Source organism: Lathyrus oleraceus, chromosome 1 (genome assembly GCF_024323335.1).
Source record: "Lathyrus oleraceus cultivar Zhongwan6 chromosome 1, CAAS_Psat_ZW6_1.0, whole genome shotgun sequence".
Classification (NCBI taxonomy): Eukaryota; Viridiplantae; Streptophyta; class Magnoliopsida; order Fabales; family Fabaceae; genus Lathyrus; species Lathyrus oleraceus.
The window spans coordinates 327,723,829-327,795,917 of record NC_066579.1 but is presented as its reverse complement, the minus strand read 5'-3'; positions in this window follow the sequence as shown (position 1 = coordinate 327,795,917).

Below are 72,089 nucleotides of genomic sequence, written 5' to 3'. Positions count from 1 at the left end.
CTATTTTGAAATGTACTGAGACCTAAATTTTTATGTGTTGGTAAAATGGAGATGATACCAAACTAAAAAATGTTCTTAAGGACAATATGAACAACTTTCATGTTCATCAAAAATTTATTTGAAGCTTGGAAGGTCATCATCCATTCCAAGACATTATAGGTCATTTTGACTGAAACCCTAATTTTGGGTCAATTTCCCAAGAACATAACTCATTCATTTTTTATGATTTTGAGGTGGGGTCAAATTAATTGGAAAGATTAAGATGTCTACTTCAAATGTTATGTTGAACAAAATTTCAAAATCTCAAAGGAAATACATGTGATAATGCAAAACATTATAGGTCACTTTGGACCAAATGCATTGAAAGTCAAAAAAGTCCAACTTCAAGTGCCCATAACTCTTTAATAAAAAATCAAAATGATGCAAAATTTAAGTCCATTTTGATTTTCTTGAAAATATCTACAACTTTTATGTTGGAGGTTCTTTCATTTGGGGCTTGCATCACCAAAACAGAGGGACTTGAACATTGGCCAAATTTGGAAACCTTGCCTTTGCATGTTTTGCACCTTACACTTTAAACTCAAAATTCTCTAATTTCCACACTTCAAATGGATTATTTTCCCAACATAACATTTGTTCCTTACATCAAGACCTTCCAACCATTACTCACATGCTCATGTTTGGGTTTGGCAAATGGCATTTTCGAAGAGGAGAAGTTTTAGGCATAATTGTGCATAACATGTTGGAACTCATTACACAAGCCTATGCATTGCCAACTACACGTCCATTTCAGCTCAATTATACTTCAGATTGCATTTGGCATTGGATTTGGGCCTTCTACATGATCATGGAAGCCCATGCAATGCATATCCTCTTGCCATGCACATGGATTTTCCACCTCATTGCATCAGTTTCCACTATAAATACACTTGCTTGCTTCACTTGAAATCATCCATGAATCAACCTGAAATGCTGCTGAACTGAAAACCAAACCTCTCACCAAAGGAACTATTTCATTTTCACTCAAATTTCTCAGATCTGAGTTACAACTAAATCTGGTTGCATTTTTAGATCTAAAGTTCCTAGACCTCTCTCTCATAATCCATTGAAGCTCTGTTTGGCCAAAGGAAGCAAGCTCAGATCACCTCAATTCAAAGGTTCTCTTCATCTGGTTTTTTCTTTGAAACTCACTATTTCTTGACCTATTTGCTTGGATATTGGGTTGGCTGAAGTCCTCTTCATAGAGGCAATTGTTTTGAGTGCTCAATTGTTGAAATCCATGAAGTTCAGTATGAACACCATGATTTTCTCTCTCTGATTTATCTCTCTATGAGGATCTAGAGAAGAAACCAATGGTACAGGGGTGATGTATATCACCCCAGCTTTCCAATGATATGAGGATCGCTTCATTTGTTTAGGTTTTCATTACCTGCAATTTTGGCCGGAATCTTCATGCTCACCGGAGAAGACGGTGGCTCCGGTCACCGTCCCTTTGCCAGATGCATCGTGAGCCCTTGGATCTGATCTCCAGATTTAATCTCCACTGTCCAATGTTATGACTTTGTTTTAATGTTTGTGTGACGCATTGACTTGGACGTACCATGGAAGCGCGCATGTGGAGCGTCTGACCAGCCACGTCAATTAATGAGGCTTGATCAGACGCTCCTATTTTTTTGATTTTATTAATTTCTGTTTTAATTTCTTTTATTTCCATTATTTTCAAAAATTCATATCTTCTTCATTTTTAATCCAAAAAATATGGGACCAATTGCATTTTTCTCCAAATAAATTCTAGTTTCTAATTTTGATTTTTAATATTTTTTATTTTGTCATTTGATAGTTTTTGTGAATTTTCTCTTTTCTGGTTATTTTTAATTTATTTTAAATAGTTTTTGATATTCAAAAAATACAAAAATATTTTCCTAACCTATTTGAATGATGATGGATCTATGAAAAATATCCTCATCAATTTTTTTAATTGATTTTAGATTTATTTGAGATTTTAGTTCAATTAGGTTATTTTTATTCATTTTTAATTGATTAAAAATAGTTTCTGACTTTTAAAAATGCTGAAATTTTTTGTCAAACTTTGTTTGACCTTATTGAACTTGGGATAAATCACTTGGACCTTTCAAGGTTGATTTGAAGTGATTTTGAAGTTTGACCTTTCTTTTATTTTTAATTCAAGTTTATTTTAATATTAAAAATGCCAAAAATATTTTGCTTATTGTTTGATCTCCAATCTTCATCCCATTTCTGGTTTCTCATTGTTTGACTTTGACTTTCAATGTCATTTGGTCAACACACATGGATTGGTACATTTTATTTCATCTTATGCACTTTATTCTTTCCATTTTCCTTTTCCATTATTCATCTCTTTCTTCTTCTTCTTCTTTTTCTTTTTGATCAATGAGTTGAAGGTTGATAAGTTGGCATTGATTAGGGAGACTTAATCTTCCTTGATTCAAATCTAATTCATCTTGATCAATTGATCAAGTGAATGGCTTTGCATTAAGGATAGGTTGTTTCCTAAACATGCAAAAGGCTTAAACCAATACAAGATCAATTCTCTTCTTCTTTTTGGCATGGCAAGTTGTTGGAACTTGGTTCACTAATCAAGACTTCTAACTTGTGTTGTTGCCTACATTATTATTGACCGGGCTCAGATAGTTGTGACCTCTATATAAGTCCAATTACGATTGCTTAACATAGCGCTAAATTTGCCTTATGGCACACTAACTACTAACACTAACTATTAACCATTAACATTTACTTTTGCTCTTTACTTTTATGCAATTTACTATTCTTGCACATATTATCCATTTGCTTTTTCCTTTGCTCACTTAAGCACATGTTTATGTTAATGAAATTTGCCTTTTGCTCACTTGAGCACATACTTGTGTATATACTATTGTGTTTGTGTTTTGTTTGATTGTTGTGAACCAAATGCAAAAATGGACAAAAGAACTTAGACTTTAGGACCTTCCCTATGCAAAATGGAGTTAAAGAGCAACTAGGCCTCATGCCTTTAGAGTGCTATAAATGTCAAAGAGCAACTAGGCCTCATGCCTTTAGAATGCTTAAAGCTTGAAGATGAACATTGAAAGGACCATATTCTAAACTCCCTCTTGTCCATTATTTGATTTGTAAATAGAACCTTTTGATGTGTGTGTTTCTTTGTGCTAGGGATTCCATCTTGATCCAAATTGGGGAACCATTGCCATGTGCTTCTAAGAGAGAGAGATTCAAGATACATTGAGGAACCTTCCAAGAGTTCATTTGATTGTTGATTGCTTGAGTTTATGCTTATGTGATTGCTTATTCCAAAGGATGGGAGCTACTTGGATCATCCATATGATCTCAAGAGAGGAACTCCTTTGTGGTTTTGTTTCTTATCCCTCACCTTTTGCATTGCTTAGGATCTTAGCTATTCTTCTTCTTCCCTCTACTCTAACCCAAGCCAAAGTTTTGGTGCAAACATTTAATACTTGTTTTCAACATTAGAAACCTAAGCCTTATGCTTTTGATTTTCAAACTCTCTTTTCTTAATACTCATTTTGAATTGAATCTCTAAGTCAACTCTGACCATATTTTGTACATACTTTCCATTGGTAAATATAACCCATTCAAATGTCTTTTGTGGTTTCAATGGCCACTCTCTTAATCAAAACTTTTTCATAACCTTTAGCTATTAGGTTTGAGTTATCCTTGTGGTAGATGTAATACTCACCTATATCCTTAGGGATGGACAATGAGTCTTCCATGCTTATTATAGGGTTAACCCCTCACTAGCATGTTGAAGCTATCCTCACATGGTGGATTTGTGGTTTTAGGTTGAGTTTTCTCCCTTGGATAACAAAAGACCTTAAAGCTTTTGGACCAATCAATTCACCAACTCATTTTGAGATTTTTACCCCGAACTACGAGGTTTTGATCCTAATCTTTTTAAGATGGTACGTAGGCAATGGGTTTATCCATCCAAACACAAATGTAAATAAACTTGTATATTCTCTTCTCATCTCTTCAATCATGTTTGCACAAACAAATTTTTTCACCAAAAAACAACAACCTTACAACAAATGTGAAAAGGGCTCCCTAGGAGTACCTAGGATGCTTTGGGTGCCTAACACCTTCCCATTGCATAACCAACCCCCTTACCCAGATCTCTGACTCTCTTTTACTAGTTTTTGATTTGATAAAACTTTTAGGTTTTTGTTCGCTTTCTAACCATTCCTTTGGATAAATAGAAGTGCGGTGGCGACTCGATTTGTATGAGTTACCTTGGATTTAGTCAATATCTCTAATGGTAACGAATACCCCGCTACAGAAAAGTGGCGACTCTGCTGGGGAAACACATTTGCCTAGTGGATTTTGCCTGCTTTTCATTTTTGTTGTATTGTTGTGTATATTGTTTTGTGATATATTTTTGTGCAATTTGGGATTACTGTATTGTATGTAATGATTGAATTTCTTGAATATTAATTCCTTGCATGCTTGGTGATCTTTGTGAGATGAGTTCTATACCCAAACCCGAGTGCACTTAGGATAGGAGAATAGCGTAGTCTTGTTGACTTGTGTGGAGTTATTTCTTAGCAAGTTGACTTGCAAGCCCATTCACTTGGTGGAGGTCATATTGGGATCAATAATGTCACACAAGTAGTTGTGGTTAGACATTACTCTTTCCAATATAGACCTTAGAAGCCAAGGACCTTAGTTTACCAAGCCCATCTTGTCCTATTCTTAGGATGTAGTGCGAAAGTTATTCAAGTGTAAGATTTGATATGATTGTTACGCGATACTACACTCATAAGAGTCTCTCTTGAGAATATTTTAGGAATACGAGTAGTCGTTTCTCCGATGATATCCGAAAGATGGGATGATGACTATGGGAACCTCTTGTAGAACATGTTTGGCAGGTTTAAACCCTAGTACACTCCCTTTGGGTGGTTCTTAACCAAGACTCCATGCTCGTGACTCGCAACAAACCCTTGATTCGTGGTTGATCTGTTCATGTATCCTTAATATCAATGGAACTTGGGTGTTGATAAGGTGGAAACCATAATCCACCAAAATGGATGATTGATATTAAGAATAACATGATCCATCCCATGACCTTTGTTTGGTATGCTTTGCTTGATCCTTGAGTGTGATTGTTGCATTCATGCATTCATGCACCCATTTGCATCCATATCGTCAATAATGAAGAAACTTTTCAAGGAATTTAAGAGGTCTATTTTCAAATTTTCAGACATGGAAAGACAAAGAAGGAATACAAAGAAGTACAGCTTCAGACAACCAGACTTGAAAGAGTTAAGGAATCTGACATCCTATGTACTAGATCCCTTGGGTTTCAAGGCTCGTTTTGGGAAGCTTCTTCCTCTTCTGACTACTCAGGTGGATGAAGGGTTGATGAGTGTATTGGTGCAGTTTTATGATCCTTTGTACCATTGCTTCACATTTCCGGATTTTCAGCTTTTGCCCACGCTTGGGGAGTATGCCTATCTTATGGGTATACCTATTCTAGACCAGTTGAAATTCAGTGGCTTGGAGAGTATTCCTACTTCTCAAGAGATAGCAGACATGTTGCATATAGATGAATCTTTGGTTGGTGCTCATATAACTACTAAAGATGGAATTCAAGGTCTCCCTTCTGAGTTCCTCATTGCTCAAGCTATTATGTATGGGAAGGCCATGAGTGAGGACGCCTTTGAGGCCATATTTGTACTTCTCATCTATGGGTTATTATTGTTCCCCAACATCGACAAGTTTATGGATGTGAACGCTATTAGGATTTTCTCTACTCTTAATCCCGTTCTGACTCTGTTGGGTGACACTTATTTCTCTTTGCATATGAGGAATGCAAAGGGTGGTGGTGCCATTGTGTGTTGTTTGCCTTTGTTGTATAAGTGGTTTATTTCTCACGTACTACAGACGGTCACCATCAAAGAGAATAAGGGATGTCTGCGGTGGTCCACGAGGCTTATGTCTCTCACTAATAATGATATCTCTTGGTACAACCGTGTGTATGATGGTGTGCAGATTATCGACTCTTGTGGTGAATTCTCCAATGTACCTCTTCTTGGTACATGTGGTGGGATTAACTACAACCCTATTTTGGCACGGCGTCAGCTTGGGTTCCCCCTAAAGGATAAACCCAATAACATTCTGTTAGAGGGTGTGTTCTTTTAGGAGGGTAAAGATCCCCAAGGCTTGAAAGCTAGGATGGTTCGCGGTTGGTGCAAGATTCACAGAAAAAGAAGGATTGAGTTGGGTCCTAAGAATTGTGTTGCTTTGGAGCCTTACACTGCTTGGGTTAGGAAGAGAGCGTCTGAGTATCTCATGCCGTACGAGTATCCGAGACCTACACCTTTGGTTATGGTTGGGCCTTCAACCCTCCCTGACCAAGGAGTAGAGGAGTTGAGAGACGAAGACCGTTCACGTGCCTGGATCCGCGAACGAGAAGAGTTGCTTCAGCAGATCAAGGAAAAGGATGTTTTGATTGAGTTCCTCGAGCATCAGGTTATTGATGATCCTAATGATGCATGGACTTCTCTACTTCCTCAGTCTTCCAAGTTCTGGAAGAGGAAGTACGATCGACTCGCCAAGGAGAAGGCAAATATGGAGGCAGCCTATGAGGAAGAGGTGAAGAGACTCCGTGCATCTTATCTTCCTGTGTCCCGAGCTTTAGATGATTGTTTCTAGGGATCCATAGAATGATTATTTTTCTTTTCTCTTGTATATGGTTACCAATGCTGTACTTCTTTGATGTAAAACTATTTTCCAGATATTAGTGACAAGATACTTTCATATATGATAAATATTTAATACTTCCAAATATTTGCAAATAGAACTCTAAAATTCCTCTGAAATAAAAACAAATCATATGCACGAGCATTGCATGCATCACGTGCATAAGCAGGTTTTGTTCCCGGCTTCTTGTCCTATGGTCTAACTCTGTGTTCTTCATTTATTTTGAAGACAAGCTGACTCACCGGTACTACACAAGAGCCAATTCTTCAAGACTGATGGATCATCTAGAACAAGAAAACCGCGAACTGAAGAAAGAAGTAGCCAGGTTGACTGCCTTGATGGAGTCATTCTTGGCCGCTCAGAGCCAATCTTCTCCAACTCCTCCCCAGAGGACGGTCATTTCTGAGATCGTGACTTCTACTGTGCCTGCTGCGACAACTCATTTTGCGCCATCTATGCCAACCGGATTCCCTTGGGGAATGCCCCCCAACTTTGTACCAGAGGGTTTCGCTCCTACTCTTGCTTCTCTGCCGACATCTAGCCCGATCCTTTCAGTGCCACCGCCCGTTGTGCACACGTTACCAAGGGTCGAAGATACCATCTACCACTCTGAGCCATCTGAGGGCCCAGATGTTTATGAAAAGATGGATGATATGAAGGACCAATTCCTTGAGCTTCGCAAGGAACTGAAGACTTTGAGGGGGAAAGACCTCTTTGGTAAGAGTGCTGTTGAGTTGTGCCTGGTGCCCAACGTGAAGATCCCTATTAAATTCAAAGTGCCTGACTTTGAGAAGTATAAGGTAAACACATGCCCACTCAGCCATCTTGTGATGTATGCTCGCAAGATGTCAACGCAAACTGACAATGACCAACTGCTTATCCATTATTTCCAGGACAGTCTGTCCGGTGCCGCTCTCCGGTGGTACATGGGTTTGGATAGTTCGAACATCCGATCTTTCAACGACCTTGGCGAGGCCTTCGTCAAGCAATATAAATACAATGTGGATATGGCTCCTGATAGGGACCAATTGAGAGCAATGTCGCAGAAGGATAAGGAGACCTTCAAAGAATACGCCCAGAGGTGGCGCGAGTTGGCAGCCCAGATAGTGCCTCCCCTAGATGAAAAAGAGATGACCAAGATCTTCCAGAAAACCTTGAGCTCGTTTTATTACAAGAGGATGATAGCCAGTGCTCCCTTAGACTTCACCGAGATGGTGAATATGGGGATGAGATTGGAAGAAGGAGTCCGTGAAGGACGCTTAACTCGAGACGAAGGCTCTTCGGCAAAGAGATATGGGAGATTTGCGAAGAAGAAAGAGGGAGAGGCACATGTCGTGTCTTCCCATGTCGAAAGAAGACCCTATGTGAAGAAGAAGATTGCTCGCCCAGTCAACAATCAACATCAGGTGGCTCATATAGCACCTGTTTTCAGGGAAGCTCAACACTATCAACAACCGCAAACTCAGCAATATCAACAACAACAACGTCCACAACAGCAGGCCTATCAGCCTCGAAATAACAACAATAATGCCAACACCAGCTACGAGAGGAAGAACGTCACCTTTGATCCAATCCCGATGACTTATGCTGAACTCTACCCGTCGTTGATCGATAGAAAGTTGATCACTCCGCGAGACCCTCCCGCTGTACCTGCTAACACCCAGTGGTGGTACAAGCCTGAGCTTCATTGTGTGTATCATTCCGGTGCTCCCGGACACGACGTAGAGAACTGTTATCCCTTAAAGACCAAGGTGCAAGACCTTGTGAGAAGTGGGATTTTGTTTTTCGAGGACGTAGGTGTAGCGGGGTATTCGTTACCATTAGAGATATTGACTAAATCCAAGGTAAATCATACAAGTCGAGTCGCCACCGCACTTCTATTTATCCAAAGGAATGGTTAGAAAGCGAACAAAAACCTAAAAGTTTTATCGAATAAAAAACTAGTAAAAATGTCAGAGATCTGGGTAAGGGGGTTGGTTATGCAATGGGAAGGTGTTAGGCACCCAAAGCATCCTAGGTACTCCTAGGGAGCCCTTTTCACATTTGTTGTAAGGTTGTTGTTTTTTTTTTGTGAAAATTTATTTGTGCAAACATGATTGAAGGGATGAGAAAAGAATATACAAATTTATTTACATTTTGTGTTTGAATGGATGAACCCATTGCCTACGTACCATCTTAAAAAAAAGATTAGGATCAAAATCTCGTAGTTCGGGGTAAAAAAATTCAAAAAAAAGTTGGTGAATTGATTGGTCCAAAAACCTTAAGGTCTTTTGTTATCAAAGGGAGAAAACTCAACCTAAAACCACAAATCCACCATGTGAGGATAGCTTCAACATGCTAGTGAGGGGTTAACCCTATAATAAGCATGGAAGACTCATTGTCCATCACTAAGGATAAAGGTGAGTATTATATCTACCTCAAGGATAACTCAAACCTAATAGCTAATGATTATAAAAAAAGGGTTTGATTAAGAAGGTGGCCACTGAAACCACAAAAAGTATTTGAATGGGTTATATTTACCAATTAAAAGTATTTACAAAAATATGGTTAAAGTGGATTAAAAGGTTCAATTCAGAATCAGTGTTATGAAAAATAAGTTTTGAAAATCAAAAGCATAAGGCTTAGGTTTCTAATGTTGAAAACAAAAGTTATTGTTTGCACAAAAAGTTTTGGCTTGGGTTAGAATGGGGGAAAAAAAAAGAAGGTTTAAATTCTTAAACATACAAGAGATAAGGGAAAAGAAAATAAAACCACATTAGGAGTTCCCCTCTTGAGATCATATTGATGATCCAAGTAGCTCCCATCCTTTGGAATAAGCAGTCACAAACAAATATCTCAAGCCATTAAGCACAGGTAATCGGAATAAACCTCCAGGGGGTATCCCACAAATAAAGTGGAACACCAGGCCATCTCTGCAAGAGTCATGTGAGCCCTCACAAAAAAACTCAACAAACAGGTTAGAGAAAGAAGATAGGGTAATCAAAACTTGCCCCCAAATCAAAATGTAACCACATGAATCAAGCCATTAAAATTCACAAAAAAGCTCACAAAAAGCAACAAAGGGCAGGAGGCCTAAACCTTTTGTCAAACACATACATTAAAAGGGTATCAAAAAATTTCAGGTTGAAAGTATAAAGTAGTGGAAATAGGGCATACCTGATTGGGGAGGATCGATTGAAATTGAGTTGCACCCGTGAGGTTTGCAGAGCAATCTGAGGGTTTATATGAGAGGGAATTGGTTCTTTGCTGATGAGTTCCCTTCAGCCTCTGGAGGTTACTCTGAACTCTGTTAGCTCTTCTCTCACTTTCTTTTTCCTGCCAGGGTAATAGGAATGACATGTCCTTTTGTTTCACTGAAACTCTGAATTTATAACCTGGTTTTTGTGGACCTGTGGGCTCAAATGAGAGAGGCCCAAGTCCAATTTTTTTTTGTTATATTTTATTTATTTATTTATTTTTATAATTTTTTTTTTGGTTATTTTTTTCATTTTTTTTTCATTTTTTTTTAGTAAACAAAAGTAAGAGAAACAATGATGTATAATTCAAGCATGCTTGGTGATCTCAAACCAATCACAAGGAGTCCCACCCAAAGGCAAAGGGAACCAAGATGCTCATGATCCTTGAGGTTATGCAAATGCAATGTTATGATGCCATGAGGGATCTTAGGGTCAAAATTGGGGTCTTATAGATGCCCCTATTTAAGGTCATTCTAGCCGGAGAAGTGAAGGTTAAAATCTTTGTCTCGACGAGGTAGAATGGGCTTAAATAATAACAAAGAGACAAATTTTGGTCCCTAAGAGACCTCATGATGCAGATGTATGTATGCAAATAGTACGAACTCTATGGGGGATATGTGTCCACAAAGAAGAAAAGACATCCGGAGAAACTGACAATCCATATGAGAAATACACTCAATGGGACAAAGACTCTGGGGACTCTTATGGGGATAGGAGAGGGAATAAAATGCGTGAGCAGGTCACGACTCAACGCTTGGGGAACAGAATTCCAAAGGTAAAATATCCAATGGAAAGACCCGAGCTGACTCAAAGGTGCATGTATTAGGGAATATGCCAATACAGCAAAAACTATCCACAACGGATACTTCGGATAAAAATCTGGATGAAAACAATCCACTAAGGGACTTCGCTGGGGATGCCTAAAAGGACACTCTTGGGGAAGCAGCGGGACGAGGTATTACCGGTTACTGGGTAATAAGCTCAAGGAGACATGTGATCTGATCGCCGGTATGAAGGTGAGATACAACATGCTCGGGAAGAATGAATATCTAAGACCGGTATAAGGGTGAGAGATATCAATCAACCAAATCATCTGAGGAAGACCTAAAAAGGTATATCTCAACTCAGGAAAATCTGACTCCACAGAGGATAAAAAGTCATAATAGGGAGCAGAGAGGAGGGAACACCAAGGATACCGGTTACTGGGTATATAATAGGTGACCAACCAAGGCGTGAATTGGGGAATATTCCCAAAACACTCATCATCCAAAAGAGGGCTAAAAGCAAACTCGATGATAGGATGGATATTCGACTCCGTAATGGGGGTACGAATCTTACACAACTGGGGAAGAACAAAAGGCTTCGACCAAAGAGTGCATGAGATATACTATCTATTACCGTCAAAACGTAGATAATATACTCGCATGGACGATTATCCACAACCGGTTACTGGGTTAATAAAGGATAAATCGACCGAAAAGAAAAGGCATCGGGATACCGAAACTAGGTATATAATGATGACCAATTCAGGGGAGGAACAATCGTTACTAACAACAACAAGATAGACGAGAGAGGACCCGCTGGGGATAAATTGCGTAATTAGAGCAATTATCCAAGAGATATATCACTGGTTACTGGGTGGTATACTAAAAAATTAAGGAATGTCAATATCGAATTTTGTATAAAGATAACCAACAAGGAGGGAATTACATCTACCGGTATGAGGGTAGAGAACCACAAAAGAGAGTACCCGTCATCGGTTAGGATGAAGAACAATCAAGGTTTAACTCTGCACGGGGACAAAATGGGGTTTACAACTACCGGTTACTGGGTAGTAGACCACAGAAATATGACTTACAACTACCGGTATGAGGGTAGAGAACCACAGACTCCACCGGGATAATAATTACTAATTATTGAGCGATTATTCATTTACCACGGGGAAACAGGAAAAGGGTCTCAAGAGACCGATCTAGGATCAAACTAGATAGGTACACCAAATCAAGACTTGTCCCGGTGAGGATATAACTTAATGGGGAAAACCATCCCAGTATATGTGTTGGGAAGGAACAAAAACAATCAACACCCACGAGGATATAACCCGTGGGGAATATGGAAGAAAGGATAAACGCTTTCTGCTTATGGAGCTGACTCTATATGGAGAGATCAGACACACACGTCTGCTTGGGGAAGTATATCACCAAATAGCAGGAGACAACAAACAACGATATATGGCAAAGAATGCAACATGAATACCTGAATGTTATAATTATGCATGAATATGCGTGGTTTATGTATGATGTATGCTGACAGACAGACATATCTAACACAACCAGGTCCAGGAATTAACCACCCGGTACTACATCTCAAGAGAGAAAGCCAAGTTCACCGGAGAGTATCCAATCTGCTGGGGATCAGAGATACCAGGAAGCAAAGAACTCTGCAAGGGATGAATCATCAACCATTCCAGTTAGGGACGAGAGTTATCACAGACAAGGTCCACCACACCAACAACTCTATTGGGGAATCTATCCGAGGAGATAAAGGATTTATCGGGATCAACCACCAAATACCGCTCTTACCCAAAGAGATCCAAGCTGCTGAGGAAGAAAGATTGCTACTCTACTGAAGGGAAGAGAGGTGACTCTCAAAAAGCAATCCACTTGGTAGGATAAACCACAAGAGGTTCAGGAGGGAGGAGATACAATCATGCCAGGAATATGGACAAAAATCTTACCCTGTTGGGGATCGTACCACCCTTGGGAGAGCACTGAGGATCTCCTAAGTATCCTTTCGTCATTGTGAATGTTCACTTTGTTTAAAAACAAATTACAAAAAAATTTGATCGTTTAAAACAATGATATTTTCTTAATCAAAACATGCAAAACATTTATTGAATAGAAACAGATAAGAGTGCCAATAATTGGATAAAAGGCTCAAATTTATTTGATAGAATGGTAGTCTGCGAATGGCAAGACTCCATAGATCTTTACAAATTTGAAATTGGTGATATATATTGGAAAAGGGCTACATTGAACATAATGACCATTTCTCCACCAATTCTGAATCCGATGTATTTGAAGCTTTGGCTGATAATGAGCAAGGATCTCTGACGGATGACAGTTGTAGAACAAAGTCTTGTCAGAATGCAGTTACTTGCCAAATCCCTAATTTTTGCCTAGATTGCCCCAGGATGAGGTACTCAATCTAGCGGGATACATATATCATTATTATATATTTTTTGTGTCTCTAACTTTTGCCTGGACCGCCCTTTCGGGTTTTCAATCCACCGAGACGCTCATTTTTGTCTAAGCCGCCCTTTCGAGTTTTCAACTTAGCGAGCTATTCAGATTTTTATTTTTTTATTTTTTGTAGGCGAAGTATTTCTTGACTGCATCTGAATTCACAAGACGAGTGAAATCCTCCCCATCCATAGTTGTAAGTATCAAAGCACCGCCTGAAAAGGCTCTCTTAACAACATACAGACCCTCATAGTTCGGAGTCCACTTGCCCCTGGAATCGGGCGCGAAAGACAAAACTTTCTTGAGCACAAGGTCACCTTCTCGGAACACACGAGGCTTGACCTTCTTATCAAAAGCTTTCTTCATCCTCTGCTGATATAACTGACTATGGCACATGGTAGTCAATCTGTTTTCTTCTATCAAGTTTAGCTGGTCATAACGACTCTGAACCCATTCAGCATCAGTCAACTTGGCCTCCATCAAGACTCTCATTGATGGGATCTCCACCTCTACTGGGAGTACCGCCTCCATGCCATAAACAAGAGAGAAAGGGGTTACCCCTATTGAAGTGTGGACAGATGTACGATATCCATGTAAAGCGAATGACAATATCTCATGCCAATCTTTGTACGTAACAACCATCTTCTGGATAATTTTCTTGATGTTCTTATTAGCAGCTTCAACAACCCCATTCATCTTAGGTCTGTACGGAGAAGAATTATGATGTGCAATCTTGAATTCACTATACAGCTCTTTCATCATCTTGTTATTCAAGTTAGATCCATTATCAGTAATGATCTTATCTGGCACACCATATCGGCATATGAGTTGATTCTTGATAAACTTCACGACCACCTGCCTGGTCACATTTGCATACGACGCCGCTTCAACCCACTTGGTGAAGTTATCAATTGCTACGAGAATAAATCTGTGTCCATTGGACGCTTTCGGCTCTATCATGCCAATTGTGTCAATTCCCCACATGGAGAAAGGCCATGGTGATGAGATCACATTCAAAAGTGTCGGGGGAATATGAATCTTATTAGCATAAATCTGACACTTGTGGCATTTCTTCACAAATTTGCAGCAGTCAGACTCCATTGTCAGCCATTAGTAGCCTGCTCTCAACATCTTTCTAGCCATGGCATGTCCATTGGAATGAGTACCAAATGAACCCTCATGGACCTCAGTCATCAACAGGTCTGCTTCGTGTCTATCCACGCATCTGAGCAGAACCATGTCAAAATTTCTTTTGTAAAGCACTTAGCCATTGAGGTAGAAACTGCCTGACAATCTCCTCAAAGTCTTCCTATCTTTCACAGACGCCCCAGGCGGGTAAATCTGGCTCTGAAGGAAACATTTGATATCATAATACCACGACTTATCATCTTTTACTTCTTCTACTGCAAATACATGAGCTGGCCTGTCCAAGCGCATCACGGTGATATTGGGAACTTCATTCCAATATTTAACCACAATCATTGAAGCTAGCGTAGCAAGGGTATCTACCATCCGATTCTCATCTCGAGGAATATGATGGAAGTCAACCTCAGTGAAGAACGTTGAAATCCTCCTCGCATAATCTCTGTACGGAATGAGGCCAGGCTGATTTGTTTCCCATTCACCCTTAATCTGATTAACAACGAGGGCCGAATCACCATATACATAAAGATGCTTGATCCTTAGATCAATGCATTCTTCCAATCCCATAATACAAGCCTCATACTCAGCCATATTATTCGTGCATTTGAAAGTTAGCCTTGCTGTAAAAGGAATATGTGCGCCCTGAGGAGTAATAATCACGGCCCCAATACCATTTCTATACTGATTTACAGCGCCATCAAATACCATACTCCATCTGGAACCAGGCTCTGGCCCTTCGTCGAGTGTAGGCTCATCACAATCTTTCATCTTCAAATACAGAATCTCCTCATCTGGGAAGTTATACTGAACTGACTGATAATCTTCAATAGGCTGATGTGCCAAATGGTCAGCCAAGATACTACCTTTAATAGCCTTTTGAGCTCGATACTCAATATCATACTCAGATAACAACATCTGCCAACGGGCAATTCTCCCTGTTAAAGCAGGCTTCTCGAAGATGTACTTGATTGGATCCATTCTGGATATCAACCAAGTCGTATGATTTATCATATACTGGCGTAAGCGCTTAGCAGCCCAAGCCAAAGCACAACATGTCTTTTCAAGCATTGAGTATCGAGACTCACAATCAGTGAACTTCTTACTCAGGTAGTAAATAACATACTCCTTTTTCCCTGATTCGTCTTGCTGACCAAGGACACAACCCATCGAGTCTTCAAGAACAATCAGATACATGATCAAAGGTCTTCCCCCTACAGGTGGAGACAGAATCGGAGGCTCATACAGATATTCTTTAATACTGTCGAAAGCTTTCTGGCAATCCTCGGTCCAATCATGGGACTGATCTTTCCGGAGGAGCTTGAATATAGGCGCACATGTGGCAGTCATGTGGGATATGAATATGGAGATATAATTCAAGTGGCCAAGAAAACCTCGGACTTGCTTCTCAGTTTAGGGCGCAGGCATCTGTTGTATTGCTTTGACCTTTGCAGGATCAACCTCAATACCTCTTTCACTAACGATAAAGCCCAATAACTTGCCAGAACGGACTCCAAATGTACACTTGTTGGGATTCAGACGAAGCTTATATTTCCTCAAACGCTGAAAAAGCTTCAACAGGTGCTCTACATGTTCAACTTCCGTTCTTGACTTAGCAATCATATCGTCAACATATACCTCAATCTCCTTGTGCATCATATCATGTAACAAGGTGGTCATAGCTCGTTGATACGTGGCTCCGGCGTTCTTCAAACCGAAGGGCATCACTCGATAACAGAATGTTCCCCAAGGTGTGATGAATGTTGTCTTCTCCATATCCTCGGGTGCCATCTTAATCTGATTATATCCGGAAAATCCGTCCATAAACGAGAAGACATTGAATTTAGCTGTATTGTCTACCAACATATCAATGTGTGGTAGAGGGAAATCATCTTTCGAACTAGCTTTGTTCAAGTCTCTATAGTCCACACACATCCGAACTTTTCCATCTTTCTTAGGCACGGGAACAATATTGGCCACCCATTGAGGATATATAGAAGTCACCAGGAACCCCGCATCAATTTGCTTATGAACTTCCTCTTTGATCTTCACTGCCATATCAGGATGAGTTCTTCTGAGTTTCTGCTTCACAGGCACGCACTCAGGCTTCAAAGGTAAGAAATGTTGCACAATATCAGTATCTAGACCAGGCATGTCTTCATATGACCAAGCGAAGACGTCAACATATTCTCTTAGCAACTTAATCAACCCCTTCTTAACAGATTCTTCCAGAAGTGCCCCAATCTTTACCTCTCACACACAATCTTCAGACCCCAAGTTGACTGTTTTTAGATTCTCAAGATCCGGATGAATGATCTTCTCTTCATGCTCAAGTAGCCGGGTGATCTCATCAGGAATCTCTTCAACATCATCTTCCTCTGCCTCAAATACAGGGAATTCAAAATTGGGAGATGGTGTTGGGTCATTATGTTCAATGGGTTTAGAAATCAACCTGCATAATGATTTTGGATATGAAAAGCTTTTAGAAATCAAACAAGGCAATTCATTATGCAGATGAAAAGATTTATTTTATTCTTATTTAGGGTTTTATGTGATCACCAATTTCATGCAAAAAGCGAAAAGGGAAAATGGAAAAACAAACATTTAACATGAATTTATTGAATGAAAATATCATTGTGTTTATGCGCCATCAATGTCATCACTCCTCCTTTTGGCATGGGAGAAGGGTTTTCAAACAAAGTGATTATTACGTTGACTTATGGACAACTGTTGGAATATCCACAGTGACCCAATTGTTGCAGACCCCTCCAGGGATGATGAAATTGCCAGAATCCTTTGTATCTTCTTCTAAAATGGCAGCAACCTCCTCATCTAGACCAGTGTGGATGAAACCTCCACTCTTGAATAAACCTTGCTTGTTGAAAGTACCAGAAGAAAAACCTATGTCAGCCCGGGATTCGTTGTCTTCTAACTCAATCATTTTTCCTAAACCAGTGGTTACACCACGCTCAATGGCCAACTTTGCATCTTTGTAGAAAGCAAATGAAGGAGTTCTCTTCTCAATAGGCTCAGCTATAAATAGAGCTTGGAAAGGAGTTCCAATTTCAACCTCAACATCTATATAAGAGAAGGAAGACAAATGGCTAACCAGGAGAGCCCTTTCTCCCCCTACCACCACCAGCTTCTTGTTCTTCACAAATTTCAGTTTCTGGTGTAGGGTGGACGTCACGACGCCTGCCTCGTGAATCCATGGTCTGCCTAAGAGACAACTATACGATGGGTGAATGTCCATAACCTGGAAGGTAATCTGAAAATCACTTGGTCCGATCTTGATTGGGAGATCAACTTCCCCAATCACAGTTTTACGAGACCCATCGAAAGCCTTCACAACTACTCCACTCTGCCTCATGGGAGATCCTTGATATGATAGCTTTGAGAGAGTGGACTTTGGCAATATGACCAGAGTCCACCAGTACATTGGACATGGCGTCGTCTCTATAATTCATAGATATGTGTAAAGCCAAGTTGTGGTCTCTTCCCTCCTCAGGGAGATCAGAGTCACAAAAGCTCAGGTTGTTACAAGCAGTAATATTTGCAACAATGCTATCGAATTGCTCCAAAGTGACATCGTGATCCACATATGCCACATCCAACACCTTCTACAGAGCCTCTCGGTGTGGTTCTGAATTTAAGAGTAAGGATAACACAGATATTTTGGATGGCGTTTGTAGAAGTTGGTCTACGACATTGTACTCACTTTTCTTGATGAGCCTTAGCATCTCGTCACAGTCTTCTTTCACATTGCCACTCGGGCCAACAGAAGTAGGCGTTTTCAGTACGGAGGAGGGCTTAATAGCAAGTGCCGGATTCGGAGAATTCACAGCGTTTCCAATCGGGCATTCAACAAAATCAGCATTAATTTGAGGCTTCGGCGGTGCTGAAAACACACAGCCACTACGGGTCAAACCGTTAACATCGGCAATATTCACAACAGAAGAAGAGGGCAAGGACACCTCTTTCCCATTCTCTACTGCTACGACGTTGTAGCGATAGGGAACTGCTTTTTCAGAAGAGTAAGGCATAGGACCAGCAGGCTTAATGATCAGAGCGGGAGAAGCCTTCTGCTTGCTACCATTGTACTTGATGATAACACGCTCGGGTATCCGGAACACTGGGGAGATCACATTGACCTCAGGCTCATTTTCATCAACACTCCTGTTTTGAAGGATCTCAATGACTCCTTCGTCCAACATTTCCTGAACATCCTTGCGCACCTGGCAACAACCCAATCGGTTAACAGAGCAGACCCGGCATCTATCATGGTCATGCTCATAATGACTGTAGTCACATAGAAAACGATGCATCTGGACTAGAGATTGTCGGATATGACTGACATACTTGACTTCGTATTTGCCAGGGCACCCCTGGACCATGTTAACAGATTTCCCATGCTCGGGCAATGGGTTCTTCTTCACATTAGGACCTACGTCCTCAAAACACAGAATTCCACACCTTATAAGGTCCTGAACCTTGGTCTTCAAAGGGTAACAATTCTTCACGTCATGGCCGGGAGCACCAGAATGGTAAACACAATGTAACTCGGGCTTATACCACCATTGGGGTTAGTAGGTATAGCCGATGGGTCTCTCAGAGTAATCAGCTTCCTCTCTATCAAAGAGGGATATAACTCTGCGTACATCATAGGAATAGGATCGAAGGTGACCCTTTTCCTCTCGTAACTTGTATTGGTCTGATTACAGTTTTGAGGCTGGTAGGCCTGCTGTTGCGGACGGAGTTGTTGTTGCTGATATTGTTGATTGTCTCTGAAAACAGGTACTATATGAGCCAACTGGTGCTGGTTACCGGCGGGACGCTCGGTCTTCCTCATCACAGAGGGTCTTCTTGGTCTCTCATGGGAGGTCACAGCATGTGCCTCTCCATCTTTCTTCTTTGCAAACGCCCCATAACGTTTGGCAGAAGAGCCTTCTTCTCTAGTTAACCATCCTTCACGGACCCCTTCTTCTAGACGCGTCCCCATATTTATCATCTCGGTGAAGTCAGAAGGAGGGCTAGCAATCATCAGCTCACAATAAAAAGAACTTAAAGTCTTCAAAAAGATCTTAGTCATCTCTTTCTCTTCTAGCGGAGGCACGATCTGTGCTACCACCTCTCGCCACCTCTGGGCATTCTCCTTAAATGTTTCTTTATCCTTTTGGGACATGGCTCTCAATTGATCTCTATCGGGGGCCATATCCACGTTGTACTTGTACTGCTTGACGAAGGCCTCGCCAAGATCATTGAAGGATCGGATGTTCGCGCTGTTTAAACCTATGTACCAACGCAAAGCGGCACCAGACAGACTGCCCTGAAAGTAGTGGATGAGTAGTTGGTCATTATCGGTTTGAGTTGACATCTTCCTGGCATACATGACCAGGTGGCTGAGAGGACAAGTATTTCCTTTATACTTTTCAAAGTCAGGGACCTTGAATTTCACAGGGATCTTCACATTTGGAACCAAGCAGAGTTCGGCAGCAGACTTGCCGAAAATATCTTTCCCTCTGAGAGTTTTCAATTCCTTGTGAAGCTCAAGAAACTGATCGTTCATAGCATCCATATTCTCATAAACATCTGGACCCTCAGACGGCTCAGAATGATAGATGGTGTCGTCTACCCTGGGCAAAGTATGCACGACAGGAGGAGGAACAGCAAGGACCGGGCTAGATGCCGGCATAGAAGCAAAGGCTGGAACAAGACCCTTAGGCATGAAATTGGGAGGCATCCCCCACGGAAACCCGGTTGGCATGGCTGTTGGAACAAAGTGCGTACTGGCAGCGGGCACAATTGAGGAGATAATCTCGGAGATAACTATCCTCTGGGGAGGAGTTGAGGGTGTCGGAGAAGACTGGCTCTGGGCAGCCATGAGTGACTCCATTAGGGCAGTCAATCTGGCCACTTCCTCTTTCAGCTCGCGGTTCTCTTACTCTAAGTGATCCATCAGTCTTGAAATGTTGGCTCTAGTGTAGTACCGATGAGTCAGCTTGTCTTCAAAATAAATGAAGGACACAGAGTTAGACCACAGGGCAAGGGACCGAAAACAAAACCTGCTTATGCATATGATGCATGCAATGCTTGTGCATATGATTTGTTTTTTATTTCAAAGGAACTTTTAGAGTTTTATTTGCAAATTCTAGAAATATTAAGCATTTTATCACATATGGAAATATCTCATCAAATAATATCAGGGAAAAGAAGTGCAGCGTTGTTAATCATATACAAGAGAAAAGGAAAATAATCATCCTATGGATCCCTAGAAACAATCATCTAAAGCTCGGGACACAGGAAGATAAGATGCGCGAAGCCTCTTCACCTCCCTCTCGTAGGCTGCCTCCATATCGGCCTTCTCTTTGGCGAGTCGATCATACTTCCTCTTCCAGAACTTAGAAGACTGAGGAAGTAGAGAAGTCCATACATCATCAGGGTCATCAATAACCTGATGCTCAAGAAACCCAATCAACGCATCCTACTCCTTAATCTGCTGAAGCAACTCTTCACGTTCACGGATCCAGGCACGTGAACGGTCTTCGTCTCTCAACTCCTCTACTCCTTGATTAGGTAGGGTTGAAGGCCCAGCCATAATCATAGGTGTAGTCTCGGATACTCGTAAGGTATGAGATACTCAAACGCCCTCTTCCTAACCCAAACAGTGTAAGGCTCCAAAGCGATGCAATTCTTAGGACCTAACTCTTTCCTTCCTTTCCTATGAATCTTGCGCCAAGCGCGGACCTTCCTAGCTTTCAAGCCTTGTGGATCTTTACCATCCTGAAAGAATACACCCTCTAACAGAATGTTATTGGGTTTATCCTTTAGGGGGAACCTAAGCTGCCGACGTGCCAAAACAGGATTGTAGTTAATCCCACCACATGTACCAAGAAGAGGTACATTGGAGAATTCGCCACAAGAGTCAATAATCTGCACACCATCATACACACGGTTATACCAAGAGATATCATCATTAGTGAGAGACATGAGTCTCGTGGACCACCGTAGACATCCCTTATTCTCCTTGAAGGCGACCGTCTGCGGTAAGTGAGAAATAAACCAGTTATACAACAGAGGCAAACAACACACAATGGCTCCACCACCCTTTGCATTCCTCTTATGCAAAGAGAAATAGGTATCGCCCAACAGAGTCAGAACGAGATTAAGAGTAGAGAAAATCCTAATAGCGTTCACATCCACAAACTTGTCGATGTTGGGGAATAACACTAGCCCATAGATGAGAAGTACAAATATGGCCTCAAAGGCGTCCTCACTCATGGCCTTCCCATACATAGTAGCTTGAGCAATGAGGAACTCAGAAGGGAGACCTTGAATTCCACCTTTGGTAGTCATATGAGCACCAACTAGAGATTCATCTATGTGCAACATGTCTGCTATCTCTTGTGAAGTAGGAATACTCTCCAAGCCACTGAACGACACCTGATCCAGAATAGGTATACCCACAAGATAAGCATACTCCTCAAGGGTAGGCAAAAGTTGGAAATCCGAAAACGTGAAGCAACGGTACAAGGGATCATAAAACTGCACCAATACACTCATCAATCCTTCATCCACCTGAGTGGTCAGAAGAGGAAGAAGCTTCCCGAAACGAGCCTTGAAACCCAAGGGATCTAATACATAAGATGTCAAATTCCTTAACTCTTTCAAGTCTGGTTGTCTGAAACTGTACTTCTTTGTGTTTCTTCTCTGTGTTTCCATGTCTGAAAATTTTGCAAATAAACCCCCTTAAGTTCCTTGAAAATTTTCTTATTATTTTGATGATATGAATGCAAATGGGTGCATGAATGCATGAATGCAACAATCACACTCAAGGATCAAGCAAAGCACACCAAACAAAGGTCATGGGATGGATCATGTTATCCTTAATATCAATCATTCATTTTGGTGGATTATGGTTTACACCTTATCAACACCCAAGTTCCATTGATATTAAGGATACCTGAACGGATCAACCATGAATCAAGGGTTTGTTGCAAGTCACGAGCATGGAGTTTAGGTTAAGAACCACCCAAAAGGGAGTGTACTAAGGTTTAAACCTGCCAAACATGTTCTACAAGAGGTTCCCATAGTCATCATCCCATCTTTTGGATATTATCGGAGAAACGACTACTCGTATTCCAAAAATATTCTCAAGAGAGACTCTTATGAGTGTAGTATCGCGTAACAATCGTATCAAATCTTACACTTGAACGACCTTCGCACTACATCCTAAGCATAGGTCAAGATGGGTTTGGCAAACTAAGGTCCTTGGCTTCTAAGGTCTATATTGGAAAAGTAATGTCTAACCACAACTTACTTGTGTGACATTATTGATCCCAATATAACCTCCACCAAGTGAATGGAGTTGCAAGTCAACTTGCTAAGGAATAACTCCACACAAGTCGACAAGACTTTGCCCTTCTCCTATCCTAAGTGCACTCGAGTTCGGGTATAGAACTCATCTCACGAAGATCACCAAGCATACAAGGAATTAATATTCAAATAATTCAATCATTACATACAATACAGTAATCCCAAATTGCACAAAAATATATCACAAAAAAATATACACAACAATACAACAAATATACAATACAATACAACAAATATGAAAAGTAGGCAAAACCCACTAGGCAATTTATTTGTCCCCAGCAGAGTCGCCATTTTTCTGTAGCGGGGTATTCGTTACCATTAGAGATATTGACTAAATCCAAGGTAAATCATACAAGTCGAGTCGCCACCGCACTTCTATTTATCCAAAGGAATGGTTAGAAAGCGAACAAAAACCTAAAAGTTTTATCGAATCAAAAACTAGTAAAAATGTCAAAGATCTGGGTAAGGGGGTTGGTTATGCAATGGGAAGGTGTTAGGCACCCAAAGCATCCTAGATACTCCTAGGGAGCCCTTTTCACATTTGTTGTAAGGTTGTTGTTTTTTTTTTTGTGAAAATTTATTTGTGCAAACATGATTGAAGGGATGAGAAAAGAATATACAAATTTATTTACATTTTGTGTTTGAATGGATGAACCCATTGCCTACGTACCATCTTAAAAAAAAGATTAGGATCAAAACCTCGTAGTTCGGGGAAAAAAAATTCAAAAAAAAGTTGGTGAATTGATTGGTCCAAAAATCTTAAGGTCTTTTGTTATCAAAGGGAGAAAACTCAACCTAAAACCACAAATCCACCATGTGAGGATAGCTTCAACATGCTAGTGAGGGGTTAACCCTATAATAAGCATGGAAGACTCATTGTCCATCACTAAGGATAAAGGTGAGTATTATATCTACCTCAAGGATAACTTAAACCTAATAGCTAATGGTTATAAAAAAAAGGGTTTGATTAAGAAGGTGGCCATTTAAACCACAAAAAGTATTTGAATGGGTTATATTTACCAATTAAAAGTATTTACAAAAATATGGTTAAAGTGGATTAAAAGGTTCAATTCTGAATAAGTGTTATGCAAAATAAGTTTTGAAAATCAAAAGCATAAGGCTTAGGTTTCTAATGTTGAAAACAAAAGTTATTGTTTGCACAAAAAGTTTTGGCTTGGGTTAGAATGGGGAAAAAAAGAAGGGTTAAATTCCTAAACATACAAGTGATAAGGGAAAAGAAAATAAAACCATATTAGGAGTTCCCCTCTTGAGATCATATTGATGATCCAAGTAGCTCCCATCCTTTGGAATAAGCAGTCACAAACAAATATCTCAAGCCATTAAGCACAGGTAATCGGAATAAACCTCCAGGGGGTATCCCACAAATAAAGTGGAACACCAGGCCATCTCTGCAAGAGTCATGTGAGCCCTCACAAAAAAACTCAACAAACAGGTTAGAGAAATAAGATAGGGTAATCAAGAGTTGCCCCCAAATCAAAATGTAACCACATGAACCATGCCATTAAAATTCACAAAAAAGCTCACAAAAAGCAACCAAGGGCAGGAGGCCTAAACCTCTTGTCAAACACATACATTAAAAGGGTATCAAAAAATTTCAGGTTGAAAGTATAAAGTAGTGGAAATAGGGCATACCTGATTGGGGAGGATCGATTGAAATTGAGTTGCACCCGTGAGGTTTGCAGAGAAATCTAAGGGTTTATATGAGAGGGAATTGGTTCTTTGCTGATGAGTTCCCTTCAGCCTCTGGAGGTTGCTCTGAACTCTGTTAGCTCTTCTCTCACTTTCTTTTTTCTGCCAGGGTAATAGGAATGGCATGTCCTTTTGTTTCACTGAAACTCTGAATTTATAACCTGGTTTTTGTGGACCCGTGGGCTCAAATGAGAGAGGCCCAAGTCCAAATTTTTTTTTGTTATATTTTATTTATTTATATTTTATTATTTTTTTCGTTTTTTTATTTATTTATTTATTTATTTTTTTTTAGTAAACAAAAGTAAGAGAAACAATGATGTATAATTCAAGCATGCTTGGTGATCTCAAACCAATCACAAGGAGTCCCACCCAAAGGCAAAGGGAACCAAGATGTCCATGATCCTTGAGGCTATGCAAATGCAATGTTATGATGCCATGAGGGATCTTAGGGTCAAAATTGGGGTCTTACAGTAGGTCCGAATGTGAAGAAGAACCCATTGCCCGAGCATGGGAAGTCTATCAACATGGTCCAGGGCTGCCCTGGCAAGTACAAGGTTAAATATGTCAGTCATATCCGGCAATCGTTGGTTGAGATGTATAGATTGTTGTGTGACTATAGCCATTATGAGCATGATCACGACAGATGTTGAGTCTATTCCGTCAATCAGAGAGGATATCGCTAGGTGCGCAAAGATGTGCAAGAGATGTTGGACGAAAGAGTCATTGAGATCCTTCAAAATAGAAATGTTGACGAAGATGAGCTCGAAGTCAATGTGATTTCCCCGGTATTCCGGATGCCTGAGCCTGTTGTTATCAAGTATGATGGTAGCAAGGAGAAGGCTCCTCCTGCTCTCGTCATCAAACCTGCCGGACCTGTACCGTACTCCTCCGAGAAAGCGGTTCCTTATCGCTACAACACTGTGGCAGTGGAAAATGGGAAAGAGGTGTCCTTGCCCTCCTCATCTGTTGTTAACGTTGCCGATGTCAGTGGGTTGACCCGCAGTGGTCGTGTATTTTCAGCACCGTCAAAGCCTCAAGCTGATGCCCGAGGAAGTGTTGATGCTGGTTTTGTTGAACGCCCGATTGGGAATGCTGTAAGCACTCCGAATCCGGCACTTGTTGTTAAACCCTCCTCTATGTTAAGAACTCCTGCTTCTGCTGGCCCGAGTGGCAATACGAAAGAAGATTGTGATGAGATGCTGAGGCTCATCAAGAGAAGCGAGTACAACGTTGTAGACCAACTTCTACAAACACCATCCAAAATATCTGTGTTATCATTGCTTTTGAATTCAGAACCACACCGAGAGGCTCTGCAGAAGGTGTTGGATGTGGCGTACGTGGATCACGATGTCACGATAGAACAATTTGATATCATTGTTGCAAACATTACTGCTTGTAACAACTTGAGTTTTTGTGACTCTGATCTCCCTGAGGAGGGAAGAGACCACAACTTGGCATTACATATATCTATGGGTTGCAAACACGACGCCATGTCCAATGTTCTGGTGGACGCTGGGTCATCATTGAACGTATTTCCGAAATCCACTCTTGCGAAGCTGTCATATCAAGGGCCTCCCATGAGGCAGAGTGGAGTAGTTGTGAAGGCTTTCGATGGGTCTCGCAAAATTGTGATTGGCGAAGTTGATCTCCCAGTCAAAATCGGGCCAAGTGATTTCCAGATTACCTTCCAGGTTATGGATATTCGCCCATCGTATAGCTGTCTTTTGGGCAGACCATGGATTCACGAGACGGGCACCGTGACATCCACCCTACACCAGAAATTGAAATTTGTAAAGAATAAGAAGCTGGTAGTGGTAGAGGGAGAAAAGGCTTTCCTGGTTAGCCATTTGTCTTCCTTCTCTTATATAGATGCTAAGGATGAAGTTGGAACTCCGTTCCAAGCTTTATCTATTGCTGAGCCTATTAAGAAGGGAACTTCTTCATTTGCTTCATACAAAGATGCAAAGTTGGCCATTGAGCATGGCGCAACTGCTGGTTTGGGGAAAATGATTGAGTTAAAAGACAACAAGTCCTGGGCTGGCATAGGTTATTCTTCTGGGGTTTCCAATATGCAAGGGCTGTTCAAGAGTGGAGGTTTCATCCACACCAGTTAAAACGAAGAGGCTGCTGCTATCTTGGAAGAGGACGAAGAGGATTCCGACAACTTTGTCATCCCTGGAGGGATCTGCAATAATTGGGTCGCTATGGATATTCCAACAGTTATCCATAAGACAAAGTAATGTTCATCGTGTTTAAAAACCCTCCTCCCATGCCAAAGGGAGGAGTGATGACATTGTTGGCGCATAAATACAATGATATTTTCATTCAATAGATTCATGTTAAATGTTTGTTTTTCCAATTATTTTCCCTTTTCGCTTTTGCATGAAATTGGTGATCACATAAAACCTCAAAAGTAGAATAAAATCAATCTTTTCATCTGCATAATGATTTGCCTTGTTTGAATTCTAAAATCTCTTTATATCCAAAATCATTATGCAGGTTGATCAAACCCATTGAACATAATGATCCAACACCATCTCCCAACTTTGAATTCCCTGTATTTGAGGCGGAAGAAGATGATGATGAAGAGATTCCTAACGAGATTACCCGTCTACTTGAGCATGAAGAGAAGATCATTCAGCCACATCTTGAGAATCTGGAAACAGTCAACTTAGGGTCTGAAGATTGTGTGCGAGAAGTGAAGATTGGGGCACTCCTGGAAGAGTCTGTTAAGAAGGGGTTGATTGAGTTGCTACGAGAATATGTCGATGTCTTTGCCTGGTCATATGAAGACATGCCTGGTCTAGATACAGATATTGTGCAACATTTCCTACCTTTGAAACCTGAGTGCGTGCATGTGAAGCAGAAACTCAGAAGAACTCATCCTGATATGGCAGTAAAGATCAAAGAGGAAGTTCAGAAGCAAATTGATGCGGGGTTTCTGGTGACTTCTACGTATCCTCGGTGGGTGGCCAATATTGTGCCCGTGCCTAAGAAAGATGGAAAATTCCGAATGTGTGTGGACTATAGAGACTTGAATAAAGCTAGTTCGAAAGATGATTTCCCTCTACCACATATAGACATATTGGTAGATAATACGGCTAAATTCAATGTCTTATCATTTATGGATGGATTTTCCGGATATAATCAGATTAAAATGGCACCCGAGGATATGGAGAAGACAACATTCATCACACCTTAGGGAATATTTTGTTATCGAGTGATGCCCTTCGGTTTGAAGAACGTCAGAGCCACGTATCAACGAGCTATGACTACCTTGTTTCATGATATGATGACCAAGGAAATCGAGGTATACGTTGACGATATGATCGCTAAGTCAAGAACGGAAGTTGAACATGTAGAGCACCTGTTGAAGCTTTTTCAGCGTTTGAGAAAGTATCGGCTTCGTCTGAATCCCAACAAGTGTACATTTGGGGTCCGTTCCAGTAAGTTATTGGGCTTTATTGTCAGTGAAAGAGGTATTGAAGTTGATCCTACAAAGGTCAAAGCAATACAAGAGATGCCTGCACCCAAACCTGAGAAGCAAGTCCGAGGTTTTCTTGGCCGCTTAAATTACATTTCCAGATTCATATCCCACATGACTGCCACATGTGCACCGATATTCAAGCTCCTCCGGAAAGATCAGTCTCATGATTGGACCGAGGATTGCCAGAAAGCTTTTGACAGTATTAAAGAGTATATGTCTGAAAGCTTTTGACCGTGGAAGGAAGACCATTGATTATGTATCTGACTGTTCTTGAAGACTCAATGGGTTGTGTCCTTGGTCAGCAAGACGAATCTGGAAAGAAAGAGTATGCTATTTACTACTTGAGCAAGAAGTTCACTGACTGTGAGTCTCGATACTCAATGCTTGAGAAGGCATACTGTGCTTTGGCTTGGGCCGCTAAGCGCTTACGCCAGTATATGTTAAATCATACAATTTGGTTGATATCTAGAATGGATCCAATTAAGTACATTTTCAAGAAGCCTGCTTTAACAGGGAGGATAGCCCGTTGGCAGATGTTGTTATCTGAGTATGATATAGAGTATCGAGCTCAAAAGGCTATTAAAGGTAGTATCTTGGCAGACCACTTGGCACATCAACCAATTGAGGATTATCAGTCAGTGCAATATGACTTCCCAGATGAGGAGATTCTGTATTTGAAAATGAAAGATTGTGATGAGCCTACACTTGATGAAGGGCCAGAACCAGGTTCCAGATGGAGCATGGTATTTGATGGCGCTGTAAATCAATATGGAAATGGTATTGGGGCAATAATTATTACTCCTCAGGGCACACATTTTCCTTTTACAACAAGGCTAACTTTCAAATGCACGAATAATATGGCTGAGTATGAGGCCTGTATTATGGGGTTGGAGGAGTGCATTGATCTAAGGATCAAGCATCTTGATGTTTATGGTGATTCGGCCCTTGTTGTTAATCAGATTAAGGGTGAATGGGAAACGAATCAACCCGGCCTCATTCCGTATAGGGATTATGCAAGGAGGATTTCAACGTTCTTTACTGAGGTTGACTTCTATCATATTCCTCGAGATGAGAATCGGATGGCAGATGCTCTTGCTACGCTTGCTTCAATGATTGTGGTTAAACTTTGGAATGAAGTTCCCAATATCACTATGATGCGCTTGGACAGACTAGCTCATGTGTTTGCGGTTGAAGAAGTGAAAGATGATAAGCCGTGGTATCATGATATCAAGTGTTTCCTTCAGAGCCAAATTTACCCGCCTGAGGCATCGGTGAAAGATAGGAAGACTCTGAGAAGATTATCCAGAAGATGGTTGTCACGTATAAAGTTTGGCATGAGATGCTGCCGTTTGCTTTACATGGATATCGTACATCTGTTCGCACTTCAACAGGGGCAACCCCTTTCTCTCTCGTTTATGGCATGGAGGCTGTGCTCCCATTAGAGGTGGAGATCCCATCAATGAGAGTCTTGATGGAGGCCAAGTTTACTGATGCTGAATGGGTTCAGAGTCGTTATGACTAGTTGAATCTGATAGAAGAAAAGAGATTGATTGCCATGTGCCATGGTCAATTATATCAACAAAGGATGAAGAAAGCCTTTGATAAGAAGGTCAAGCCTCGTGTGTTCCGAGAAGGTGACCTCGTGCTCAAGAAAGTCTTGTCTTTCGCGCCCGATTCCAGGGGCAATTGGACTCAAAACTATGAAGGTCCATATGTTGTTAAGAAAGCCTTTTCAGGCGATGCTTTGATACTTACAACTATGGATGGGGAGGATTTCACTCGTCTTGTGAATTCAGATGCAGTCAAGAAATACTTCGCCTAAAAATAAAAACAGAATAGCTCACTAAGTTGAAAATCCGAAAGGGCGGCTTAGGAAAAAATGAGCGTCTCGGTGGATTGAAAACCCGAAAGGGCGATCCAGGAAAAAGTTAGAGACATAAAAAAATGAATGTACGTATCCCGCTAGATTGAGTACCTCACCCTGGGGCAATCTAGGCAAAAATTAGGGATTTGGCAAGTAACTGCATCCTGACAAGACTTTGTTCTACAACTGGTATTCGTCAGAGATTCTCTCCCATTCATCATCAACCAAAGTTTCAAATACATCGGATTCAAAATTGGTGGAGAAATGGTCATTATGTTCAATGTAGCCCTTTTCCAATATATATCACCAATTTCAAATTTGTAAAGATCTATGGAGTCTTGCCATTTGCAGACTACCATTCCATCAAATAAACTTGAGCCTTTATCCAACTATTTGCACTCTTATTTGTTTCTATTCAACAAATGTTTTGCATGTTTTAATTGAAAAAAATGTCATTGTTTTAAATAATCAAATTTTTCATAATTTGTTTTTAAACAAAGTGAACATTCACAATGACATAAGGATACTGGGAATGCCTTCAGTGCTCTCCCAAGGATGGTAAGATTCTTGACAGGGTAAGGCAGCTGTTCATATTCCTGGCATGTTGGTGTCCTCTTCCTCCTGAGCCTTTTGTGGTTTCTCCCCCTAGCAGAGTGTTGGGATGATTTATTCCTCCCTCCTTCTTTCAGCAGAATAGTGATTCTTCCTCCTCGGAAGATGTGATTTCATTATTTGGGACAGTGTTTGATGACCTTTGGAAATTTCTGATTTGGTGGTTGTTCCCCACAGAGTTCCATGATCCCCTCTGATGATTTCCCCAGTAGAGTGTTTCCATGGCGGATTTTTGATGATCTTTGCTCCAGCTGGAATGTTTTGCTCATTCCCCTGCGGAGATCTTTGTTATCCTGGCTTTCTCTTTTGAGATGTAGTACCGGATGTTTGTACTTGTTTGATGGACTTGTTGGTGTTAGAAATGCCTGTTTGTCAGCATTCATCATATATAAAACTAGGCATGTGTGCATATAGTTTTCAAACATTCGGATATTCATATCGCATTCTTTACCATATATCTTTGTTTGCGATCCCCTGCTAGTTGGTAATACATTTCCCCAAGCAGATGTCGGTGTCTGAAATCCCCATATAGAGTCAGCCCCTTTAGCAGAAAGTGTTTATCTTTCCTTCCATATTCCCCACCGAGTTATATCCTCGTGGATGATGGTTGTTTCTGTTTCCTCCCCAACACATATATTGGGATGGGAGTCCCCATTGAGTTATATCCTCACTGGGACGAGTCTTGATTCAACTTGCCTCTTTAGTTTGATCCTAGATTGGCCTCTTGTGGCTGTTTCCTGCGCTTCCCTGTGGTATAAATGAATAATTGCTCAGTAGTAAATAATCATTCATCTTATCCTTGGCGGAGTCTGTGGTTTTCTACCCTCATACCGGTAGTTGTAAACCATATTTCATCCCCTTGCAGAGTTAACCTCTTGTTCATCCTAATCGATGACGGTTACTCTTCCGTGGTTTTCTACTCAGTATCCAGTAGATGTAATCCCCTCTTTGACGGTTATCATTATCCAATATTCGGTATTGATAAGTCCTTCACCCCCGGTGATGTATCTCTTGGATAATTGCTCTTATCAAGCAGTTTATCCCCAGCAAGACATCTTTCATATACCGATTTCCGGTAATGGTTGTTGCTCCCCTTGATTGGTCATCATTATATACCTAGTTTAGGTATCCCGATGCCTTTCTTTGTCGGCCGATTTATCCTTTATTAACCCAGTAACCGGTTGTGGATAATCTTCCATGCGAGTATATTATCTACGTTCTGACGATAATAGACAATATATCTCATGCACTCTTTGGTCGAAGCCTTTTATTCTCCCCCAGTTGAGTAAGATTCGTATCCCTTTTTGGAATCGAATGTCCATCCTATAATCGAGTTTGCTTTTAGCCCTCTTTTGGATGATGAGTGTCTTGGGAATATTCCCCAACTCACGTTTTGGTCGGTCACCTATTATATGCCCAGTAACCGGTATCCTTGGTGTTCCTTCCTTCTGCTCCCTATTATGACCTTGTGTCCCCCTGTGGAGTCAGTTTTTCCTGAGCCAAAATTTACCTTTTTAGGTATACCTCAGATGATTTTGGACGTTTGATATCTCTCACCCTTGTACCGGTCTTAGATATTCATTCTTCCCAAGCTTGCTGTTCTCTCACCTTTATACCGGTGTTCTGATCGCATGTCTCTCTGAGCTTATTACCCAGTAACCGGTAATACCTCATTTGTTATTTCCCCACCAGAGTTCGGATTTTATCCGAAGTATCCGTTATGGATAATTTTTGCTGTATTGGCATACTCCCCAATACATGTGCCTTTGAGTCAGCTCGAGTCTTTCCATTGAATTATTTTCATGGAATCCCTCTCGTGTCTCAGTAAGTATTAAGTTGTGACCTGCTCACGCAATTTATTCCCTTTCTTATCCCCATAAGAGTCCCCAGAGTATGTGTCCCATTTATGAGTGTATTACTCGTATGGATTGTCAGTTCCTCCAATTTCTTTTCTCTTTGTGGACACATATCTCCACAGAGTATTATCTTTTGCATACATACATTCACATCATGAGGTCTCTTAGGGACCAAAATTCGTCTCTTTGTTATTATTTAAGCCCATTCTACCTCGTCGAGATGAAGATTTTAACCTTCCCTTCTCCGGCTAGAATGACCTTAAATACGGGCATCTGTAAGACCCTAGTTTTGACCCTAAGATCCCTCATGGCATCATAACATTGCATTTGCATAGCCTCAAGGATCATAAGCACCTTGGTTCCCCTTACCTTTGGGTGGGACCTCTTGTGAGTGGTTTGAGATCACCAAGCATGCTTGAATTGTATATTATCGCTTTTCTCATTTTTGTTTACTAACCAAAAGCACAAAAAATATGTCACTAACAATTCTTGTTTGTAGCTTGAGCAATCACAAGGTCAAGAGCTTCAAGGAGATCCTTTGTGCAGAGATATGGCCAAGAGAAGATGATAGCAAGCATGGTAATGGTTCCCTAAGCTCTCATCCATCAAATATGCCTCCCTAGCATCTCAATTCATCAGTTTTAATCAAAGCAAGTCAAAGAGTTTGAGGTTTGTTCCCCAAGGAAACCCTAATTCATCTGATCATCCACAATGCCTTGCTCTTGAAGCAACCTCAGCCCATGATCAAATACAATCAAAGTAAGTTCTTTAATTCATTATTTCATGCATATTTGAACCTATTTTAATGTCCTCAATCATCAATCCATCAAGATATGAGTCATGGACTTGAGAAGTTGATCAGTCAATTCATCTGACTATTTTGAAATGTACTGAGACCTAACTTTTTATGTGTTGGTCAAATGGAGATAATCCCAAAAGAAAACATGTTGTTAAGGCCAATTTGAACGACTTTCATGTTCATCAAAAATTGATTCGAAGCTTGGAAGGTCATCATCCATTCCAAGACATTATAGGTCATTTTGACTGAAACCCTAATTTTGGGTCAATTTCCCAAGAACATAACTCATTCATTTTTTATGATTTTGAGGTGGGATCAAATGCATTGGAAATATTAAGATGTCTACTTCAAATGTTATGTTAAATAAAATTTCAAAATCTCAAAGTAAATACATGTGATAATGCAAAACATTATAGGTCACTTTGGACCAAATGCATTGAAAGTCAAAAAAGTCCAACTTCAAGTGCCCATAACTCTTTCATCAAAAACCCAAATGATACAAAATTTAAGTCCATTTTGATTGTCTTGAAAAGATCTACAACGTTGATGTTGGAGGTTCTTTCACCTGGGGCTTGCATCACCAAAACAGAGGGGCTTGAGCATTGGCCAAATTTGGAAACCTTGCCTTTGCATGTTTTCCACCTTACACTTTAAACTCAAAATTCACTAATTTCCACACTTCAAATGGATTTTTTACCAACATAACATTTATCCTTACATCAAGACCTTTCCAACCATTACTCACATGCTCATGTTTGGGTTTGGCAAATGGCATTTTCGAAGAGGAGAAGTTTTATAATTGTGCATAACATGTTGGAACTCATTACACAAGCCTATGCATTGCCAACTACACGTCCATTTCAGCTCAATTAAACTTCAGATTACATTTGGCATTGGATTTGGGCCTTCTACATGATCATGCAAGCCCATGCAATGCATATCCTCTTGCAATGCACACGGATTTTCCACCTCCTTGCATCAGCTTCCACTATAAATACACTTGCTTGCTTCACTTGAAATCATCCATGAATCAACCTGAAATGCTGCTGAACTGAAAACCAAACCTCTCACCAAAGGAACTATTTCATTTTCACTCAAATTTCTCAGATCTGAATTTCAACTAAATCTGGTTGAATTTCTAGATCTAAAGTTCATAGACCTCTCTCTCATAATCCATTGAAGCTCTGTTTGGCCAAAGGAAGCAAGGAAGCAAGCTCAGATCACCACAATTAAAAGGTTCTCTTCAACTGGTTTTTTTCTTCGAAACTCACTATTTCTTGACCTATTTGCTTGGATATTAGGTTGGCTGAAGTCCTCTTCATAGAGGCAATTGTTTTGAGTGCTCAATTGTTGAAATCCATAAAGTTCAGTATGAACACCATGATTTTCTCTCTCTGATTTCTCTCTCTATGAGGATCTAGAGAAGAAACCAATGGTACAGGGGTGATGTACATCACCCCAACTTTCCAATGATATGAGGATCGCCTCATTTGGTTAGATTTTCATCACCTGCAATTTTGGCCGGAATCTTCATGCTCACCGGAGAAGACGGTGGCTCCGATCACCGTCCCTTTCCCAGATGCATCGTGAGCCCTTGGATATGATCTCCAGATTTAATCTCCACTATCCAATGTTATGACTTTGTTTTAATGTTTGTGTGACGCATTGACTTGGACGTACCATGGAAGGGCGCATGTGGAGCGTCTGATCAGCCAGGTCAATTAATGAGGCTTGATCAGACGCTCCTGTTTTTTTGATTTTATTATTTTCTGTTTTAATTTCTTTTATTTCCATTATTTTCAAAAATTCATATCTTCTTCATTTTTAATCCAAAAAATATGGGACCAATTGCATTTATCTCCAAATAAATTCTAGTTTCTAATTTTGATTTTTAATATTTTTTATTTTGTCATTTGATATTTTTTGTGAATTTTCTCTTTTCTGATTATTTTTAATTCATTTTAAATAGTTTTTGATATTCAAAAAATACAAAAAATATTTTCCTAACCTATTTGAATGATGATGCATCTATGAAAAATATTCTTATCAATTTTTTTAATTGATTTGAGATTTATTTGAGATTTTAGTTCAATTAGGTTATTTTTATTCATTTTTAATTGATTAAAAATAGTTTCTGACATTTTTAAAAATGCTGAAATTTTGTCAAACTTTGTTTGACCTTATTGAACTTGGGATAAATCACTTGGACCTTTCAAGGTTGATTTGAAGTGATTTTGAAGTTTGACCTTTCTTTTATTTTTAATTCAAGTTTATTTTAATATTAAAAATGCCAAAAATATTTTGCTTATTGTTTGATCTCCAATCTTCATCCCATTTCTGGTTTCTCATTGTTTGACTTTGACTTTCAATGTCATTTGGTAAACACACATGGATTGGTACATTTTATTTCACCTTATGCACTTTATTCTTTCCATTTTCCTTTTCCATTATTCATCTCTTTCTTCTTCTTCTTTTTCTTTTTCTTTTTGATCAATGAGTTGAAGGTTGATAAGTTAGCAATGATTAGAGAGACTTCATCTTCCTTGATTCAAATCTAATTCATCTTGATCAATTGATCAAGTGAATGTCTTTGCATTAAGGATAGGTTGTTTCCTAAACATGCAAAAGGCTTAAACCAATACAAGATCAATTCTCTTCTTCTTTTTAGCATGGCAAGTTGTTGGAACTTGGTTCACTAATCAAGACTTCTAACTTGTGTTGTTGCCTACATTATTATTGACCGGCCTCAGATAGTTGTGATTTCTACGTAAGTCCAATTACGATTGCTTAACATATCGCTAAATTTGCCTTATGGCACACTAACTACTAACACTAACTATTAACCATTAACATTTACTTGTGCTCTTTACTTTTATGTAATTTACTATTCTTGCACATATTATCCATTTGCTTTTTCCTTTGCTCACTTGAGCACATGTTTATGTTAATGCAATTTGCCTTTTGCTCACTTGAGCACATACTTGTGTATATACTATTGTGTTTGTGTTTTGTTTGATTGTTGTGAACCAAATGCAAAAATGGACAAAAGAACTTAGACTTTAGGACCTTCCCTATGCAAAATGGAGTTAAAGAGCAACCAGGCCTCATGCCTTTAGAGTGCTATAAATGTCAAAGAGCAACTAGGCCTCATGCCTTTAGAATGCGTAAAGCTTGAAGATGAACATTGAAAGGACCATATTCTAAACTCCCTCTTGTCCATTATTTGATTTGTAAATAGAACCTTTTGATATGTGTGTTTCTTTGTGCTAGGGATTCCATCTTGATCCAAATTGGGGAACCATTGCCATGTGCTTCTAAGAGAGAGAGATTCAAGATACATTGAGGAACCTTCCAAGAGTTCATTTGATTGTTGATTGCTTGAGTTTATGCTTATGTGATTGCTTATTCCAAAGGATGGGAGCTACTTGGATCATCCATATGATCTCAAGAGAGGAACTCCTTTGTGGTTTTGTTTCTTATCCCTCACCTTTTGCATTGCTTAGGATCTTAGCTATTCTTCTTCTTCCCTCCACTCTAACCCAAGCCAAAGTTTTTGTGCGAACATTTAATACTTGTTTTCAACATTAGAAACCTAAGCCTTATGCTTTTAGTTTTCAAACTCTCTTTTCTTAATACTCATTTTGAATTGAATCTCTAAGTCAACTCTGACCATATTTTATACATACTTTCCATTGGTAAATATAACCCATTCAAATGTCTTTTGTGGTTTCAATGGCCACTCTTTTAATCAAAACTTTTTCATAACCTTTAGCTATTAAGTTTGAGTTATCCTTGTGGTAGATGTAATACTCACCTATATCCTTAGTGATGGACAATGAGTTTTCCATGCTTATTATAGGGTTAACCCCAAACTAGCATGTTGAAGCTATCCTCACATGGTGTATTTGTGGTTTTAGGTTGAATTTTCTCCCTTGGATAACAAAAGACCTTAAGGCTTTTGGACCAATCATTTCACCAACTCATTTTGAGATTTTTACCCCGAACTACGAGGTTTTAATCCTAATCTTTTTAAGATGGTAGGTAGGCAATGGGTTTATCCATCCAAACACAAATGTAAATAAACTTGTATATTCTCTTCTCATCTCTTCAATCATGTTTGCACAAACAAATTTTTTCACAAAAAAACAACAACCTTACAAAAAATGTGAAAAGGGCTCCCTAGGAGTACCTAGGATGCTTTGGGTGCCTAACACCTTCCCATTGCATAACCAACCCCCTTACCCAGATCTCTGACTCTCTTTTACTAGTTTTTGATTTGATAAAACTTTTAGGTTTTTGTTCGCTTTCTAACCATTCCTTTGGATAAATAGAAGTGTGGTGGCGACTCGATTTGTATGATTTACCTTGGATTTAGCCAATATCTCTAATGGTAACGAATACCCCGCTACACCTGACTCCATGCTCGTGACTCACAACAAACCCTTTGATTCTCGGTTGATCCAATCAAGTCTTGTCAATATCAATGGAACTTGGGTGTCGATAAGGTGAAAACCATAATCCCCCAAAATGGATGATTGATCTTGATGATGACTTGATCCATCACTTGACCTTTGTTTATGATTGCCTTGAGTGTGATCCATTGTGTGTGATTGTTGCATTCATTCATACATGCGCATCATTACATTCAGCACAAAAAAATAAATTTCAAGGAAACTGAAGTCTTGTTTGCAAATATTTTCAGACCATGGATTATGGACGAAGGAACACTAAGAAGTACAGTTTCAGATGTCCTTATTTGAAAGAGCTAAGGAAGTTGTCATCTTTTGTATTAGAACCCTTAGAATTTAAGCAACGTCATGGGAAGCTTTTGTATGTATTATCTGCTGATATGGTTGAAGGACTTTTGAGTGTTTTGGTTCAATTCTATGATCCTCTCTACCGGTGCTTCACTTTTCCTGATTATCAGCTTGTGCCTACATTAGAAGAGTATGCCCATATCTTGGGTATACCCGTATCTGACAAGGTACCTTTTAATGGATTGGAGGAGATTCTTAGATCTCATGTCATAGATGAAGCTCTTCATCTGAAGAAATCTGAAATTGATGGTCATTTGGTGAAGAAAGGAGGTATTCTTGGGTTGACTTCTGATTTCCTCATTGGAAAAGCTACTGTCTTTGCTCAAGCCGGTAGTATGGATGCTTTTGAAGATATTTTTGTTACGCTCATCTATGGTCTAGCTTTGTTCCCTAACATTGACGGTTTTGTTGATGTTAACGCCATCAGAATCTTCTTGATTGGGAATCCTGCTCCTACTCTGTTTGGGGATATGTATTTCTCTTTGCATTTGAGGAATTCTAAAGGTAGTAGGACTATTATGTGTTGTGTTCCTCTTCTATACAACTGGTTTATTTCTCACTTGCCTCAGACGTATGCTTTTTTAGAGAACAAACAATGTATACGGTGGTCTTAGAGACTTATGTCTCTCACTAACGATGATATTGTTTGGTATGATTCTGCATTGAGTAGCTTGGATATTATTGACAGTTGTGGTGAATTCTCTAATGTGCCTCTCATTGGTACACAAGGAGGAATCAACTACAACCTTGCTTTGTCTCGTCGTCAACTTGGGTTCCCCTTGAGAGATAAACCTAATAACACTCAGTTAGAAGGTCTGTTTTATCAAGAGGGTAAGGATCCCCAATAGTTGAAGCAAAGGATGATACATGCTTGGCATAGTGTGCATAGGAAGGGAAGATCCGAGCTTGGTCCATGCAATTGTGTAGCCTTGGAAGCTTACACTATTTGGGTGAAGAAGAGAGCTTTGGAGCTGAAGATGCCATATGCTTGTGTAAGACCTGTGTCTTTGGTTATGGATGAGCCATCAACTCTCCCTAACCAAGATGTAGAGGAGTTGGAAGACGCACTCACCAAGATGAAGCAGGAGAAAGGCATGTGGGAAGAGCGGTTCCATGCTTTGATTCGAAAGCATGAAGATTTGCAGTTTGAGTCAAAAGACAAGGATACACTTACTGAGATTCTTGAAGACCAAGCAGTGAAAAGACAGAGAGAGCCAGCGGGTCTATCTTCCTCTAGCATGCCTCAGCCTTCCGGTGCTTGGAAGAAGATTGTTGATCATCTTTTCCTCGAGAAGGCTCAGATGAAGACATCCTTTGAGTCTGACATTCGACGCATCCAAAGGAAGTATGCACCCGTAGCCATATCATCTGATGTAATTACTAGGGATCCTTAGGATGATAGTTTCCTTTTCTCTTTTATTTGTATTTTGGTTTCTAAAATTGTACTCAGTGTAATACTTCCAATTTTTATGAATAAAAAGAGATTTTATGGTCAATCAAATTGTTATTATTTTTATTATTCAAGTATATATATTTGCAAATAAGACTTCATCTATTCCTTAAAATTAAAAACAAACAAAAACATTGCATTTGATGCATCATTTGCATAACAGGTTTTCTTCCGCCAAATGTCTTATCAGTTCTTCTTTTATGCATCAGCCAAACTGACTCACCACTATAATACTCACGCTAATCAACCAAAGAGATTAGAGCATCTAGAGAAAGAGAATCGAGAGTTGAAGGAAGAGATCACCAGATTAACGATGCTGATGGAATCTGTGATTGCTGCCCAGAATCAGTCATCACCAACTTCTGCAACTCCTCCTCCTTAGAGGACTGTCATTTCTGAGGTTGCTACCTCAACTGTTCCTGTTGCTGTTACTAGTAAATTCATTCCTTCTATGCCTGTTGGATTCCCTTGGGGAATGCCGTCAAATTTTAGACTAGAAGGGTATGCGCCTACATTTGTTTCTCTGTTGGCATCTAGCCTGGTCATGTCAGTGCCACCTTCTATTGTTCACACTCTTCCTCGTATTGAGGACACTATCTACCATTCTGAGTCGTCTAAGGGTCCAGATGTATATGAGAAGATGGATGAGATGAAAGATCAATTCCTCGAGTTGCGCAAAGAGTTGAAGACTCTGAAAGGGAAAGATTTGTTTGGGAAGAATGTTGTTGAACTCTGCTTAGTCCCCAATGTTAAGATCCCGGTCAAATTCAAGGTCTCGGACTTTGAAAAGTACAAAGAGAATACTTGCCCGCTAAGCCATCTGGTGATGTATGCCATAAAAATGTGTACTCAGACTGATAATGATCAGTTGCTGATTCACTATTTCCAAGACAGTTTAACTGGAGCTGCCTTGAGGTGGTACATGGGTCTGGACAGTGCAAGCATATGTACTTTTAATGACTTAGGCGAGGCCTTTGTCAAGCAGTATAAGTACAATATGGATATGGCGCCTAATAGATACCAGTCGAGGTCTATGTCTCAGAAGGACAAGAAGACATTCAAAGAATATGCCCAAAGATGGAGAGAACTGGCTGCCTAGATAAGTCCACCTCTTGAAGAGAAGGAAATGACGAAGATCTTCTTAAAGACGTTGAGTTCGTTTTATTACGAACGTATGATTACAAGTGCCCTCAATGATTTTCCCGAAATGGTAAACATGGGGATGAGGCTAGAAGAAGGAGTCCGTGAAGGACGTTTTTCTAAAGAAGAAGTATCAGCCAATAAGAAGTATGGTAGGAGTTTCTCCAAGAGGAAGGAAGAAGAAACTAATTCAGTGTCAATGGGGAGCCAGAGGAGGCCTCATGTCAGAAAGAGTTCTCAACCCTGTCAACATCAACATCAAGTTTTCTCAGTAATTCTGATTTTTTCCAATAATTCTAATCAATCAGTTCCAATTCAGCAACAACAACATCAATAACAACCGCAACAAAGAACCAACTACAACAACAACAATAATCACCAACAAAATTTTGAGAGGAAGAAGGTCTCTTTTGAACCTATTTCTATGACTTATGTAGAGTTATACCTATCATTGGTTCTCAAGAATCTCATCCAGCCAAGAAATCCTCCGCAAATTCCTGAGCCACTACGATGGTGGTTCAAGCCTGCTCTTCATTATGCTTTTCACTAGGGAGCCCCTGGTCATGATATAAATAATTTCTATCCACTAAAGTACGAGGTTCAGAAGCTTGTGAAGACTGGTATGGTGTCTTTTGAGGACAGAGTACCAAATGTGAAAGAAAATATGTTGCCTGCTCATGGTAACGCTTCTGTCAACATGGTAGACGACTGTCTAGGGAATTTTCGAGTTTTTAATGTGAGACGTATCCGAAGATCTCTGATGGAGATGCATATAACTTTGTTTTAATTAGTGTCTGTGAACATGACCATGATGGATGTTTAATATGTAGCGTGAACCCCCGTGGGTGTATGATTGTCAAGAGAGATATCCAGAAGTTGATGGATGAGAATGTAATCCAGATTCAACAGTCGAGGGATATGGGAGATGATGTAAATGTGATTGTGCCAGTATTCAAGACCCCTGAGTGGGTAGTTATTCAGTTTGATAGTAGCATTAGTAATAATGTCAATAGATCGGCATCGCCGTTGGTTATACGGTTGGCGGACCCTATCCTCTACTCATCCGATAAAGTTGTGCCATATCAGTACAATGCCACTATGATTGAAAATGGTCAAGAGGTTCCTCTGCCAGTAGCAGACTCAGTGATAAACATTGTAGATATTGTGAAGGTGACCCGTAGTGGTCTTGTGTTCAGTCCAGTATTTCCGAAAATAGTAGAAGATGTTGCAGTAAGTAAGAAAGTAGAGATTCCAGTAGTGAATCTAGTTAGTGCTCCAACGTGTCAGTCTGGTGAGTCCAGCAAGTTGAAGACTAACGATGATGATGAGGTGTTAAGGTTGATTAAGAGAAGTGAATTCAATGTTGTAGAGCAGTTGCTCCAGACTCCGTCAAAGATCTTCGTGCTGTCACTGTTGATGAATTCCGAAACGCATAGAGAAGCATTGCAGAAAGTGTTAGAACAAGCTTACGTTGAGCATGATGTTACCATGGATCAGTTTGACCACATAGTTGCCAACATTACTTCTTGTAACAATTTGAGTTTTTGTGATGAAGAGCTTCCCGAGGAAGGCAGGAATCACAATTTGACGCTGCACATTTCTATGAATTACAAGGAGGACGCTTTGTCTAATATGTTGGTTGACACTGGGTCATCATTGAATTTGTTGCCAAAATCAACTTTGTCAAGACTCTCTTATCAAGGCTACCCAATGAGGTATAGCGGCATAATTGTTAAAGCGTTCGATGGTTCTCGTAAAACTGTTATTGGTGAAGTGGACCTTCTAGTGGAGATAGGACCGAGTGATTTCCAAATTACTTTCCAGGTAATGGATATCCACCCGGCCTACAGTTGCTTGTTAGGAAGGCCATGAATTCATGAAGCTAGAGCAGTAACATCTACTCTTCACCATAAGCTGAAATTTGTGAAGAACGACAAGCTTGTCCTTGTTGGTGCAGAGAAGGCATTATTAGTGAGCCATTTGTCATCTTTCACGTATGTTGATGCCGAGGAGGAGGTAGGAACGTCGTTCCAATCCTTATCTATTGCTGATGAGTTAAATAAAACCGAGACACCCGTGTCTTCTTTAAAAGATACGCAAGAGGCTATTCGAGCTGGTAGCATTGACAAATGGGGTCGTGTTGTGGAGGTCGCTAAAAACAAGAACATAGCCAGACTAGGATTTCAACCAGGGACGTTCAACACCAAAGTCAAAGTTATGCAACCAGTATTCCGCAATGGAGGGTTCATTCATGAGACTGATCAACACTCAACTGCCATTATTGAAGATAGTGGTGATGAAGGCGAAGCTTGCACCAACTTTGTGACGCATGGACAAACTTGCAACAATTGGGTTGCTGTTGATGTTCCTGTTGTCATTTACCGTTCTAAGTAATTTGATTTATTGTTTTAAGAAAAATCCTTCTCCTATGCCTAAGGGAGAAGTGAACATTGTTGGGCATTTTCTTTATTATCATTAATAAAATACAATTTTATTCATCAACATCTATGATGTTTTTAATTTTTTCTTTTTCTAAAAATGGTAATCACAAAAAACATAAATAAATAATAATCTTCCATCTGCATAATATTTGTTTGCACTCCACTTCTCTAAAATCAAAATATCAAATCATTATACAGGTTGGTTCTCAAACCCATTGAATAGAATGATCCTACTCCCTCTCCAAACTTTGATTTCCATGTGTTTAAATTTGAGGAAGAGAATAATGATGAAGAAGTATTTGATGAATTATCTCGTTTGCTTGAGCACGAGGAAAAAGCCATCCATCCATTTGAAGAGCAGATTGAATTAGTCAACTTGGGCTCCGAGGATGATATGAAGGAAGTCAAGATTAGGTCCCAACTGTGTCCATAAGCTAAGAAGGGGTTGATTGATCTTCTTCGAGATTATTATGATGTGTTTGCTTGGTCCTATCAAGACATGCCTGGGTTGGATTCTGAGATTGTGGAGCATAGATTTCCGTTGAAGCCAGAATGCCCGCCGGTCAAGCAGAAGTTGATAAGAATTCATCCTGATATGGCAGTAAAGACCAAAGAGGAAATGCAAAAGCAGATTGATGCTGGCTTTCTTGTTACCTCTGAATATCCGCAGTGGGTGGCCAATATTGTGCCTGTTCTGAAGAAGGATGGAAAAGTTCGCATGTGTGTTCATTTTAGAGATTTGAAGAAAGCTAGTTCGAAAGATGATTTTCCTCTTTCACACATTGATATGTTGGTAGACAATACAACGAAATTCAAAGTCTTTTTGTTTATGGATGGATTTTCCGGTTATAATCAAATCAAGATGGCACCTGAAGATATGGAGAAAACCATATTCATTACGCCATGGGGAACATTCTGCTATAGAGTGATGCCTTTCGGTTTAAAGAATGCGGGTGCAACATACCAAAGAGCTATGACCACTCTTTTTAATGATATGATGCATAAAGAGATTAAAGTTTATGTTGGTGATATGATTTTTAAATCAAGCGATGAAGAAGAACACGTTGAGCATTTGTTGAAGTTATTCTGGAGTTTGAGGAAGTATAAACTCCGTTTGAATCCCAATAAGTGTACTTTTGGTGTTCGTTCTGGTAAGTTGTTGGGCTATATTGTCAGTGGAAGGGTATCGAAGTTGATCCTACCAAGGTCAAAGCAATACAAGAAATGCATGCACCCAAAACTGAGAAGCAAGTCAGAGGTTTTCTCGGTCGTTTGAACTATATCTCAAGATTTATATCACATACGACTGCCACATGTGGACCTATTTTTAAGATTTTTTGGAAAGACTAGTCTTGTGATTGGACCGAAGATTTCCAGGAAGCTTTTGATAGTATCAAAGAGTATCTGCTTGAGCCTCCAATTCCATCTCCACCTATTGAAGGAAGACCGTTGATCATGTATTTGGCTGTGCTTGATGAAAGTATGGGTTATATTCTTGGTCAGCAAGATGAATCTGGAAAGGAAGAGTATGCAATTTACTACCTCAGTAAGAAGTTCACCGACTATGAGACTCGATATTCTATGCTTGAGAAGACATGTTACACATTGGCTTAGGATTCTAAGCCTCTACACCAGTATATGTTGAATCATACTAAGTTGATATCCAAAATGGATCCAATCACGTACATATTTAAGAAACCTACTTTAATTGGGAGAATTTCCCGTTGGCAGAGGCTGTTATCTGAGTATGATATTGAATACCGGTCTCAAAAAGCAATTAAAGGTAGTGTCTTGGCTGACCATTTGGCTCACCAACCGATTGAAGATTATCAGTTATTACAATATGATTTTTCCTTATGAAGAGATTTTGTACCTGAAAATGAAAGATTGTGATGAACTGTTGCTCGAAGAAGGGCCATAACCTGGTTCTCGTTTGGGCATGTTACTTTATGGAGCCGTTAATTCGTATGGTAATGGCATTGGGGTAGTGATCATTACTCCTCAAGGAACTCATTTTCCGTTTACGACTAGATTGACCTTCAAGTGTACAAACAATATGGCTGAGTATGAAGCTTGTATTATGGGGCTCGAAGAAGCCATTGATCTCAGAATTAAATATCTTGATGTCTATGGATATTTAGCTTTGGTTGTGAATCAGATCAAAGGTGAATGGGAGACGAATCAACCCGGTTTGATAACATATAGAGATTATGCGAGGAGGATTTCAACTTTCTTTACAAAGGTTGAGTTTCACCATATCCCTCGAGATGAAAACCGGATGGCAGATTCTCTTACAACGTTGGCTTCAATGATTATGGTGAAATTTTGGAATGAAGTTCCTGTAGCGGTGTATTCGTCGCTATATGATTTATTGATTAAACCATAAGCAAAACATACAATGAATTCGAGTCGCCACCGCACTTTTATTTATCCAAAGGACTGGCTAAAAAGCGAACAAAAGCCTAAGAAGTTTTACGCGTAGAAAACTAATTAAAAGATCAGAGAGTCTGGGTAAGGGGTAAATTACGCAATGGGAAGGTGTTAGGCACCCACTACGTCCTAGGTACTCCTAGGGAGCCCTTTTCACACTTGTTGTATAAAATTGTTATTTGTTTGAAATATTTATTGTGCAAACATGATTGGGATGATGAGAAAAGAATATACAATTTTTATTATTTTTGTGTTCGAACGGATGAACCCGTTGCCTACGTACCTTCCATCAAAGGTAAGGATCAAAACGCCGTAGTTCGGCTAAAAGATTTCCAAAAGGTTTGTGAGTTCAATTTTAAACAATAGCACTGAGGCTCTTCATTATCAATGGGAGAAAACTCGACCAAGACCAACATCCACCATGTGAGGATAGCTTCGACGTACTAGAGGGGTTAACCCTGTTTTCAGTACGGAAGTCTTATAGTCGACTCACTAAGGATAGGGTGAGGTTTACATCAACCACAATGATAATTGAAACCTATGGCTAATGCATGAAAACTTAGCAGGAATGGACAAAGCCAAAACAATTGAATGGGTGAAATTAATTGATTATGATTATTCACAAAAGGAGGGTCAAAGTATGATTAAGATTGATTCAAAAGAAGTATTATGAAATGGAGTTTGAAAAAGTCAAGGACTTGGGGTCCAGGTTTTTAATTTAAAAGCATGAAGATGTTTGCACAATATTTATCTCAAGTTTTGAAAGTAATGTGTGAAAAGGTTTAGGACAAAATGGGATGAATGGATGAAGATGGAGTGTAAAACTTCTTAGAAGGTTCACCTCTTGAAATCATATAGAAGATGATTCAAGTGTGTCCTTTGGAATAGGCAATGAGTAATAACCAACAAAGCAAAAGGAAGAAAGCGGATACCGGATGCCAATTACTGGACTTATACCAATCTCCTAAAACAGGACCGGATATCAGAGGCCACTCTATGGACTTACACTAATCTCCTCAACAAAGAAATAAAAAGTGGATACCGGATGCCAATCTATCTAGACTTATACCAATCTCCAACAACAAAGCAAAACAAGACATGGATGTCAGATGCCAATCTATCTGGGCTTACTCTAACCTCCAACATATGATCATAGGAAAACAAATGCCAAATCACACGGACTTACAATTGCATCCTCACATAAAACAGACAAATGCATCAAGCAAAGAGATGATGAGTGGCCAATGAAATGGTCTTATACTCACTTCCATATCATAGGAACAATGGTCAATGAATGGTCTTACAATTGTCCTCAATGGGCAAACAACAAAGATATGTCACAAAGACAAATGAAATGATCATGCACTAATGAGCAATTAATGATGATAAATGCACAAAGCATGCAAGCAAACATGTGCATATGAAGTGAGCAATCAATCAATTGAAGTCATTCAGCACACACTATAACCAAACAATCAGGCTCATACAAAAGGGTTAGGCATTGAAGCCAACTGGAATAGGGTTAATGGTGCTCTTAACCTTGTCATTGAGGGCCAAGGTGAAGCAGATGAAAGGATATGAGGGGTGTGCCTCATGCTCTTATCCCTGGTCAGGGAGAGCTTTGAATATCAAAAGGTGTGGGAGTTCAGAAAGATGGAACTCTCTCCACAAGTTAGACTCTATAGATCTTGGGTATTTACTCAACATGCATCAAACACAAGTAGTGTGTGCAATGTGAGTGACTCACAGAATAGTAGGAGATAGGCTACATATCTCTTTTGTCTACCAATTGCCTTATTTAAAGGACTTTTCCTGCTTGGGACAAATGTAAACACACACAAGCATTGCCTCTTAAGGAGGACTTCAGACAGTTGCCTGGCCAAGTAACAGGCCAGGTCTTCCAGACTACATGAAGATAAGGAATTATACCTCAATGCAAATTGCTATTAAGCAAAGCAAAGCAAGTTCTTAAAGAACTAAGCAACTAAGGGTACCTGAAACCAGTCAAACAGAATCAGTACACAACTCAAAGTCAAACCAAAATAAAATAGGGATCAACAGTCAACACAATCAATTAAATGTGCAATGCACAAGGCTCAAAGCATGTGAGCCAAGCAACCTACAAAACAAACAAGTTAGTCATGATAATCAATCAAGCTCAATCAATTTGTATTGATCTCTTTGGGTATTTGTTGCTTAACCTGAAACAACAAACTTAAACATGAGCAACATGACCACTAGGACAAGCCTAGGGTCAAAAAGAGATAAGGAAGTCAAACCAGCAAGTGACAAGTGTCCAAAATCAAGTTCAAACAATCAAGAAACAGACTCAATTGGTTCCACATTCATATCATTTATCATTATCATTTCACAAGCAAATTAGGTCAAAGCATGGCATATAGAAGTTCAAAGAAGTCAACAGAATGATTTAGCTCAAAACCAATCCCAAACATTTCAATAAATTATCAAATAATTCATGATCAAACATCATCTATAACATGATAGGCATACCAAATTTCAGCTCAATTGTATCAAGGGAAGTAGGTCAATGAAAATCAGAAAGGCAAGGCAAGTTCAAGCATGCTCAAAGAAGTCAACCAAACATACACCAACTTCAATAAATCATAAATCAGTGACAACATATGAGAAATGAATGGGACTAAAACCATGATGAACCTTAAGATGTCTACTAATCACATGTCAAATTTCAAGTCCATCCAATTAAGTATGAGAATTTCACAAATCAAATGAGAACATGTGTCACAAAAAGTCAACAAATGACCAAACAGGGGAGAAATTATCAAACAAATAGGAAATGCCGTCAATAATTCTATAAAAATTCACATGTAAACTAGACATCCACAAGTGACTTCATGCAAAAATTCAAACCAATTTGAGTTCAAGAAGCATGGTAATAAAAATCATGAAGTTGGACATGAATGGTGTGACACAAATTGTCACATCCCTAATCAAAAAATCATAACTCCACAACCAGCAATGATAAATTCACAAACTCTACACCAAAATCACCATTAACATGTCTAGTTTAAGCACAAGAAAATTCAGCCTCATTGGATAAAGTATCACCATTTCACAATCAATTTGGTAAGACATACATAAAATGGACACATATGACAAACCCTAGCACATTTTAAAATCCATACATGCAAAAAATCTGGAAAAATCATGATAAAAAACTAGAGATCAAGAGGAGTATTTTGCATAAAATCCCATGAAATTTGGATGAAAATTGATTGACTTATGATTTTTCTAAGATTAGTATACAAAGTGAAATAAAAATTGAAATAATGAAAATGATTTAATTAATTTAAACACGGAATGACATTGTTGTAATATTTCGGTCTCTTAAGTGAAACGCATCGTTTCATTTAAGGAGGTGGCGAGTTCTTACTGGTGCATGGCAATGAAACAGTAACAAAAACATGCAAACAAAGCTTCAATCAGCCAAACACGATCTGGGCATTTTAAAATTAGGGTTCATCGCTACAGTAACATCATTCATCTTGTTCATCAATCATGATGAACTTTTTTTCACAGAATTGGACAACAAGCATACCAATCGAATCAGCAGACAACGTACATCAACATTCCAACAACCATTTTCATTAAATCATGCTAACAAGAAAGAACAAAGCACAAACATATTTGAATGTCAACCTTTAAATCAACATAACTCTCAAAATATTCAACCATTTTTTATGATTCAAAGTTCAAAATGACCAGCATGAAAGGATCTATTCAAAGCACATCATGATTTTGAGAATGGAGGGATTCGAAATCTTACCAAATTGGAAGCACAGTGATGAAACAGATGTTGTTTGGTCGTATATTGTTGAAACAGACGCTGCTTCAAGCTTCAGATGATGAATGAATGAAGGGTTTTAGCTCAACAAGCTTGGAAGAAGCTCCAATCAAAATCTGCCATGGATGAAGGTTGATGAAACAGTGCTGGAAAATGGTGTTGCAGTTGTGGAATGATGCTTCCAAATGCTCCAACAATGGTGGTATAAGATGGCACAAGTGATAACAGCACGAGTTCTTTGAGAAATTTCAGCAACCGTTCCAAAATGAAGAAAAAGGTTTTTGAGAGCAAAATGGATTTTGATCTGTTTAGTGTGTTTGTGGCTGCTAGGGCTTCTGCAGCAGAAAAATGACATATATACTGTGATTAATGGAGCTAAGTTTGGTTAATTTGAGTGGTAATGAAGATTAGCTTAAAATGAAGTGTTTTTGCTAATTTGTGAAATTCCACTTATGTGATAAGGGCATGGCTACAGCTGCGAAAATGGGCCTTGAGCAACCTCTAAATGTGTTTTCAGAACAATTGCAATTGGTAGCAAGCATTGGAAAGGCTTAATTTGAAAACTCATTTTTTGACCTCACTCATTTTAATTCAAGTCACTTGGAAAAAGGCTATTTTGATTGGTAGGTTTTTGGTGAATTGTGATGAAAGATTTGGATAGAGCACATCAAATATGACTTGTAGCAAAAAACCTCACTCAATTTGGCCAAATGGTTTGAAAGATATGCCACTTTGAAGTTCAAATATTTTTGAGAATGATTTGATCATAACTTGCCAACCATAAATGATAAATGAGTGTTCTTGGACTTTTTGGAAATGGGAGAACAAGATCTTCAACTTTCATGTTGGGAAAAAATTCATTTGAAGCTTGTATGATGATGTAATTTTGAGGATCAAGACTTTCCATTTTTGGCAAATTCCAATTACAGGTCAACTTTCTATTTTTGGAAATTTCTTGGCTGACTTTAAATTCTTCATTGTGGATGTTTGACATGTTATATGAGGCTTATATGGACATGAATGAGACCTCTCAGACCAATTCCCACCATCAAATCACTGATTAAATGCACAGTTGACCAAGGTTGACTTCAGTTGACTTTGCTAGGGTTTTGCTTGACTGAACCATGTTCTGATGAATTCCAAGCCCCTACCACTTGATATCTTGATCCAAAATGATGTCACAACTCATATGAACTCTTGGTGAATGATCATGGTGCCCAAATTCTTCAAGAATGGCCACCATCCATCTCAATGACTGACTTTGACTGATTTGACCTAGTTGCCTTCATCTGCAAGTAGCATGGTTAGATGACAATATTTTTGTACTTTGGTTAATAGACAGATGAAAAGAAATGATATACAAATGCAATACATGCTTGGTGATCAAGAACCACACTCACAAGATACCCACCCACTAGGAGGGAAGCCAAGGTGTACAAAGATCCTTGAGGCAATGATGTGATATGATATGGGCCATGAGGGATCTTGGGGACAAAATTGGGGTCTTACAGATGCCCCTATTTAAGGTCATTCTAGCCGGAGAAGTGAAGTTTAGAAATCTTCATCTTGACGCGGTAGAATGGGCTTAAATAACAGTAATGAGACAAATTTTGGTCCCTAAGAGACTTCATGATGCAAATGTATGCATGCAAAAGACACAAATTCTGTGGGGGACATGGTTCACACAGAAGAAAGACGATCCATCGGAGTAATACACTCACCAGGAACAGAGACTCTAACAAGACTCTTGTTGGGGGTAGTAAAAGAAAAAGAAATGCGTGAGCAGGACACGACTTCAAGTTGGGGAAAAACAAAACTGACACGGCGTGAACAAAACACGACTCTGATTAGGGTAACAGAAAACAGACTGGAGACCTCACTGGGGGAGTGAAGGACTCACACTGGGGAAAAGAAAATTCCGCAGGAAAAAACATCCATTGGAGAGACATAAGCTGACTCCTGGGGAGAAGCAATAGGAAACTCCACTGAGGAAGCACCAAAGAATGAGGTGTTACCGGTATAAGGGTAACAAACTCAGGACGAATGAATATCTAAGACCGGTATAAGGGTGAGAGATATCAATCAACCAAACATCTGAGAAAGACTTGGAAAAGGTACATAAACTCAGGAAAATCTGACTCCACAAGGGACCGAGGTCATAATAGGGAGCAGAAAGGAAGGAACACCAGGGATACCGAAGTATATAATAGGTGACCGACCGAAACGTGAATTGGTATATATGCCAAAACACTCATCATCCGAAAGGAGGGCTTGAAAAAGAAAATCGACTTACAGGATGGACATTCGAATCCACAACGGGAAAACAAATCTTACTCAACTGGGGACACAAACCCAAAGAGTGCATGAGATATAATATCCATTACCGGCAGACCGTGGATAAGAAAACTCGCATGAGATATATTATCTATTACCGTCAGAACGTAGACAATAAACTCGCATGGTAAGAAACACCATAGATACCAAGGTATATAATAGGTGATCTACCGAAAACGTGGATTGGTATATATGCCAAAACACTCATCATCCTAAACACAAACTGGTTAAAGGATGGATATTCGATTCTACAAAGAATACGAATCTTGCTCAGCTGGGGAAAATCAACAAAGGATTCCAACTAAAGAGCGCATGAGACATATTATTCATTACCGGCAGACCGTGAATAATATACTCGAAAGGAAAAGACACCAGAGATACCAAAGTATATAATAGGTGAATAACCGAACAGAGAGACAATCGATACCAAGCATCCGGGTAAACGAAAGACAACTCAAAGGGATAAATTGCAAGCATCCGGCAATTATCCAACAATAAAGGATATTCGATTCCGCAAAGGGAAAAGACGAAACTTACTCGACCAGGGAAACACAAAAGGCTTCGACTGAAGAGTGCATGAGATATATTATTCATTACCGGCAAACCGTGAATAACATACTCGCATGGAAGATTATCCACAACCGGTATAAGGGTTAATAAAGGATAAATCAACCGAAAAGAAAGGTATCGGGATACCAAACTAGGTATATAATGATGACCAATCAAAAGGAGCAACAGCCATTACCAACAAAAGGGTAAATGAAAGGCGATCTGCTGAGGATTCACTGGTGAGAATCAATGATCCGGGGATGAATCGCGTAAACAACAATTATCCACAACAACAAGCTGGGGATATATTGATGACAATCAACTATCCGGGGAACGCAATCACTGACAAACGGTGAAGGGACCCACTGGGGATAAATTGCAAGCATCCGACAATTATCTAACTGTACCACAAGGCACAAACTCCGCTGGGGAGAAACATCAACACTTGGGATTTACAACTACCGAATACGGGGTAGGAGACCACAAACTCAACTGGGGATAGAAATCACCACAGGGAGGCACCAACTCTGTTAGGGATAAAACCACAACAACAGAAATCCACTTACAATCAGGATGACCCACAAAGGTTACTCTGGAAGGGGAAAAGAGATAGGACATACAATTACCGAATACGGGGTAATGGCCATACTCTGGTGGGGATAAACATGAATTAGGGTTTACATCTACCGAATACGGGGTAGAAAACCAAAAACACCCTGCGTGGGGATAGAACAAATCACAAATCCGCACAGGAAACCAAAAATAAGGTTTATATCAAACCACAAACTCTGTTGGAGAGTAAGAAACAGGATTTACGACTACCCCCTACTAGGTAGAAAACCAACAATTCTTGCCGAGGAATAAAAGGTATATAACCACCAATTCCATCAAAAGGGCAAGGAAAATAGGACTTACAACTACCGGTATAAGGGTAGAGGCCCGAAAAAACTCCGCTGGGGAACAACCCACTGGGAAGCACAAGACAATTCTGACAAATAGCCAATCTGGGAATAATCCGAAAAGGCAGACTGAATCAAAACACGTCCTAATGAGGATGTAACTCAAATAGGAAAATCCATCCCAATATATATGTTGGGAGGAAACGGAAGAAACCGTCATCCACGAGGATATATCTCAGTGGGGAACTGCAGAAGGAAAGATAACAGACACTTTCTGCTTATGGGGTTGACTCTATATGGAGAGATTTTAACACCCGACATCTGCTAGGGGAGATCTATTAGGGATCTGCACCACCATAGCAAGGAACAAACAACAAAAGATATATGGCGAGAAATGCAACATGAATATCTGAATGTTTATGAATATGCATGAATATGCGTGATTTATGTTTGATGAATGCTGGCAAAACAGACATATCTAACTCAAACAGGTCCAGGAATTAAACGCCCGGTATTATACTTCCAGGGGAAAAACCAACTGGAAAGCCAATCTGCGGAGATCTACAGGCTATGAAGCATAGATCTGCGGGTACTGCTGGGAAAGCAGAGGATAAGAGATATCAGGAAATACCAAATCTCTGAGTGCTGGATCAGCAAACAACCCAATCAGGGTACAGAAAGTCACAACGGGCAAAGCAGCCACCAAGACGAATCTGTTGGGGAACAAGAGAAAATCTCGAAGATCCGCAGGGGATCTCAACATCAACTGAGAAACAAAAAGTTCTGCAACTCCAAACAACTCCGGGGAACAACCCACTGAAGGAGAATAACATCATCCAAGTAGAATCCAACTGCATAAGCAACTCTACTGGGGAAAACTGCTGCTAGAGAAAACTGAGTCTTCAACAACACTCTGCTTGCAACTATGCTGGGGAACAACTCCATCACAAGATCTGAAGAAAGAAAGATACAACCAAACCAGGAATATGAACCAAATGTCTTACCTGTTGGAGATCATGCCACCCTTGGGAGAGCACTGAGATATCTTTGAGTATCCTTTCAACATTGTGAATATTCACTTTGTCTAAAATAACAATTTTTGAAAAATCTGATTTGTTTAAAAACAATGATATTTTATCAATTAAAACATGCAAAACATTTGTTGAATTGAAACAAATAAGAGTGCAAATAATTGGATAAAAAGCTCAAATTCATTTGATGGAATGGTAGCCTGCAAATGGCAAGACTCCATAGATCTGTACAAATTTGAAATCAGTGATATATATTGGAAGAGGGCTACATTGAACATAATGATCCTTTCTCTACCAATTTGAATCTCGATGTATTCGAAGCTTCAGTTGACGACGAATCGAGAATCCCCTGACGAAATGGCAGCTGTGGAACAGAAAGTCTTGTCAGGATGCAGTTACTTGCCAAATCCCTAATTTTTGCCTAGATTGCCCCAGAGTGAGGTACTCAATCTAGCGGGATGCAAATATTCTTTTTCTTTTCAAGTCTCTAATTTTTTGCCTGGATTACCCTTGCGGGTTCTCCACCGAGACGCTCATTTTTGCCTAGGCCGCCCTTTCGGGTTTTCAACTTAGCGAGCTATTTTGTTTTTTCATTTGCATATACTTTTTTTCTAGGCAAAGTATCTCTTGACTGCATCTGAATTCACAGGACGAGTGAAATCCTCCCCATCCATTGTTGTAAGCATCAATGCTCTGCCTGAAAAGGCTCTCTTAACAACATATGGACCCTCGTAGTTTGGAGTCCACTTGCCCCTGGAATCGAGCGCGAAAGACAAGACCTTCTTGAGCACGAGGTCACCTTCTCGGAACACACGAGGCTTGACCTTCTTATCGAATGCTTTCTTCATTCTCTGCTGATATAACTGACCATGGCACATGGCAGTTAACCGCTTCTCTTCAATCAAATTCAATTGGTCGTAACGACTCTGAATCCATTCAGCATCAGTCAACTTGGCTTCCATCAAGACTCTCATTGATGGGATCTCCACCTCTACTGGGAGAACAGCTTCCATGCCGTAAACAAGAGAGAAAGGGGTTGCCCTTGTTGAAGTGCGTACAGACGTACGATATCCATGCAAAGCAAATGGCAGCATCTCATGCCAATCTTTGTACGTGACAGTCATCTTCTGGATAATCTTCTTGATATTCTTATTAGCAGCTTCAACAGCCCCATTCATCTTAGGTCTGTAGGGAGAGGAATTATGGTGTGCAATCTTAAATTCAGCGCACAACTCATCCATCATCTTGTTATTCAGATTAGATCCATTATCAGTAATGATCCTCTCTGGCACACCATAACGGCAAATCAGCTGGTTCTTGATAAACTTCACAACCACCTGCCTGGTTACATTCGCGTACGAAGCGGCTTCAACCCATTTGGTGAAGTAATCAATTGCTACAAGAATATACCTGTGTCCATTGGACGCTTTCGGCTCAATCATGCCGATCATGTCGATTCCCCACATAGAGAAAGGCCATGGTGATGAAATCACATTCAGAAGTGTCGGAGGAATATGAATCTTATCCGCATAAATTTGACACTTGTGACATTTCTTCACATATTTGCAACAGTCAGACTCCATTGTCAGCCAATAGTAGCCTGCTCTCAACATCTTCTTAGCCATGGCATGTCCATTGGAATGAGTACCAAATGAACCCTCATGGACCTCAGTCATCAATAGGTTTGCTTCGTGTCTATCCACGCATCTGAGCAAAACCATATCAAAATTTCTCTTATACAGCACTTCACCACTGAGGTAGAAACTGCCTGACAACCTTCTCAAAGTTTTCCTATCTTTCACAGATGCCCCAGGCGGGTAGACCTGGTTCTGGAGGAAATTCTTGATATCAAAATACCAAGGCTTGTCATCTTTCACTTCTTTGATTGCAAATATGTGAGCTGGTCTATCCAAGCGCATCACAGTAATATTGGGGACATCATTCCACCATCTGACCACAATCATGGAAGCAAGCGTAGCAAGAGCATCTGCCATCCGATTATCCTCTCGAGGAATGTGATAAAATTCAACTTCTGTGAAGAAAGTTGAAATCCTCCTTGCATAATCTCTATATGGGATGAGACCAGGTTGATTCGTCTCCCATTCTCCCTTGATCTGATTAACAACCAGGGCCGAATCACCATACACATCAAGATACTTGATTCTCAAATCAATGCATTCTTCAAGTCCCATAATACAGGCTTCATACTCCGCCATATTATTCGTGCATTTGAAAGTTAGCCTTGCTGTAAACGGAATATGCGAACCTTGAGGAGTAATAATCACTGCCCCAATTCCATTTCCATATTGATTAACAGCGCCATCAAACACCATCGTCCATCTGGAACCAGGTTCCGGACCTTCATCAAGTGTAGGCTCATCGCAATCTTTCATCTTCAAATACAGAATTTCTTCATCAGGGAAGTCATACTGAACAGACTGATGATCTTCAATCGGCTGGTGCGCTAGATGGTCAGCCAAGATACTGCCTTTGATAGCTTTCTGAGCTCGGTACTCGATATCATACTCAGACAATAACATCTGCCAACGGGCAATCCTCCCAGTTAAAGCAGGCTTCTCAAAGATATACTTAATTGGATCCATTATGGATATCAACCAAGTTGTATGATTTATCATGTACTGGCGCAAACGCTTAGCAGCCCAAGCTAAAGCACAACACGTCTTCTCAAGCATAGAGTACCGAGACTCACAATCAGTAAACTTCTTACTGAGGTAGTATATAGCAAACTCCTTCTTCCCTGATTCATCTTGTTGACCGAGTACACAACCCATCGAGTCTTCAAGAACTGTTAAATACATAATCAGAGGTCTTCCTTCCACAGGCGGAGACAATATCGGAGGTTCAGACAGATATTCTTTGATACTGTCGAAAGCTTTCTGGCAATCCTCGGTCCAATCATGAGACTGATCTTTCCGGAGGAGCTTGAATATTGGCGCACATGTGGCAGTCATGTGGGATATAAATCTGGAAATGTAATTCAAGCGGCCAAGAAAACCTCGGACTTGCTTCTCAGTTTTGGGTGCAGGCATCTCTTGTATTGCTTTGACCTTTGCAGGATCAACCTCAATACCTCTTTCACTTACCACAAAACCCAACAATTTGCCAGAACGGACTCCAAATGTACATTTGTTCGGATTCAGGCGAAGTTTAAACTTCCTCAAACGCTGAAAAAGCTTCAACAAATGCTCAATATGCTCAACTTCCGTTCGGGACTTAGCAATCATATCATCAACATAGACCTCTATCTCCTTGTGCATCATATCATGAAACAAGGTAGTCATAGCTCGTTGATACGTGGCTCCGGCGTTCTTCAAACCGAAGGGCATCACTCGATAACAGAATGTTCCCCAAGGTGTGATGAATGTTGTCTTCTCCATATCCTCTGGTGCCATTTTGATATGATTATATCCGGAAAATCCGTCCATAAAGGAAAAGACTTTGAATTTAGCTGTATTGTCTACCAACATGTCAATGTGTGGTAGAGGAAAATCATCTTTTGGGCTAGCTTTACTCAAATCTCTATAATCAACGCACATACGGACTTTTCCGTCCTTCTTAGGAACAGGCACAATATTGGCCACCCATTGAGGATATGTAGAAGTCACCAGAAACCCCGCATCAATTTGCTTCAGAACTTCCTCTTTGATCTTCACTGCCATATCTGGATGAGTTCTCCTGAGCTTCTGCTTCACAGGCACGCACTCAGGCTTCAAAGGCAGGAAATGTTGCACAATATCTGTATCTAAACCCGGCATGTCTTCATAGGACCAAGCAAAGATATCTGAATATTCTCGTAGCAAGCTGATCAAATCTTCCTTGACAGACCCTTCAAGAAGTGCCCCAATCTTCACCAGACGAACACAATCCTCAGACCCCAAGTTGACTGTTTCCAAGTCTTTGAGATGCGGCTGAATGATCTTCTCTTCGTGCTCAAGGAGACGGGTAATCTCATCAGGAATCCCCTCAACGTCATCTTCCTCTGCCTCAAATACAGGGAATTCAAAATTGGGAGATGGCGTTGGATCATTATGTTCAATGGGTTTTAGGATCAACCTGCATAATGATTTTGGTTAATGAAAAACTTTAGCATTTAAACAAACAAACCATTATGCAGATGAAAAATGATTGCTTTTATTCTTGTTTTTATGGGTTTTTTGTGATCACTGATTTCATGCAAAAGCAAAAAGTGAAAACAAAACAAACAATGCATTAATTGAATGAAAACATCATTGTATATATGCTTTGCCAACAATGTCATCACTTCTCCTTTTGGCATGGGAGAAGGGTTTTAAACAAAGTGAACAATTACTCTGATCTATGGATGACTGTAGGAATATCTACAGCGACCCAATTGTGGCAGACACCACCAGGAATAACGAAGTTGTTCACGTCTTCTGCATCCTCTTCCAAGATAGCAGCAGCTGCCTCTTCAGGTTGATCAGCATGGATGAATCCTCCACTCGTGAACAAACCTTGCTCATTACATGCCCCAGAACAGTAGCCAATGCCAGCCCGGGATCTATTATCTTCAAGTTCAATCACCTTCCCTAATCCAGCAACTGCACCACACTCAATGGCCAGCTTCGCATCACGGTAGGAAGTGAATGAAGGAGACTTCTTCTCGATTGGTTCATCAATAGATAAAGCTTGGAACTGAGTTCCAACTTCATCCTCAACGTCAATGTACGAGAAAGAAGACAGATGGCTAACCAGGAGAGCCTTTTCTCCCCCTACTACAACCAGTTTCTTGTTTTTGACAAACTTCAGCTTCTGGTGTAGGGTGGATGTCACGGCGCCAGCCTCGTGAATCCATGGTCTGCCCAAGAGACAGCTATAAGATGGGTGGATATCCATTACCTGGAAGGTAACTTGGAAATCACTTGGTCCAATTTTGATTGGGAGATCAACTTCCCCAATCACGGTCTTATGCGACCCATCAAATGCTTTCACAACAACCCCACTCTGCCTCATAGGAGGACCTTGATATGACAATCTGGAGAGTGTGGTCTTTGGCAATACATTTAGAGAAGATCCAGTGTCCACCAGCACATTGGACATTGCATCAGATTTGCAATTCATGGAGATATGTAAAGCCATGTTGTGGTCTCTTCCCTCCTCAGGGAGATCAGCGTCACAAAAGCTCAAAGTGTTGCAAGCGGTAATGTTTGCAACAATACTATCAAACTGCTCAATAGTGACGTCGTGATCAACATACGCCAGATCCAAGACTTTCTGCAGAGCCTCCCTATGGGGTTCTGAATTCAGCAGCAAAGAAAGAATGGAAATCTTGGATGGCGTTTGTAGAAGCTGGTCTACAACGTTGTACTCACTCTTTCTGAAGGGCTTCAGCATCTCATCAGATTCTTCATCTACAATGCCACTCGGGCCAACTGAAGAAACAGGAGTCTTTTGTACGGAGGAGGATGGTTTGGCAACATCAAGTGCCGAATTCTGAATATTAACAGCGGTCCCCACAGGACGCTCAACAGTATCAGAAGCAACAGCCTTAGGAGGCGCAGAAAATACACGACCACTTCTGGTCAACCCACTTACATCAGGGATAGTGGTTACGGAAGTGGAAGGTATAGGCACTTCTACCCCATCTTGCACAACGACAGGATTATATCTGAATGGTACGGCTTTGTCAGAAGAGTAGGGCACAGGGCCTGCCGGTTTAATGACCAAGGAAGGGGAAGCCTTTGGCTTGTTGCTATTGTAACGAACAACAACAGGCTCGGGCAGCTTGAACACTGGAGATATAACATTAATCTCAGGCTCGTCTTTATCAACATTGCGATTCTGCAGAATCTCAATGGTACCCTCATCCAACAACTTCTGAAGTTCTCTTCGGACTTGATCGCAACCCAAGCGGTTAACCGAGCAGACGCGACACTTGTCGTGGTTATGCTCTAAGTAGCTGTACTAACACAGCAAACAGTGTAATTCAACCAACAACTGCCTAATGTGGCTCACGTATCTGACTTTGTACTTCCCAAGGCATTCCTGAACCATATTCACAGACTTCCCATGCGCAGGCAATGGGTTCTTGGTGACATTCGGGCCTGAATCTTCAAAGCTCAAGATTCCACATCTCATAAGGTCTTGAACCTTAGTCTTGAGTGGGTAGCAATTCTCTATGTTATGACCCGGAGCACCGGAATGGTAAACACAATGTTGATCTGGTTTGTACCACCATTGTGGATTTGCAGGAATGGCAGGGGGATCCCTGGGAGAAACCAATTTCCTTTCCAACAAGGAAGGATAAAGCTCTGCATATGTCATAGGAATTGGATCGAAGCTGGTCTTCTTCCTGTCATAATTCACGTTAGCTTGATTGGTTGTACTGCCACGAGGCTGGTAAGCCTGTTGCTGTGGGCGAGGTTGTTGCTGATACTGCAGCTGTTGATATTGCTGCTGATGCTGATACTGCTGATGTTGCTGAGCATTATCTTTGAATACAGGTGCTATATGAGCCACCTGGTACTGATGACCGGCACGACGTGTGGGCTTCCTCTGAGCAGAGGGTCTTCTTTGCTTGGGATGGGATTGCACAGCATGTGCTTCCCCTTCTTTCCTCTTAAACGCTCCATATCGTTTAGAGGAAGAGCTCTCATCCTTCGCCAACCGTCCTTCACGGACACCTTCTTCGAGACGCATCCCCATGTTCACCATCTCGGTGAAATCAGAGGGAGCGCTTGCTACCATCCGCTCATAATAGAATGAGCCAAGAGTCTTCAAAAAGATCTTGGTCATTTCCTTCTCCTCAAGCGGTGGAGTGATCTGAGCTGCCAGCTCTCGCCATCTCTGGGCGTACTCTTTGAACGATTCCTTGTCCTTCTACGACATGGACCTGAGTTGATCTCGGTCAGGCGCCATATCGACGTTATACTTATATTGCTTGACGAAAGCTTCGCCAAGGTCATTGAAGGATCTGATGTTGGCACTGTCCAAGCTCATGTACCATCTGAGCGCGGCACCAGACAAACTGTCTTGGAAATAATGAATCAACAGCTGATCATTATCCGTCTGGGTGGACATCTTCCTGGCGTACATGACCAGGTGAGCGAGTGGACAGGTGTTCCCTTTGTACTTTTCAAAGTCAGGCACTTTGAATTTAATCGGTATCTTCACACCGGGAACAAGGCAGAGCTCGGCAGCAAACTTGCCGAACAAATCTTTACCTCGAAGAGTCCTCAATTCCTTTCTCAGCTCAAGGAATTGGTCGTTCATGGCATCCATCTTTTCATGAACGTCTGAGCCCTCAGATGGCTCGGAGTGGTAGATGGTGTCGTCTACCCTTGGCATGGTATGCACGACAGGAGGAGCGGGAACAGGGACCGGGCTAGATGCCGACATGTGAGCAAATGTTGGCACGGGAATATCCGGCATAAAACCTGGAGGCATTCCCCAAGGGAACCCGGGCGGCATAGCATTGGGCACTGGAGCACTGGCTGGCACAGTCGAAGTGGAGACTTCTGAGATGACTGTCCTCTGAGCAGGCGTTGCGGGCGGCGGAGTAGGTTGATTCTGAGCAGCGAGGAGTTGCTCCATCAAAGCGCCAAGTCTGGCGACCTCTTCCTTCAATTCTCTGTTCTCTTGTTCTAGTTGCTCCATAACTCTTGCAGAATTGACTCGCATATAATACCGGTGAGTCAGCTTGTCTTCAAAATAAATGAAGAACACAGTTAGGACAAGAAGACCAGAAACAAAGGGTACCTATTTATGCAAAAATGATGCATGAAATGCTTGTGCAAATGCTTTATTTATTTTCAAGGAACCCTTAGGGCATTATTTGCAATATTTTGAATAGTTAAAGCATTTTAATTTCTCATGGAAAATATTTCATTCAATATATCAAGACAAAGAAGTACAACATTTTTTTTTTGATCATTACAAAGAGAAAAGGGAAGTAAACATCCTATGGATCCCTAGAAGCTCGGGATGCTGGAAGACGAGAAGTACACAGCTTCTTGATCTCTCTCTCATAGGCCGCTTCCATGTCTGCTTTCTGCTTTGCAAGTCGATCATACTTCCTCTTCCAGAATTTGGAAGACTGAGGAAGTAGAGATGTCCAAGCGTCGTTCGGATCGTCGATCACTCGATGCTCGAGGAACTCAATCATAGCGTCCTTTTCCTTAAGCTGTTGCAGCAATTCCTCTCTTTCACGGATCCAAGCACGTGAAAGGTCTTCTTCTCTCAACTCCTCTACACGTTGGGTAGGGAGGGTTGAAGGCCCAGCCACATCCAACGATGTAGGTCTTGGATGATCATACGGCATTAAGTACACGGCAGCTCTCTGTCTGACCCAAGAGGTGTATGGCTCCAAAGCAATGCAGTTCTTTGGACCCAACTCATTCCTACTCTTCTTGTGAATACTGCGCCAAGCACAGACAAATCTGGCTTTCAGGCCTTGGGGATCTTTACCCTCCTGGAAGAACACACCTTCTAACAGAATGTTATGGGGTTTATCCTTCAGGGGGAACCCAAGCTGACGTCGTGCGAGAATAGGATTGTAGCTGATCCCACCCCCTGTGCCAAGAAGAGGCACATTAGGGAATTCACCACAATAGTCAATGATCTGGACGGTATCATACACGCGATCATACCAAGTGATATCATCATTGGTGAGAGACATGAGTCTCTGAGACCATCGTAGACATCCCTTGTTCTCCTTGAAAGCAACTGTCTGCGGCAAGTGCGGAATAAACCACTTGTATAGCAAAGGTAAACAGCAGACAATAACTCCTCCACCCTTTGCGTTCCTCAGATGCAAAGAGACATAGGCATCGCCCAACAAAGTCGGAACGGGATTAAGAACTGAGAAGATCCTAATGGAATTCATGTCCACGAACTTGTCGAAGTTGGGAAACAACACCAATCCATAGATGAGCAGCACAAACAAAGCCTCAAAGGCATCCTCACTCATGGCCTTCCCATAAAAGGTAGCTTGGGCAATGAGGAACTCGGAAGGAAAACCCTGAATTCCGCCTTTGGTAGTCAGATTAGCTCTAATCAACTCTTCATCTATGTGCAACAAACTGGCAATCTCTCGAGCAGTCAGAATACTCTCTAGGCCACTGAACGGCACTTGATCCAGAATCGGAATCCCAATGAGATGAGAATACTCCTCCAAGGTTGGCAACAGCTGGAAGTCCGGAAATGAGAAGCAATGATACAGCGGATCATAAAACTGGGCTAGAGTACTCATCAACCCTTCGTCAACCTGAGTAGTCAGCAGAGGCAGAAGCTTCCCACAGCGAGCTTTGAAACCCAAGGGATCTAATACATAAGATGTCAGATTCCTTAACTCTTTTACATCGGGTTGTTTAAAGTTGTACTTCTTCGTATGCCTTTTTGGTCTTTCCATGTCTGAAAATTTTGCAAATAAACCCTTTTAAGTTCCTTGAAAATTTTCTTCTTCTGATGACATGAAGTGCAGATGAATGCATGAATGTATGAATGCAACAATCACACTCAAGGATCAAACAAGTCACACCAAACAAAGGTCATGGGAAAGCTCATTGTATCCCTAATATCAATCATCCATTTTGGTGGATTTAGGTTTTCACCTTATCGACACCCAAGTTCCATTGATATTAACGGTACATGAACCGGCTCGAACATCCTTAATATCAACCATCCGTTTTGGGGGGATTTAGGTTTTATACCTGATCAACACCCAGGTTCCATTGATATTAAGGTTGTCTGAACGACTCAACCACGAATCACGGGTTTGTTGAGAGTCACGAGCATGGAGTCTCGGTTAAGAACCACCCAAAGGGAGTGTACTAGGGTTTAAACCTGCCAGACATGTTCTATCAGAGGTTCCCATAATCATCGTTCCTTCTTTCGAATATTATCGGAGGAACGAATACTCGTATTCCAAAAATATTCTCAAGAGAAACTCTTATGAGTGTAGTATCGCGTAACAATCGCATCAGAACTTACATCTGAACGACCTCCGCACTACGTTCCTAAAAAAATAGGCCAAGATGGGTTTGGTAAACTACGGTCCTTGGCTTCTGCGGCACATGATTGAAAGAATAATGCCTAACCACAAATAACTTGTGTGACATTATTAATCCAACATGACCTCCATAAAGTGAATGGACTCGCAAGTCAACTGGCTAAGGAGTACTCCACACCAGTCAACAAGACTATGCCATTACAATCAATACAGTTATCCCAAATGGTACAAAAATATGTCATATAACAAATAACAATATATCACACAACAAGGGTGAAAAGTAGGCAATACCACCAAGGATAGACTTCCCCAGCAGAGTCGCCACTTTTCTGTAGCGGTGTATTCGTCGCTATATGATTTATTGATTAAACCATAAGCAAAGCATACAATGAATTCGAGTCGCCACCGCACTTTTATTTATCCAAAGGACTGGCTAAAAAGCGAACAAAAGCCTAAGATGTTTTACGCGTAGAAAACTAATTAAAAGATCAGAGAGTCTGGGTAAGGGGTAAATTACGCAATGGGAAGGTGTTAGGCACCCACTACGTCCTAGGTACTCCTAGGGAGCCCTTTTCACACTTGTTGTATAAAATTGTTATTTGTTATGAAATATTTATTGTGCAAACATGATTGGGATGATGAGAAAAGAATATACAATTTTTATTATTTTTGTGTTCGAACGGATGAACCCGTTGCCTACGTACCTTCCATCAAAGGTAAGGATCAAAACGCCGTAGTTCGGCTAAAAGATTTCCAAAAGGTTTGTGAGTTCAATTTTAAACAATAGCACTGAGGCTCTTCATTATCAATGGGAGAAAACTCGACCAAGACCAACATCCACCATGTGAGGATAGCTTCGACGTACTAGAGGGGTTAACCCTGTTTTCAGTACGAAAGTCTTATAGTCGACTCACTAAGGATAGGGTGAGGTTTACATCAACCACAATGATAATTGAAACCTATGGCTAATGCATGAAAACTTAGCAGGAATGGACAAAGCCAAAACAATTGAATGGGTGAAATTAACTGATTATGATTATTCACAAAAGGAGGGTCAAAGTATGATTAAGATTGATTCAAAAGAAGTATTATGAAATGGAGTTTGAAAAATTCAAGGACTTGGGGTCCAGGTTTTTAATTTAAAAGCATGAAGATGTTTGCACAATATTTATCTCAAGTTTTGAAAGTAATGTGTGAAAAGGTTTAGGACAAAATGGGATGAATGGATGAAGATGGAGTGTAAAACTTCTTAGAAGGTTCACCTCTTGAAATCATATAGAAGATGATTCAAGTGTGTCCTTTGGAATAGGCAATGAGTAATAACCAACAAAGCAAAAGGAAGAAAGCGGATACCGGATGCCAATTACTGGACTTATACCAATCTCCTAAAACAGGACCGGATATCAGAGGCCACTCTATGGACTTACACTAATCTCCTCAACAAAGAAATAAAAAGTGGATACCGGATGCCAATCTATCTGGACTTATACCAATCTCCAACAACAAAGCAAAACAAGACATGGATGTCAGATGCCAATCTATCTGGGCTTACTCTAACCTCCAACATATGATCATAGGAAAACAAATGCCAAATCACACGGACTTACAATTGCATCCTCACATAAAACAGACAAATGCATCAAGCAAAGAGATGATGAGTGGCCAATGAAATGGTCTTATACTCACTTCCATATCATAGGAACAATGGTCAATGAATGGTCTTACAATTGTCCTCAATGGGCAAACAACAAAGATATGTCACAAAGACAAAGGAAATGATCATGCACTAATGAGCAATTAATGATGATAAATGCACAAAGCATGCAAGCAAACATGTGCATATGAAGTGAGCAATCAATCAATTGAAGTCATTCAGCACACACTATAACCAAACAATCAGGCTCATACAAAAGGGTTAGGCATTGAAGCCAACTGGAATAGGGTTAATGGTGCTCTTAACCTTGCCATTGAGGGCCAAGGTGAAGCAGATGAAAGGATATGAGGGGTGTGCCTCATGCTCTTATCCCTGGTCAGGGAGAGCTTTGAATATCAAAAGGTGTGGGAGTTCAGAAAGATGGAACTCTCTCCACAAGTTAGACTCTATAGATCTTGGGTATTTACTCAACATGCATCAAACACAAGTAGTGTGAGCAATGTGAGTGACTCACAGAATAGTAGGAGATAGGCTACATATCTCTTTTGTCTACCAATTGCCTTATTTAAAGGACTTTTCCTGCTTGGGACAAATGTAAACACACACAAGCATTGCCTCTTAAGGAGGACTTCAGACAGTTGCCTGGCCAAGTAACAGGCCAGGTCTTCCAGACTACATGAAGATAAGGAATTATACCTCAATGCAAATTGCTATTAAGCAAAGCAAAGCAAGTTCTTAAAGAACTAAGCAACTAAGGGTACCTGAAACCAGTCAAACAGAATCAGTACACAACTCAAAGTCAAACCAAAATAAAATAGGGATCAACAGTCAACACAATCAATTAAATGTGCAATGCACAAGGCTCAAAGCATGTGAGCCAAGCAACCTACAAAACAAACAAGTTAGTCATGATAATCAATCAAGCTCAATCAATTTGTATTGATCTCTTTGGGTATTTGTTGCTTAACCTGAAACAACAAACTTAAACATGAGCAACATGACCACTAGGACAAGCCTAGGGTCAAAAAGAGATAAGGAAGTCAAACCAGCAAGTGACAAGTGTCCAAAATCAAGTTCAAACAATCAAGAAACAGACTCAATTGGTTCCACATTCATATCATTTATCATTATCATTTCACAAGCAAATTAGGTCAAAGCATGGCATATAGAAGTTCAAAGAAGTCAACAGAATGATTTAGCTCAAAACCAATCCCAAACATTTCAATAAATTATCAAATAATTCATGATCAAACATCATCTATAACATGATAGGCATACCAAATTTCAGCTCAATTGGATCAAGGGAAGTAGGTCAATGAAAATCAGAAAGGCAAGGCAAGTTCAAGCATGCTCAAAGAAGTCAACCAAACATACACCAACTTCAATAAATCATAAATCAGTGACAACATATGAGAAATGAATGGGACTAAAACCATGATGAACCTTAAGATGTCTACTAATCACATGTCAAATTTCAAGTCCATCCAATTAAGTATGAGAATTTCACAAATCAAATGAGAACATGTGTCACAAAAAGTCAACAAATGACCAAACAGGGGAGAAATTATCAAACAAATAGGAAATGCCGTCAATAATTCCATAAAAATTCACATGTAAACTAGACATCCACAAGTGGCTTCATGCAAAAATTCAAACCAATTTGAGTTCAAGAAGCATGGTAATAAAAATCATGAAGTTGGACATGAATGGTGTGACACAAATTGTCACACCCCTAATCAAAAAATCATAACTCCACAACCAGCAATGATAAATTCACAAACTCTACACCAAAATCACCATTAACATGTCTAGTTTAAGCACAAGAAAATTCAGCCTCATTGGATAAAGTATCACCATTTCACAATCAATTTGGTAAGACATACATAAAATGGACACATATGACAAACCCTAGCACATTTTAAAATCCATACATGCAAAAAATCTGGAAAAATCATGATAAAAAACTAGAGATCAAGAGGAGTATTTTGCAAAAAATCCCATGAAATTTGGATGAAAATTGATTGACTTATGATTTTTCTAAGATTAGTATACAAAGTGAAATAAAAATTGAAATAATGAAAATGATTTAATTAATTTAAACACGGAATGGCATTGTTGTAATATTTCGGTCTCTTAAGTGAAACGCATCGTTTCACTTAAGGAGGTGGCGAGTTCTTACTGGTGCATGGCAATGAAACAGTAACAAAAACATGCAAACAAAGCTTCAATCAGCCAAACACGATCTGGGCATTTTAAAATTAGGGTTCATCGCTACAGTAGCATCATTCATCTTGTTCATCAATCATGATGAACTTTTTTTCACAGAATTGGACAACAAGCATACCAATCGAATCAGCAGACAACGTACATCAACATTCCAACAACCATTTTCATTAAATCATGCTAACAAGAAAGAACAAAGCACAAACATATTTGAATGTCAACCTTTAAATCAACATAACTCTCAAAATATTCAACCATTTTTTATGATTCAAAGTTCAAAATGATCAGCATGAAAGGATCTATTCAAAGCACATCATGATTTTGAGAATGGAGGGATTCGAAATCTTACCAAATTGGAAGCACAGTGATGAAACAGATGTTGTTTGGTCGTATATTGTTGAAACAGATGCTGCTTCAAGCTTCAAATGATGAATGAATGAAGGGTTTTAGCTCAACAACCTTGGAAGAAGCTCCAATCAAAATCTGCCATGGATGAAGGTTGATGAAACAGTGCTGGAAAATGGTGCTGCAGTTGTGGAATGATGCTTCCAAATGCTCCAACAATGGTGGTATAAGATGGCACAAGTGATAACAGCACGAGTTCTTTGAGAAATTTCAGCAACCGTTCCAAAATGAAGAAAAAGGTTTTTGAGAGCAAAATGGATTTTGATTTGTTTAGTGTGTTTGTGGCTGCTAGGCTTCTGCAGCAGAAAAATGACATATATACTGTGATTAATGGAGCTAAGTTTGGTTAATTTGAGTGGTAATGAAGATTAGCTTAAAATGAAGTGTTTTTGCTAATTTGTGAAATTCCACTTATGTGATAAGGGCATGGCTATAGCTGCGAAAATGGGCCTTGAGCAACCTCTAAATGTGTTTTCAGAACAATTGCAATTGGTAGTAAGCATTGGAAAGGCTTAATTTGAAAACTCATTTTTTCACCTCACTCATTTTAATTCAAGTCACTTGGAAAAAGGCCATTTTGATTGGTAGGTTTTTGGTGAATTGTGATGAAAGATTTGGATAGAGCACATCAAATATGACTTGTAGCAAAAAACCTCACTCAATTTGGCCAAATGGTTTGAAAGATATGCCACTTTGAAGTTCAAAATTTTTTGAGAATGATTTAATCATAACTTGCCAACCATAAATGATAAATGAGTGTTCTTGGACTTTTTGGAAATGGGAGAACAAGATCTTCAACTTTCATGTTGGGAAAAAATTCATTTGAAGCTTGTATGATGATGTAATTTTGAGGATCAAGACTTTCCATTTTTGGCAAATTCCAATTACAGGTCAACTTTCTATTTTTGGAAATTTCTTGTCTGACTTTAAATTCTTCACTGTGGATGTTTGACATGTTATATGAGGCTTATATGGACATGAATGAGACCTCTCAGACCAATTCCCACCATGAAATCACTGATTAAATGCACAGTTGACCAAGGTTGACTTCAGTTGACTTTGCTAGGGTTTTGCTTGACTGAACCATGTTCTGATGAATTCCAAGCCCCTACCACTTGATATCTTGGTCCAAAATGATGTCACAACTCATATGAACTCTTGGTGAATGATCATGGTGCCCAAATTCTTCAAGAATGGCCACCATCCATCTCAATGACTGACTTTGACTGATTTGACCTAGTTGGCTTCATCTGCAAGTAGCATGGTTAGATGACAATATTTTTGTACTTTGGTTAATAGACAGATGAAAAGCAATGATATACAAATGCAATACATGCTTGGTGATCAAGAACCACACTCACAAGATACCCACCCACTAGGAGGGAAGCCAAGGTGTACAAAGATCCTTGAGGCAATGATATGATATGATATGGGCCATGAGGGATCTTGGGGACAAAATTGGGGTCTTACAGTTCCCAATTTGACTGTGATGCGTCTTGATAGGCCAAATCATCTATTTGTTGTTGAAGAAGTCAAAGATGAAAAGCCATGGTATTATGATATCAAATGTTTCCTCCAAATTCAGATTTACCTGTCTGGGGCATCTTTGAAAGATAAGAAAACTTTGAGAAGATTGGTTGGCAACTTCTACCTGAATGGTGATGTGCTTTATAAGAGGAATTTCGATATGGTTTTGCTTAGATGTGTGGATAAACACGAAGTCGACCTATTGATGATTGAAGTCCATGAAGGTTCCTTTGGTACTCATTCCGATGGACATGCTATGGCAAAGAAGATGTTGAGACCAGGTTACTATTAGCTAACTATGGAATATGATTTTTGCAAGTTTGTGAAGAAGTGTCACAAGTGTCAAATTTATACGGATAAGATTTATGTTCCCCAGACATTGTTAAACGTCAATTCCCCTCCTTGGCCCTTCTACATGTGGGGAATTGATATGATCGGCATGATTGAGCCTAAAGCATCGAACGAACATTGTTTCATTTTGGTGGCTATTGACTACTTCACAAAATGGGTTGAAGCGGCATCGTATGCGAATGTGACCAAGCAAGTTATTGTAAGGTTTATCAAGAATCATATTCTATGTCGTTATGGTGTGCCAAGTAAGATCATTATTGATAATGGATCGAACTTGAATAATAATATGGTGGAAGATCTTTGCAAAGACTTCAAGATTGCACATCATAATTCTTCTCCCTACAGACCCAAGATGAATGGGGCTCTTGAAGTTGCGAACAAGAACATTAAGAATATTATTCAAAAGATGGTTGTGACGTACAAAGATTGGCATGAGATGCTCCTGTTTGCTTTGCATGGGCACCGTACCTCCATCCTTACTTCAATAGGGGCAACCCCTTTCTCTCTTGTTTATGGTATGGAAACTGTGCTCCCCGTGGAGGTTGAAATCCTGTCACTACATGTTCTAATGGAAGCAAAGTTGACAGAAGCTGAATGGTATCATACCAAATATGATCCTTGAATTTGATTGAAGAGAAGAGATTGACTGCCATGTGTCATGGTCAGTTATATCGGCAATGAAGAAAGCATTTGATAAGAAGGTCAAGCCTCGTGTGTTTCGAGAAGGTAACCTCGTGCTCAAGAAGATTCTACCTTTCAAACCTGATGTCAGGGGTAAATGGGCTCCTAATTATGAAGGCCCATATTTCGTTAAGAGAGTCTTTTCAGGTGGTGCTTTGATTCTTACAACTATGGATGGTGAATAGTTCACTCGTCCTGTGAATGTCGATGCAGTCAAGAAATACTTTGCCTAAAAAGAAAAGAACAACTCCCTAAGTTGTAAACCCGAAACGGCGATACAGGAAAAAAAAACTAGAGACATGAAACGAAAAATTTATCCCGGTAGATTGAGTACTGTCGCATCTCGAAAAATACGATTCCTCGCGATGGTCCCGGAAAAAATTTACGTTCGAACAGAGTCACCACCGAACTTTATTTATCCCAACGAAGGGATAGGAAAATATCGATAAAACCTTTAAGAAATGGAATAATGGTCATCGCCACCATGTTCGGGTTCGGGAGTGGATTACGTAAGGGGAAGGTATTAGCACCCCTTACGTCCGTTGTACTCAACGGGAACCTTTTAGTTCTAATTTGTGGTTCGAGTGTTAATTTATGTTTGTTTGTTATCTTTGGGTTATAAAATACTGAAAATAGAAATGGATGAGAACCTCGGAAAGGAGAAAGGGGAGGTTTTTTATTAGTGTGCTCGCGAAGATACAACAATCTCCTGCCTACGTATCCTTATGGTGCAATAAGAAAATCAGAGCATTCGTAGTTAGGGGAACTACGATTGGTTGGTGTCTTTTAGTGAACAACTATTTTAAATCGTGTTCTAAAGGCTAAACGCTGGCTTGTCTACTCTCGACGGAGGCTTAAGCATTGGTTTGTTGTGCGCACTAGAAAGGATTAACAGTGTTCTTTCTGAAAAGGGTTTTGGTCATACGGGGGTGACAGGTTGAATTAATGTGTTGAGTGTTTTGTTTGATTGGTTATGATCGTGCGGGGGAGAGAAAAGAATAGGTTTGATGTGTAAAGGGATGACGATTACTCGGATAGTCGAGTAAGACAACTCGTATCCTAACAGTCGAGAAAGGGAATAGAAGACTCTAGACCACTTTCTTTTTCATCCTTAATTGTAAAAGGAGTTTGATAATAGTTAAGGTATTTTTTAATGGATGACGAATACTCGAATAATCGAGTAAGACAACTCGTATCCTAATAATCGGGAAAGGGAATAGAAGACTCTAGACCGCTTTCTGTTTCATCTGAGTATTTATGAAAATAAGGTTGTATAT